Source organism: Papio anubis, chromosome 5 (genome assembly GCF_008728515.1).
Source record: "Papio anubis isolate 15944 chromosome 5, Panubis1.0, whole genome shotgun sequence".
NCBI classification, from domain to species: domain Eukaryota; kingdom Metazoa; phylum Chordata; class Mammalia; order Primates; family Cercopithecidae; genus Papio; species Papio anubis.
In genome coordinates, this window is record NC_044980.1 from 70,878,588 (window position 1) to 70,950,676 (window position 72,089).

At 42.4% G+C, this 72,089-nt stretch overlaps 1 protein-coding gene and 1 long non-coding RNA gene across 4 annotated transcripts; both read left to right on the forward strand.

Moving 5' to 3' along the window:
* Positions 1–29,922: 29,922 nt before the first annotated feature.
* LOC108586330 lies at positions 29,923–30,815 on the forward strand. The gene is made up of 2 exons (XR_001903493.1): positions 29,923–30,030; positions 30,581–30,815. It is a non-coding gene; the product is annotated as an uncharacterized LOC108586330 (long non-coding RNA).
* Positions 30,816–33,243: 2,428 nt separating this feature from the next.
* On the forward strand, positions 33,244–45,748 carry LOC103885197 (skin secretory protein xP2-like). 3 transcript variants are annotated; one of them, XR_001903492.3, is made up of 4 exons: positions 33,244–33,313; positions 34,370–34,420; positions 36,255–36,405; positions 42,609–42,985. XR_001903492.3 is itself a non-coding variant. In XM_017959672.3 (4 exons), exon 4 carries the CDS (start codon positions 44,256–44,258, stop codon positions 44,772–44,774), a length of 519 nt encoding a protein of 172 aa, XP_017815161.1. In that variant the 5' UTR covers positions 33,244–33,313; positions 34,370–34,420; positions 36,255–36,405; positions 43,269–44,255; the 3' UTR covers positions 44,775–45,748. The 3 variants fall into 3 exon arrangements, 1 of the variants encoding a protein (XP_017815161.1); XR_001903491.3 differs by lacking the exon at positions 42,609–42,985 and adding an exon at positions 36,559–37,111; XM_017959672.3 differs by lacking the exon at positions 42,609–42,985 and adding an exon at positions 43,269–45,748.
* Positions 45,749–72,089: the final 26,341 nt, after the last annotated feature.

Sequence of the window (72,089 nt, forward strand, 5' to 3'; positions counted from 1 at the left end):
CAAGGAGGGCACAGAATTCCTATGAACTGTAAATTAGTAAATTGCTTTTTAATCTACCATAAAAGATCACTAAAAAGTCCTTTTAAAAATCAAAGGTCTGCTAATTCAGTCATGAACACATTTACCCAATGGTGCTCAAGGTAAGGGGAAATCTTAAAGGCTGCACAATTACCATTAGAAACATATAATTTCAAAAATGATTTAGTTTAATTACAATATCAAATACAGGTATATGTTATTCTGAGGACACATTGGCCTTGACACTAATATTTGTTTTTAAAAATGAAATGGCACTTTTTGTATTATGTGTCTCTGATTGTATCTACTTCTTTGTGAGCCAATGAAGACAATGGGAAACACAAAGATACTGTGGACAGCCTTAAGGCAGAGTGCATGGTGCCACCCAGGCTTCAATGTACAGAGAGGACAAGTGAAAGAGAGGTCAAGTTGGCCTGGTATAGGAATTGTAGGATACACCCTACATCAGAGATAGAAGGCATATAGCCCAGCAGTCTCCCTCCCATGTGATAGATGAGGAAACTGAGACTCAGAAAGGTGAAGTGATTTGCTCGTCTTTAGTTGGGGCAAATATAAAGACTAGAACTCAGTTATTTTAATTCAATGCTCTTTCTTCTTTACTAGCTGTTCTTAAACTTTAAAATGCTTAAGAATTACCTAGGGACCTCGTTCAATGTGGTGATTCCTAACCCCTTCTATTCTAATCTGATAGGACTGGAGTGTAGTTACATTTTTAACAAACTCAGGAAATGTGAATCAAGTAAATCCAGAGAGCACACTTCAAGAAATCCTGCTTTATTCAAGTGTCTTATGGCTTATGATTTTCAGTTAATTAAGCTATTCAAGTAACTGATCCAGACGTGAAAACCCTTTGAAAAGTTGTATAAATGTACCTCCACTGTGTCCTAACTGGTACACCTTTACTCCTCAGCGTACTTCTCTACTCACAGTATGATCCATGGAGAAGGAGCATCATTATCACCTGGGAGCTTGTTAGAAATACAGGATCTCAGCTGGGCACGGTGGCTCAAGCCTGTAATCCTAGCACTTTGGGAGGCCGAGGCGGGCTGATCATGAGGTCAGGAGTTCAAGACCATCCTGGCTAACATGGTGAAACCCTGTCTCCGCTAAAAATACAAAAAATAAGCTGGGTGTGGTGGCACACGCCGGTAGTCCCAGCTCCTCGGGAGGCTGAGGCAGGAGAATTTCTTGAACCTGGGAGGTGGAGGTTGCAGTGAGCCGAGATCGCACCACTGCGCTCCAGCCTGGGTGACAGAGCGAAACTCTGTCTAAATACAGGATCTCAAGCCTCTCCCCAGACCTAGTAAATCAAAGCTTATATTTTAACAAGACCTTTAGGTGATCTGAATGCACAGCAAAATTTGAGGAGCTCTGATAAAAGGTCCACCCCTCGCCCCAACTTGTTCTTATCTATTGCTTTATTATAAACTACCATAAAAGCTTGTGCTATATAGAAACAATGACATTGTTCTATCTCATGATTTGATGGGTCAAGAATTAGGTCAGTACTCACCTGAGTGACTTCTTCTGTCCTACGATGTCAGCTGGGGTGACTCAAACATCTGGAGATGGATGGGCCAGCTCAGCTAAATTCATGTGTCTGCGTCTTTGGTTCTTCTCAACATGGCATGTGCTGGAACTGAAATGTCCAATATGGTGCTTCCATTCACATGGCTGGTGTCTGATCTGGGATGAGTGGAACAGCTGGGGACTGGTCAGCATCACTCTATTTCCATGCAAAGTGGTACATGGTGGCTGACTTTTCCCTCATTGAGGGGTTCAAGAGACAGGAAGTGGAGGCCACCAATCTCTTAAAACCTGGGCTCAGGGCCGGGCGCGGTGGCTCAAGCCTGTAATCCCAGCACTTTGGGAGGCCGAGACGGGCGGATCACGAGGTCAGGAGATCGAGACCATCCTGGCTAACACGGTGAAACCCCGTCTCTACTAAAAAATACAAAAAAACTAGCCGGGCGAGGTGGCAGGCGCCTGTAGTCCCAGCTACTCGGGAGGCTGAGGCAGGAGAATGGTGTGAACCCGGAAGGTGGAGCTTGCAGTGAGCTGAGATCCGGCCACCGCACTCCAGCCTGGGGGACAGAGTGAGACTCTGTCTCAAAAAAAAAAAAAAAAAAAAACCTGGGCTCAGAAACTGGCACATCACTTCCTCCACAGATCCTTGTTCATGGAATCACAGAGCCTGCCCAAATTCATGGGCAGGGAACATGGACCCCAATTTTCAATGGAGGATGAATTTGTGGCCATCTCTAATTAGACACAGAGCTTATTAACTGTGCATGGCAAATGGGTAGGTTTGTGAAGCACTTCAAGCCAGTCCATGGTCAGAAAACCAAACTGGGAGGGCTTCATCATAAATTATATTTGAGGTGAGACACACCACCACTACCACCATAAACACACACACACACCCCACCACCACAATTACACACACACACCACCACTACCACCATAAATACACACACACACACACCCCACCACCACAATTACACACACACACACCACCACCACACACACACCCCCACCACCACACATACACACACAGTGTACCACTTCACACCACCACACACACATACACATGCACACACCCCACCACCATACTACACACACACACACACCACTACCACCACCACACACACACACCCCACTACCATACTATACACACACACCACTACTCACTACTCATATAAATACACATACACACACCTCTACCACCACTATATTACACACACCACACAAATACCATAATACACACACACACGCCAATTACTACTACAACACACACACACACCCTGTACTATTACTTAAGCACACACACACCACTACTTACCACCTCCTCATGTAAACACACACACACACCCCCCACCACCACACTCACACACACACACCACCACTACCACCATAATACACACACACACCCCTGCCTCACCTACTAATCACACACACACACTTACCATCTACCACCACACACACATATGCACACCCCACCACCTCATACTATACACATAATATCATCCACTACTTCCTCATTTGCACTCACACACACACTCACTACCACCACCACACACACCTCCCACCACACCATACCACACACACCACCACTACCACCATAAACACACACACACACCCCACCACTCATACTCATACACACACACCACCACTCACCACTATAAATACACACACACACCCCACCACCACAATTACACACACACACCACCACTACTTACCATGAACACAAGTACACACTCCTCACTACTATAATACACACACCACTTCTAGCCTACTCACTCATGTAACACACACACACACCCCACCACCAGTTACACACACACACTAATTACCTACTACTATAAATACACACACAATTCTGGAATTCTACCAATGAATTACATTACACATACCAAATACTCAATACTCATAAACACACACACATTACCCCACCACACTACACACATACCACCACTACTGAATTTAAACACATTACACACACCCACCACAGCGAATGGCACACATTACTCCAATTACCAAATTTCATCAGAGAACAAGGCCACTAATACACCCCACCACCACAATATAATAATACACACCACTACACACCACTCACAATAATAGATACACATGCACACACCCCACCTCACTCTACTATACCACAATACGACCACCACTTCACTCACTCACCATGAAGGCCACACACACCCCCATCTTACCATAGTTGGCACACACACACCACTACTGCCCACTATAAACACACCACACATCCTAATTAATTGTGTTATACACACATTACCTACACTACTGGCCAAATTTCACTCACATTACGGACACACATGACATCTCACCACTAAGTGCCATACAGCCATTACCCACTACTACTAATTATAAATACACATTGACACATCTCAAATACCACCACTGAGACATACACACACTAGGCTCACTGGCCACTATAATACATTACACACACATTCCCCACCACTACTAGTCATGGCCACATAATAATCACCACTTCACTTCTACCATAAACACACACACATGGCCCCTAACACACACACACACCACCACCAGAAACACACACACACACACCCTTGTACCTTACCATACTACACACACACACCCACTACTTCTCAATACCATAATATACACACACACACTTAATTACTCATACTATACACACACACCACTACTCACCACACACACATATACATGTATTACCTCTACCACCATCCACACACACACACCACCACTCACTAATCAACACCACCATCACCAATCTCCACCACCTGCAGTTACCAACATCAATCACTCACCGTAATTTCACCACCAATCACCACACACACACACCCCACTCCCACCACACACACACACACCACTACCACCACCACACACACACCCCACCAATAGTTACACACACACACCTCCACCACTCACTAACTTCACCTCTCACACACATACACATGCACACCTCCACCACCACACTCATAATACACACACCACCACTCACCACCACCACACACAACACACACACTCCCCCACCACTGGCTAGTTACACACACACACCAATTACTCATTTTTACCACCACACACACACATGTACCCCACCACTCTCAGCATACACACATACCACTCACTACCACTTCTCACTACACACACACATATCCATCACTCCCCACTGCCTCAGTTGCACAACATTACCTACCATCAACACTTCACCTCACACACACATGCACATGCACACACCCCACCACCACAATTACACACACACACCCCATCACTACCACCACCACACACACATACACACACAAACACACCATACATACACACACCACCACTACCACCACTCACCCCACACATATGCACACACACACAAACACACCATACATACACACACCACCACTACCACCACCCCACACATATGCACACACACACAAACACACCATACATACACCACCACTACCACCACCCCACACATATGCACACACACACAAACACACCATACATACGCACACCACCACTACCACCACCACACACACACATACATGAACACACCACACATACACGCACCACCAACACCACTCATACACCACACACGTTTTTCTCCCAGAGTGGGACTGAATTAACTACAAATAGCTCAATCTGTAAGATGCTTGAAGTTAGGAGCCTGCTGTTACCTGTCTTTATGCCTCCTCCTACTCTGCTCTACCTCACTTGTATTTAAAACAGTTGTTTATACACAGTAGGTACTCAATAAAATTTGTTAATTTTGATTTGTTAACTAAATGTTGGCTAATTTAATTTTAATTTTTCAATGTATGGACTCCAGAAAATGTGATCAGGTATCTTCATGGTAGGATTAATACCTTTGAACTGAAAAAGAAAATAATAATAGTATCTGAGGTGAGAAAAAGGGAGATTAACTGGAAAAGGCTTTACAGGAGATAGGACTCAAATTGAACCTGGAAGCCTGAATAGGGGCTGGATAAGCAGAAAGAAATGGAAAGGCATTCAAGAGCAATTTCAAGGCCTAACCCCAGTCTGGTTTTGTGTCCTATTTCCCTATCCCTCTCCACCCTGGACATTAGGTTTCCACCACACTATGAGGATACCGACATTTTAATCTTCCCATGGTAATCTCGAGTGTACATTTGCAAAGCAGAAACTGCCTTTCCGATGGAAGTTTCTGAAAAATTTCCCACGGGCTCACCACCATATGAGGTATTCAAGGAAAATCAACAACTTGCATCTATACCAGAGAGAGTGGTTTTCTTGATTCTGTCATGTCCTATCTTTTGTTTTGTTTTGTTTTTGAGATGGAGTCTCATCTGTTGCCCAGGCTGGAGTGCAGTGGGGACATCTCGGCTCACTGCAAAGTCCACCTCTCAGGTTCCAGCCATTCCTCTGTCTCAGCCTCCTGAGTAGCTGGGATTACAGGCACCCACCACCATGCCTGGCTAATTTGTGTATTTTTAGTAGAGATGGGGTTTTACCATGTTGGCCAGGCTGGTCTCGAACTCCTGATCTCAAGTGATCCACCCACCTCGGCCTCCCAAAGTGCAGAAATTACAGGTGTGAGCCACCACGCTGGGCCTCATAGCCTATCTTAAAAGAATGGACAATTCTAGGCCTCGAGTTTCCTCGGCTCTAACTGGGAATATTACAGCCATTCTACAGGAAACCCCAATGCCCAGAATGACCCTTGGATCCAGAGAAGCAGCCAGAAATATACCCTGTACAAACATGTAATTTTTAAAAGCAGAAAACCAATTGAATATAAAGTAAGATCTAAAATACATAGAAAATAAATGTAGACAGATAAAATATTGGAAAAAATAAGGCATAATTATTTCTTAATTGTGAAAATATGTGGGATTTTTTCCTCTTATCTTTTCCGTATTTCAGTATGTTTCCGCAATGAGTGGGTGTTGTTCTCAAAATCATAAGAACATTTTGATATAAAGATCTATTTTTATTTCAAAGAAGATTCTAAGAATTCACATGGCGATTAATTTTTCAAAAACACAGTTTTCACAAGCCCTGTCACAGATCCTTCTGGAGACCCGCATACTTCTAGTGTGTGCCCTGACGAATGCCAGTTCTGTTCTTCAAGATTTACTTGTCAGAAAATCAAGACACACAGAACGAGTTATTTCAGCAGGAAGTGTTCCAGGATTCTGGAAACAGATGATGCTTTCTTTCAGCCTGTTGTCATTCTTCTCCTTCATGAAGATATTGTCGTCATCACTCTGGGTTTAACTCAGCTTGACAGTAGCCACATTTCTGTGTTGCTCTTCATCCCTTCTTTTGGTAAAATTCTGCAAATTGAGGCTCAGCTAACAGCTATTTCATACTAATCAGACACTGGGACTAAATTAGAACCAAGAAAAGGCCTGTGGTGAGATAGGGTGAGGCCACGGCAGACACTTTGTGCTCTGGATCACCCCGCATGAATGCTGACGAGGCCGTTCGCTCTCCCTTTTATAGGCAAGAGGGTTGTGGCTCTCACTACCTATCGTAAACGACTGCAGCATAACCCTTCACTTGCTTTTCTTATTCACTTCCAGTTTGTGCTGCTGCTAAAATATTCTGCTTCTCAGCTGCCACTATCAGTGTCTAAATCATCCCCAGTCCAAGGCGCCAGCTCTTCTGGTGCAGAAACCACAGACTCAGCAGCCAGGATGTCATCAGCATACTCGAGATTACATCATCTCCTTCTGCCAACCTTAATACCACTATGGTAACCATCAACAGCAATAGCCATGATTATTTCAGTAGAAATATTGAACAGATGTGACAGCCTTGTCAAACTCCTTTGCTGGTGTCCAACCACTCTGTTATACCTTTTGCAATTCTAAAATCTCTCTTCTGGCCATAAGAGAGACAGCACGTGCTGACCTCCCGCTTGGGAAACTGCTCCCGTAGCGTCGGTTGGCATATCAAAGACTAACTACCAACATCACCTTACATACACAGTGCTTTGCCACCTGCTAATCATTTTTGCAGACATTCTCCTTTTTGACTCTCAAGCCAGCTGAGACAGCCGTGGTATAAGTTGAAAGGGCACTGGACTTTCTGTTGGGAGTTTTGACTTTCTTGGCTGCTTACTACCTTTGAAATCTTGAGCAAATCACTCTGAGCTTGTTCTTTGTCAGTAAAATACTTCTTCTCAACCCAATTTGAAAAAAAAATGAGGTAGTAAATTTAAAAATAATAAATTATGAAGATAGTTATTCAAACTAATACTTGTACTTGAATGTTTCTATCAGCACTATTCACAATAGCCAAAAGGTGAAAACAACCAAAATGTCTAGCAACAGATGAATGGATAAACAAAATGTGGTATACCCAGACAATAGGATATTTGTCAACCATAAAGAGGAATGGGTCAGGCACAGTGGCTCATGCCTGCAATTTCAGCATTTTGGGAGGCTGAGACTGGCAGATGACTTGTGGTTAGGAGTTCAAGACTAGCCTGGCCAACATGGAGAAAACCCTGTCTCTACTAAAAAATATAAAAATTAGCCGGGTGTGGTGGTGTGCACCTGCAGTCCCAGCTATTTGGAGGCTGAGGCAGGAGAGTCATTTGCACCTGAAAGGTGGAGGTTGCAGTGAGCCAAGATTATGCCACTGCACGCCAGCCTGGGCAACAAAGTGAGACTCCGTCTCAAAAAAAAAAAAAAAAAAAAGAACGAAGTATTGAAACATGCTACAGTGCGGATGAACCCAGAAAACATAATGCTAAGTGAAAGAAGCAAGACACACAAGATCACATATTATATGATCTCATTTATATAAAATACTCAAAGTAGGTCAATCCAAAGAGGCAGAAAGCAGATTGGAGTTTGCCAGGGGCTAGGAAGAAGCAGGAAGAGGGAGTGACTGCTTAGTACAGGGTTTTCTGTTGGGGTGATAAAAATGTTTTGGAACTAGATAGAGGTGTCCCTTGCCCAACATTGTAAATGTACTAAATGCCACTGAATTGTACACTTTAAAGTGGTATATTTTGTTATATGAATTTTACCTTAATGAAAAATAATAATAAATTATAAAGCATGTGAAAATCCTAATTAGCATTTCTCAGGGACAAAACAGCCTCAGGAAGATTAAGCGACTTATGAAAGAACAAAACTTTCAAAATGAAACAAAGAAGCTCATTCTGAGGGGAGAATGCTGGTCTTTTGACAGGCCGGGAAGGGCTTCTATCCTGCTCTGGGTAGGAATAGAAGTCTAAGCTCTTAAGATGTCACCATTCTCAGCTCTGAACTTTCGTTCTGACTCCCATATCTCTTGCAAAACCCAATCCCCATAGCACTGTTTCCAGCCTCTTCTACTTATCAGTTCACAGCAAAAGGAAGACAAAATGATCATTTGGAATAAGGAGGTAAAGGGTCTTTGGAAGACCAGAGAACTTCTCTCTTTATCTTGTCTAAAGAAAAAGAAGATTCCTGAATACTGAATGATAAATTGAGAAGATAGAAAGCTTTGTTAGAATAAAAGGGAATGAAATTTAAAAAAAAAAAAAGAAAGAAAGAAAAGAAAGCTTTGTTAGAGATGCCTATCTCTCCCTAGTCCAACCGAAGCAGAATCTGCATTTTACCGAGATTCTCAGGTGATCCGTGTGCTTAGGAAAATTTGAGACACAGTGCTCTGGGCCACTAGACATGTCACAGAGTCTCTCCATAATGAAATATGAGGGTGTCGGATATGTAAACAATAAGTCATGTTGGGCCCCTTAGGCCATTTGTTCTGAGTAGAATGTTAATTTCCATCATCTTTACCAACATCCCTGAAAAGCTTATGAATGGTGGAGAAAGCACATGGGCTGTTCACCCAGTTACAACAAATTGCACAGATATTCTTACCCTGAAAACCACGATGCTACCTCTCCAGTTTCTAGTAATCCCTCTAGTTCACAGCTAAATGTCTAGCAAGGCATTATTAAATTACTAAACATCACAGTTACTGGGAACTTTAGGAGTCATCTGGCCAGCGTTCCCAAACGCTATTCCACGGATCAGTTCTGAGTTAGCTACATCAAAATCACCTGGGGTGCATTTCAAAGGCAGATCCCTAGAATGTAGCATCTTCTCATTAAGTCTGGAAAGAACCCATGAAAGATGTTTTTAAAAAGCTCTCCAGGTGATTCTAATGCAAAAATCTGGACACAATCTGTCTAGCTCTGCTCATGCATCCACAGCCACAGCCTAAATACCTTCAGAAACAGAACTTTCATTGCAGAGAGCTAATTGTCAGAAAGTTCTTTCCAACACATTGAGTCAATACCTGCCTCTCTATAGTTTCTACCTTTTGTTCTGTCCTTTTGGGCCATACAAAATCATATGAGTGTGTTTTTGATGTAGAATCTCTGTTTCATATGATACGACAGCTTTTCAAATGTCTGGTTCCACACACTGGGTCCACATGTCTTCTCTCTAATAATACTTTTTGCCTTGAAGTCTATTTTTTTTGGCAATAATGAAGCTACCAACTTTTTTTCCCAGTCTTTTACTTTTAGTCTTACTGTTTCATAATAATTTTGCTTTGTCTCTTATAAGCAAAATACAGCTAGATTTTTTAAATTCAGTCTAATAATTTATTTGAACTGGCAAGTTTAGGCAAATTACATACACATATTACTAACATGTTTGAAATTATTTCTACCATCTTATTCTACACTCTCTTTTATCCTGTTTTTCTCTCTTTTTCTTTACTGCATTCTGGCAGATTGATTGAATTTTCTTTGCCTTCCTTCCCTCTCCCTCCTTCTCTTCCCCAACTGCCCTGGTTTTGGAAGTTGTATCAGTGTCAGGAGGCATTTATAGAGGTTACTTTTTTAAAATGTTGAATAACATGAATATGTAACAAAATCTCAACTTAAACTTTAAGAATAGTTAACTTTAAGAATAGTTATTATTCTTAAAAATTTGGCCCATGTGCTTACCAAAATCTAAAGTTAATCACTATCTATTCTGCCTCCTCAACAAGTCGTGGAGCTTAGAACCCTTTACCTTCAGGCCTGGCCAACATGGAAACCCCATCTCTACTAAAAATACAAAACTTAGCTGGGCGTGGCAGCGCATGCGCCTGTAGTCCCAGCTACTTGGGAGGCTGAGGTAGGAGAATGACTTGACCCAAAAAACCCGAAAGGCAGAGGTTGCAGTGAGCTGAGATGGCGCCACTGCACTCCAGCCTGGGCGACAGAAGGAGACTCCGTCTCACAAAAAAAAAAAAAGGGACACTTTAACTTCAAATAATCCCCTCCTGCTTTCCATATGCCTATTGTTCAATAGTTTAGATTTAGGTTTTTATTTTTTAATCCCCAGTGAATTACTATTGTTGTTGTTGCTTTATGTCAGTTTTTCTTTGGGTTCATTCACATATTTATTTGCTTCCTTTTTTTTTTTTTTTTTTTTTTGAGACAGAGTTTCGCTCTTGTTGCCCAGGCTGGAGTGCAATGGGGTGATCTCAACTCACTGCAACCTCCACTCCACAGGTCCAAGCAATTCTCCTGCCTCAGCCTCCAGAGTAGCTGGAATTACAGGCGAGCGCCACCATGCCTGGCTAATTTTTTCTATTTTTAGTAGAAATGGTATTTCACCACGTTAGCCAGGCTGGTCTTGAACTCCTGGCCTCAGGTGATACTCTCTCGTCTCAGCCTCCCAAAGTGCTGAGATTACAGGCGTGAACCACTGTGCCTGGCCCTGCTTCCTATTCTTTCTTCTCAATTCTTCCTTCTGGATTCAATTTTCTTATTCACCGAGGATCTATTGGTAAAATATGCTCTCAGGGTTTGCCTAAAAACATTTTTATTTTTCTCTCACTATCTTATGATAACTTAGCTGAATGCACAGTTCTTGGTTGGCAGTTATTTTTCTGAGCACTTTGACTATATTATTCATTTTCTTATGGTTTTTATTGTTGCTATAAAGAAGTCAGCAAGTCTAAATGTAGTTCCTTTATAAATCACCTATCCTCTTTTCTCTGAATGTGGTAAATATTTTCTCTTTGACTTTGGTGTTTCACAGTTTCATTACAATGAATCTAAAGGTCTTAAATGTCTAAAGGTCTTAAATGCCTCCTGTTTGAGACCTAATTTTATAGTAGGCATCTCAATTCTTGAAAACAGTAATAGAGTTTTTCTTTCTGTTTCTATGGGCCGACCTATTTATGAAAGTGGCACAGAACAAGGAATCAGAAAACTTAGGTCCTACCTAAACAAGCCATGTCAAAATAAACAGCCTCCATTAAAGGGCTTGCACCAAAATGTGTTATCTGTGTACTTAGTAAAAGTCTTCAAAGCTCCATCCTATAGGAATTGTACATGAGTCACCTCATCTTGTTCTGTGGCTACTGTATCTTTTAGTAAACTCAAAGTCTCCCTGCCTTTGAAGCATTCTAAACTGCACTCACTCTGCATCTATCACTTTTCTGACAGATATTGGTGACAAGATTTTAAAAGGATATGAGCTATAAAATAAATATCCATGAGTTCACACTGATGTAAATACAAAATTGAATAAATGGGAGGATAGGAGGGTGGTGAGGGTTGAAAAATTACCTATTGGCTACAGTGTTCACTATTCGGGTGATGAATATGCTAAAAGAGCAAGATTTCACCACTACACAATATCGCCATGTAACAAAACTGCACTTTTACCCTCTGAATCTATTAAAGTAAAAATAAATTAATAAATGGGGGAAAGAGATAAATTTCCTTATAGAAGCATTCCAAATAACTTATGTAGATATTCCTCCCTCCAGGAGGCAGAGATCAATTCTAGCATCTCCCACCTACCCCCATCTTGGCTGTGGCTGAACTTAGTGACTTGCTTCCATAGAACAGAACAGACAAAGGGCAGTGGAAAGGACCTTTGCAGGGGGGAAAACACGATCACCACCTCAGCCGGGCGATCAAGGTTAACATCCCCAGTGATGAATCATGGTGGTAGCAGGTACCGCCTGATGTAATGTGATGAAAAGGGCACATCTCCTCCATGGTATTCTTCCCCAGACTCCAGTTTAGTCATGAGAAAAACACTGGATGAACCTAAATTGAGGGACATCCTACAAAATACCCAACCAGTAGTTTTTAAAACTCTCAAGATCTTGAAAAACAAGGAAAGACCAAGACCAAGAAACTGTGACAGATCAGAGGAGACTAAGGAGATTAAATGCTAAATGTGGACTCCTGGATGGGATCTTGGAATAAAAAAAAAGAAAAGAAAAAAAGGAAAAAAGGTACTATTGGAAAAGCTATTGAAATCCAAATGAAGTCTGGTGTTTAGCAAATAATGTTGTGCTAATATTGGTTTCTTAGTTGTGGCAATTGTACCATGGGTATGTAAAATAAGAATAGGGGAAACTGGGTGATGGGTATATCTTCTCTGTGTTATCTTTGCAGATTTTCTTTAAATCTAACACTATTCCAAAATAAAAAGAATATTTAAAAAAGCATGATCCAAATAATTGAAAACAGGTATTCAAATAAATACTTATATGTGAATGTTCGTAACATCTGTATTCATGATAACCAAAGGTTAAAACAACTCAAATGTCCATCAATGGATAAATGGATGAGCAAAATGTGGTTTTTCTATACAATAGAATATTATTCAGTCATAAAAAGGAATGAAGTATTGATACATTCTATACTGTGAATGAATCTAGAAAACATTATGCTAAATGAAAGGAGTCAGATACACAAAGTCACATATTATATAACTCCATTTATATGAAATATTAGAATAGATCATTCCATATAGAAAGCAAATTGGTGGTTGTCAAGGGCTGGGAGGAGGGGAAAAAGGGGAAGTTACTGCTTAAAATGTATGGGCTTTTTTGTGGGGATAATAAAAATGTTTTGGAACTAGATAGAGGTTGTAGTAGTACAGCATTGTAAATGTATTAAATGCCACTGAATTGTTCACTTTAAATAGTTAATTTTATGTTATGTGAATTTCACCTCAATTGGAAAAAAAAAAAAGAATATGGCTGGGCATGGTGGCTCACATCTGAAATCCCAGCAATTTGGGAGGCTGAGGTGGGCAGATGACTTGAGCTTTAGGAGCTCAAGACTAATCTGTGCAACATGGCAAGACTCCATCTCTACAAAAAATCAGCAGGCATGGTGGTGCGTGCCTGTAGTCCCCGCTACTCAGGAGGCTGAGGTGAGAGGATCATCTGAGCCTGGGATGTCAAGGCTGCAGTGAGCTGAGATTGTGCCACTGCACTCCAGCCTGGGCAATAAAGCAAGACTCTGTCAAAAAAAAAGGGGGGGAATGTTACCTAAATGTTAGGTTTGACGAGAGTCTCAGCCAAGAAACAGGGAAGGAAAAAACAGATCTAGAGTAACTATCTGCCAGGCACATCCTTAACAAGAAACTATAATGAGCAGGACCTAGGAGTCTGTAGACCTAGGAAATAAAAATGCTGACATTTAGAAATGCAGATATCAAAGAATGTAAGACCATTTTTCTAGGATATTTTATGTGGATTACAATGCCAAAATAAAGTTCTTATTTAAGTCAGGAACATTTCTTCATTCTTCATGCTCTCCAACTTTTCTCATGACATAGTTTTCCAATGATGAAGAACAGAATTATACACACCTAGAAGATAAACTCCATAAGGGAAACCATATCTTTTTTTGTACTGATCTCTTAGGGCCTACCTTAATGCCTAGTACATGGTGGACCATCAATAAAAGTTGGTTAAATATATTAATTTTGAAAAACATGGACGATACTAATGAGAAAATACTCTATTTTATTTTAGTAACTTTAAAAATAAACGTTGTGGCTGCAATAATTAATGTGTTTTTGTTCATCAATATACACATTTTAAAATTACAATGAAGGCCGGGCGCGGTGGCTCACGCCTGTAATCCCAGCACTTTGGGAGGCCGAGGGGGGCAGATCACGAGGTCAGAAGATTGAGACCATCCTGGCTAACACAGTGAAACCCTGTCTCTACTGAAAATACAAAAAATTAGCCAGGCGTGGTGGCGGGCGCCTGTAGTCTCAGCTGCTGGGAAGGCTGAGGCAGGAGAATGGCGAGAACCCGGGAGGTAGAGCTTGCAGTGAGCCGAGATCGTGCCACTGCACTCCAGCCTGGGCGATAGAGCGAGACTCCATCTCGAAAATAAAATAAAATAAAATAAAATAAAATAAAATAAAATAAAATAACAATGAAGTCTTCTAATGCTATGGCAAGGTTTTCATAAATGTTTTTAAAACTTTTGTAAACCAAACTATAGGATTTTATTTAATTTCAGCCTGGGAAAAATCATTAGTTTTTAAACTCATTTACTCATACTGTTGAAATTCCATATCCCTTATTAGCATTCATAGGTTTTTGTCCATATTTACTGATATAGTAGTTAGAATTTTTAAATAAAAAAAATTTAGATTACAACGTGGATAGAGTACTACCTGAACCTTGAGTATGCAATTTTTTTTTTTTTTTTTTTTTTTTTTGGGAACTGGGCTTGTTTCTTTCCCCCGGGCGGGGGGGCAGTGGCCGGATCTCAGCTCACTGCAAGCTCCGCCTCCCGGGTTCACGCCATTCTCCTGCCTCAGCCTCCCGAGTAGCTGGGACCACAGGCGCCCGCCACTTCGCCCGGCTAGTTTTTTGTATTTTTTAGTAGAGACGGGGTTTCACCGTGTTAGCCAGGATGGTCTCGATCTCCTGACCTCGTGATCCGCCCGTCTCGGCCTCCCAAAGTGCTGGGATTACAGGCTTGAGCCACCGCGCCCGGCGCAATTTTTAATATTATAATTCTACTTGCCATTATGTGGCAGTGACTATAAACAGTAGCCAGTGATCCCATTTTAGTGATTTATAGAAAAACACTGCATCTAGAGGAGATAGGTTAAACTAGCCTGGAGAGTTTAAAAGTTAAAACATATAAAAATCAAACTCTCCTTTATGTCTATGCCTGTTTTCAAAGAGAGACTAAAGATAGCATTAAGTTGTGGCTTTTAAATATTTTTAGAGTAACAATGTACTTGGAAGGCAGGCTCTGCAAACAGACTGCCAGATTTTGCTTCTCTTCTCCATTCATCACCGTGTGACTTCTGGCAAGTGTCTGATCCTCTAGACTCATGTCCTAAGCCTTCAAGAAGGATGACAACAGTACTGAACCACAGGCTGGTCATAAGGACTACTAGAAACAATTCATCTAAGGCATCCAAAACAGGGCTGTCAACTAACATCATCCATTTCTATTACTATTAACAAGATTACTTTGTAGCTTTCTGATAATTAAATGGAAAGGAGGTATTTTAAAAAGTATTTCTTGGCTGGGCACTGTGGCTTACGCCTGTAATCCTAACACTTTGGGAGGCCAAGGCAGGTGGATCACCTGAGGTCAGGAGTTCGAGGCCAGCCTGGCCAACATGGCAAAACCTCGTCTCTACTAAAAATACAAAAATTAGCTGGGCATAGTGGTGGGCGCCTATTTTCTCAGCTACTTGGAAGGCTGAGGCAGGAGAATTGCTTGAACCCAAGGGGCATAGGTTGCAGTGAGCAGAGATCTTTCAAGCACAAAGTTTTCCTCAAAAACTGTTAAGTTGATTAATACTAAGCTATATTTTTAAACAAAGAATTTCCTGCCAGGCTTACGAATATTTCCTGTAAGGAATCATTTCAAGGATTTGAACTAGAAAGAAAAGTCAGTCTCAGTTACTTGGGAAGCTGAAGAAGAAGGATTGCTTGAGCCCAGGAGTTTGAGGCTATAGTGCACTATGATCATACCCGTGAATAGATTCTGCACTCCAGCCAGAGCAGCATAGCAAGACCCTGGATTGAAAGACAAAGAAAAAAGAAAGAAAGAAAACAGAGAGGAAGGAAGGAAGGAAGGAAGGAAGGAAGCAAGGAAGGAAAGAAAGAGAGAAAGGAAGGAAGAGAGGAAGAAAGGAAGGAGAAAGAAGAGAAAGAGAAAGAGAAAAAAGAAAGAGAGAAAGAAAGAAAGAAAAAGAGAAGAAAGAAGAAAAGAAAAAAGAGAAGAAAGAGAAAAAAGAAAGAGAAAGAAAAGAAAGAAAAAGAAAGAAAGAAAGAGAGAAAGAAAGAAAAAAGAAAAGAAAACGAAAGAGGTTTTAATGCAAAAATGAAAATCACAATGGTGGAATGGTGGAGGGAATATATTCTTCATGTTTATGCTTCATAACAACCACGGATATCAGCCCCAATAATTACTGACCCCAAAGGATACCAATTTTTAAAATCACTCATTCTTCCACTTAGAATTTTTTAGTATAAGATCCAGAACCGGCCGGGCGCGGTGGCTCAAGCCTGTAATCCCAGCACTTTGGGAGGCCGAGGCGGGTGGATCACGAGGTCAGGAGATCGAGACCATCCGGGCTAACATGGTGAAACCCCGTCTCTACTAAAATACAAAAAACTAGCCGGGCGTGGTGGCGGGCGCCTGTAGTCCCAGCTACTCGGAGGCTGAGGCAGGAGAATGGCCTGAACCTGGGAGGCGGAGCTTGCAGTGAGCCGAGATCGCGCCACTGCACTCCAGCCTGGGTGACACAGCGCGAGACTCCGTCTCAAAAAAAAAAACAAAAAACAAACAAACAAAAAAAAAAGATCCAGAACCTTATATTCTTTCTGAGATACAGGAAAAAATTCCCAAATGACGTTGTTTCCTTTAATATTAATTTCAATAATTTAAAATGTTCTCAATAACATAAGTCCATGTAAATAATTATTCATAAATAGATACCATATGTCAGTAAGTCAGTAACATATGAATCTACAGAAATAATTGTTCTATAGATGCAAGTGCCTTAGGAAGAATAACCTGAAGATACTTCTGTCAACTGGGGGTGGGGTTGCTGTCTAAGTGAGACCTAGAACTGTAAGTCAGTCAGTAGGGATCCTTTCACCAATTGCACCATTTTTCATGTGGCCCAAGACAAAGCTCTCAATTTTGCTATGGCTGTGTATCCTTGTCTCTAATAATTAAATAAATATTTGCCACTTATTCCAATAATAGAGATGCTGTGAGGATTCAAGAGGTAATATTTAAGAGCCATGACATGCTCATAAACATAAAGCATTATCCCTGATAAAGATGATGGTTGTTGCCCTGGCAGGCTCTATGGAAGACATACGGTGGATTGGTAGCATCAAGGGTGAGAAGGATAAGCCACCTCTGCAGCTCCAATGTGACCTCAGCCCAGGGTCTGGGGTGGACACAGCCAGGTGGCCAGAGCAGGGCAGTGGCCCTACACATGAGGTTCCTGAAGGCCATCGATGAGAACAAAGCTCTCAGGTCACCTCTTGTCTCCAGGTTCCAGGATAGCTGGAGGTCAGCCCACGGAAGATTCATTCAGCACTGGACAGCTCCCAGCCCAGCCAGTCCTTCTTGATGATTCCCAGAAGCAGCTGACGACTGTCAACAATGGCCTTTGTTCATTCTTCCAGAAAAGCAACACTGAAACCATGCTAAGCCCTTCAAACTCTCCTAAATATTGAAAATACGAAAAACAGCAGAGGGGATTTTTTAATCACTCACATACCAGTATTTGGAAGCAGTCACTTTTTTTAAAAAATGTAAATGTGCTCCTCTGGTGCTGTGCATGACAAAATAGAAAACTTTTCATTTTCTGTCTTTTGTTTTCATGAGAATAAAATGTGAAATAAACTTCCTTAATTTTCACTTCAGTGTTTGCAGCTTAGGATTCCATTAATATATCCTTTTCCCCTCGGTTGTGCAGGGTCCTCGTTTGCAGTCAGTTCATTCTGCACTGATGTATATTTCATTGCCCAGGGCTTAATTTTGATTTATTGTCCATCCATAAATTAGAAAAATATGCTCTGGAATTCCATCCCGCTGAAAAGCTGTGCCTGATGTCAGGGGACTGGGTGATATTTAAGATGTCAGAAATACATATTGGATTAGTGTGCTTTGTTTCCCCACAACAGCAGGTGTTTAATCATAGCTGATGGCTGAAGTTAAATGCATTAGGACAGCAGCAGCCAAGAAGATGGAGTTTTTCTAAACCATACAAACTCCAGGATAAATAACTCAAAACTAATTGTGTGTCCACATCTTAGATACATTTTTATTTACTTAATACATTAAACAATGAAAATAGCCTCTGGCACTTAACTTCATGTTTAAGAGCCTGTACAAATATTTTATGTTAGTGAAGTGTTGGCTGTTTAAACATAATTACTATTTTCCTTACTGGCCCTCTGGCGGCTTTATATAGAACATTTCTTAAAGCAGAAAAGAATAAAGGCTGAAATCTCTCAGTAATTCAGGGACAAGGAATTTTCAGGGGTTGCTTTTTTTTTCTTAGTATGATTTGAATGCTTATATCTGCCTAAATGCCCATTTGCCATCATCCAAATGATGCTTCACATACTTACTGACCAGGCATTTTCCTTTCCTCTCTTCGTAAAGTACAGGTTCTCGTTGCCATTATGTTTATATTAATTAGAGGTCTATGTGTATAGAAAAATGATCAGGCTTGGTGTGGAGCAATTTAGCTGGAGGCTGGAGAGAAGACGCTTAGGAGAGCAAACATTTTCAAGGTGCAACCGGTGACCTGTAACAAGCTGGGGAGATTCATGGCGAGAATCGTATATTTTGACACAACAGTGATTTGATTAAAAGAGAAAGTAATGGGTTTAAACAGTCACTATGAGGATGTAGCCAGACTTTGGTAGCTTTTTGCAATTTACTTTACAGACCAGTGATGGAGCAGGAGAGAGGACCTTTGCTACTGAAAAGGAAAGGCTACTTGGATTTGAAAACAAATATAAGCAAAATTGAATGGCTGAAACTAGTTTTTTCCCTTCCAGCCTTCCTTTAACACATGTCTATGCAGGAGGCAGGGTAATACCAAGGCAAAAAGAAAATGTTAAGTTCATTTTGAGAATCAGATTAGAACTGGATTTAATTTTGCTTGGATTTTTTTTTTAAAAATAGTTCTGGTGTCAGGCTCAACTGAACCCTTCTGAAAAGAAAAGGGAAAATGTAATTCTCTGCATTTTGAGAAAAATTAGAATTTATATTAGAAAACTGAAATAGTTAATTTGTTCACTTACATAAGCAGTTTGATTCCTCAAAATAGTTAACATCCCTAGGGTCAATGTAGCATCAAATTTAATTTTAATATAGTAGTTGAGAATACCACGGTGTGTGTTTGAATTTAATAGGTTAAAAAGAATTTTAATAAAACCTTAAGTTAACAAGTACAAGTTACAATACAATAGAATGATTCTATTAATGTAAGAATACAAGAGAAAACACAATGAAAGGCATGCTGTGTATGTATATAGATCCTAGAATAACCATGACCCCCATAAAAAAGGATCTGAAAATGAACAGAACAGTGATTACCTCTGAGGAGGGGATTTTAACTGTTTACTCTGTATACTTTGGTGTTGTATGATTTTTATTATTATAATAATGATAATAATATAACATTATTATAATGTTTTGAGATACAACTTACGTAAATTAATTTTCAAAGAGTTCCAGTAGCCGGGCGTGGTGGCTCACCCCTGTAATCCCAACACTTTGGGACGCCAAGGCGGGCAGATCACGAGGTCAGGAGATTGAGACCATCCTGGCCAACATGGTGAAATCCCGTCTCTACTAAAAATACAAAAATTAGCCAGGCACAGTGGCGTGTGCCTGTAATCCCAACTACTCGGGAGGCTGAGACTGAAGAATCACTTGAACCTGGGAGGCAGAGGTTGCAGTGAGCTGAGATTGCGCCACTGTACTCTAGCCTGGCAACACAGCGAGACTCCATCTCAAAAAAAAAAAAAAAAAAAAAGAGTTCCAGTAAAGGCTTGTTTTTTAGGAAAAAAGACGACTATTCCCTATTTTGATACATACATTGTGCCTGAAAAGAAATCAGTGATGATTATTTTTGTTATAACTATGTGATGAATGAGATAGTCATCATTGAATGTTGTTATAATAAACTACTTGAAAAAAACTTTTAAAATTACAGTCCTGATAAGGTGTGCATGTAGAGCAAACTGTTAAAACAAACGTCTCTTGGTGCCTTAGTTTTCTCATTAGAAGCTGATTTCTTCCCTTCATCCCCCACCCTCTCTGACCATGGTAGGTAGCTGCTTTAATCATCAAGCATTTATTATAATAGGCAATTCACTCCTTTAAAACAGCACTAAAAACATCAAGGTACTGAGACAGCTCTTTGTTTGAGAATTTCTTATAATAATATTCTAATTGATAAAATTTATGTTTTTCACAACTCTGATTTCGAAAGTGATAGTTTGGTGTTTTTGTTAAAAAAATGTTCTAAAATGAATTTCTCATTTGTTGACATCATTTCATACACTTTAATATCTTTTTTCTATTTGGCAACTGATATCGCAAAGTCCTTCAACACTTCAACACTTCAAAGTTCTTCATTGTATTTTAGCCCAATGAGTGTAATATTACTGGGAGAAAAAATAGTAAATATGGGGACTTAAGACTCACTTTAAGCTGCTTCATATTATCTCTAACACTTTTAGTCTGAGTGTTGGAGGTCAGGCTCCCCAGGAAATGAGATGAAGATTTCTTGCAAGAGGCTTACTGGAGGGTGCTCTTGGAGTTAACTCTGAGCAGGGAGGGCAGGAAACAGCAATGGGTAGAAGGAGAAGTTGAGGCCATGTGGTCGCTTCAGCTGGTCTGCAGAGAGCTCAGGGGCCCAGAATATCTTGCAGAGCTGTTCCCCCTTTGACAGCCACTGGATGCAGGCTGACTCCTGGAAGGGAGTGCCACTTTTGGCAAGGCAGCTCTCTTTGGCATAGGACAGTTCCTGGAGAGATATTTTGTTAAGAGCTTTCAGCAAACAACACTTCCAGCAGTTCTAGGAATAAATGCCTTGGTCTTAAAGAGGGGCTCAGAGTGGTGCACCCCGTATCCACCACACCAAGCTTCCAGATCTCACTTTCTGCATTTCCAGTCACAAAGAACAATATTCTTTCAGTTGTGGCTGGAATATCTCTCCTAAACAAAGGGCAGAAGGGAGCAACATTCCTTGTGGAAAACCATGAAAGGACCATAATTCCAAGGCATTTTTCATAAAGGAGGCTAAAAGTAGAAGAGGAAAAAACCCATTCCGTTGTTATCAAGGAAGCAAGAAAGAGAATGACTTACCGGTTGTCTTACACTAAAAATCTGAGATTTTGTTCCAAATTTGCTTGATTCTCTCATATTGCATTGCCAGTGGTCCGGTTATTTCTTGCATTTGTATCATAGAAATAATTAACAACATCCTAAGAAGGGGCCTGGAGACTATTAAGTGTAATTTTCTATAGTGCATGACATAGTAAGGCTCATAGAAGAATCCCATAAAGTAGTTGATATTTTGGTCAGTAAGGCAAGACTGGAGGACATCAGCCACTCATGATTGTTTTCCCGGTTTTCTGTTCCAAAGATACCTGGTTCCAAGAGGAGATAGTACATATGAAGTGAATTTACAGAGCAAATGGGGAAAGTGGGTTTTATCAAATGCTCAGGGACCAAGGAGGATATCTTCTGGACAGGGAAGAGGATTGTCGACCTGTTCCCATCAACATATGGTAACTTGAACTCTGACTTTGCCTTGGCAGCCTGGAAATGAACTGGGCATATTCTGAAGCAAATGACACTAATTAAGATTTGCTTAGGTATGTGGGAAGGAGAAAATATAAATGTTTTAAAGAGCTTGTTCACAGGAATGTTTATTTAACCTGGGGTAGCCTAAGTAGAAAACACTTAAATCTTAAAAGGAAAATGCTTCACATGTTATGTATTCCTAATCCACCACAAAGAAAATAAAATTACACAAACATTGCCAAAACAGTAGTTCTCCTTGGCCGGGCACAGTGGCTCACGCCTGTAATCCCAGCACTTTGGAAGGCTGAGGCAGATGGATCACTAGGTCAGGAGATCGAGACCATCCTGGCTAACACGGTGAAACCCTGTCTCTACTAAATATGCAAAAAATTAGCCGGGCGTGGTGGCGGGTGCCTGTAGCCCCAGCTACTTGGGAGGCTGAGGCAGGAGAATGGCGTGAACCTGGGAGGCAGAGCTTGCAGTGAGCCGAGGTCACCCACTGCACTCCAGCCTGGGCAACAGAGCGAGACTCCCGTCTCAAACAAGCAAACAAACAAAGTAACAGTAGTCCTCGTCCAGAGAGTCTTTTAAGGAGAACCCAACCCTTACTGTTCTAACACATAGAAAAATGAAGGTACACAAAAGAAATATCTGTTCCTAAACATCTCCACAACATTAACACCCCAACCTACATGTTTGTAACCATATAAATGGTTTGATGGGGGCAGTAGATATGCAAATACTATATGGCAAAAAAAAGTGCAGGGAATTGTTTACAATTCTTGTGGTGCAATTTCAATGTTTGTCCCCTCTAAAACTCATGCTGAAATGTAATTGCCATTGTGATGGTATTGGAACCTTAAAGAGGTGTTTAGGTCACAAGGACTCCACCTTCATGAATGGACTGAAACTGTTATCACGAGAGGCAGTTTGTTATCATGAGAGTAGGTTTGGCCCCTCTTGCACTCTCTCTCTCTACCCTCCTTGCTTCTGTCATGTGATGTCTTCCACCATGTTATAGCACAGCAAGAAAGCCCTCGCCAGATACTGGCACCTTGATACTGGATTTCCTGGCCTCCACAATTGTGAGCAGATAAATTTCTGTTTATTATAAATCACCCAGCCTTAGGTATTTGGCTCTAGCAGCATAGAATGAACTAGTACACCTTGAAAGATCTAGGATTGGGTCCTGGAATCAATCATCCTTGAACTTGATATTGGAATCCCTCATTTTTGGTTTCTTTAAAGTTTATCTCTTAAGATGGTTTGTGCGGTAAAAGTAAATTTGAAAAGATAAGTGATGAAAAGTAGGTGGAGGCAAAGAAGGAGAGATAGGGAGCAAGGAGGAAAATAAGCAAAGAAAAGTGATTACAATGAGATGGCCCAATAATCATTATAATAGCTCATATAAGTTGAGTGCTCTCTGAGATTTCCTTCTCTCAGGTGCACATGCATTACCTTAAATAATTCAAGCAATTAACTCTATGAAGTTGGTACTGTCCTTATCTCCATTTTTGCTGATGAGAAAGCTGAGGCTTGATGAGGCTAAGCAGTTGTGTAGCACAGATAGGAGGTGGTACCAACGAAACTGTAGCTCAAGAAGGCCACTTCTGTGTAAGAGCTTCATCTCCCTATGCATCTATAGACTCTGGAAGGGTAGGGCTAAAGAGCCCTTCAAGATCCAGAGACCATTCTACCCAGGTCTCTCCTACTGCAGGCAAGGAAACTGAGGCCCAGAGCAAAAGACAAGCCAGCTCTAAATTGCCTCTTTGGTTGTGTATGTTGTCTTCCAGAAAGATACATAATTAAATGATAAATGATATTGTGGTCTGCAATAATTCTATTTGCCCTGGTAATAAATCATCAGGATGTGGAAATGTCCTAGGTTTTGTGACCAGACCCACAGTCTTTTCTGGTGCGGATGGCAGAACTAAGCACACTGACCTAGCTTGCTAAAGAATACATTTTGGATGCCCAGGTTCCCTTGAATGGGGTTTCTGGGGATCGGCTGAATCAGGGCCTAATTTGTCCTGGAGCTCTGAAGTCATTGTAAGCTGGAACAATGACAGCAGTCCCAGCCACCTACAGAGAAGACCCGATAATACTATAAAGTCTAGGATTGATTTTTAGGAAGATTCTTGATGTTTCCAGGGGCCACAGCAACAACATGACTGTGTTAGTCATGCATTCATGGGATTAGAGCTGCCTCAGGCAGGGACTCAGATTATGGATGAGGCCAACCTCAAAAAGACCCTGGCCAGTTATTTTTATTTCTGGAGCAAGAAATATTTGAAAACTTATAATTTGTTCAATTATGGAACTGGGTTGCCCTATAACCTGCTTTACATCACCCAGAATGATTTCTGAGCTTGACAAGGATAACTCTTGGTCAAAAACTTAAGTGGTGAGAGAAAACAGAATTACATTTTATGGCTTGACGGTTTCCATTCAAAGCCTGAGAAGCATTGCATATGCTAAACAAGGTCAGCTTTTCCTATTCCTCTCTTATAAGGGATCCTTAACAACTCTGAAAAATCATCATGTATTTATTCATCAAACATTGATGCAACCTAAGGCTGGAGGAATTTACTTCGGTAACTGATTTGTAGTCATCCAGTGGTTTGGTAAGACATTCTGTGCTACAACTTATATATTCAGAGTCCAATATTTTACATCTTGAAAATATGCCAGCTCTGTCTCTTAAGCTTCATTGTTTCAAGATCATTTCCTGTTGCTAAGTTTCAAGCGTCTGCCCTTTGCTTACTCCAGAAACATCCTGTGCTTTATGCAGAAAGAAGTCAGTAAGAGCAGTCACACTATCCTTCCTGCTTTGGAAAAACCCCAGGTCTCTCTGTTTAGACAGAGTATCACTCTGTCACCCAGGCTGGCATGAAGTGGCGCGATCTCAGCTCACTGCAGCCTCCACCTCCCAAGTTCCAGCGATTCTCCTGCCTCAGCCTCCCAAGTAGCTGGGATTACAGGCTCCCACCACCATACCCAGCTAATTTTTTTTGTATTTTTAGTAGAGACAGGGTTTCATCATGTTGGCCAGGCTGTTCTTGAATTCCTGACCTCAGGTGATCCGCCCACCTCAGCCTTCCAAAGTGCCAGGATTACAGGCATGACTGTGCCCAGCATGTGATGTTATTTTATATTGTTCAAATTTATATAGCCTTAAACAGACACAGAATGTTATGTAGTGACATGACCTTGGACTGTGAAAATGACATAATGACTCCTATCTCGTAGTATTGTTGTGAAGCATAATAATATAAGTATACACTGCCTGGCATAGACTAGATGCCCAATAAATAATAGCCACCATTATTATCAATTTTCTAAAAGATAAAGGATATTTGCAGAGAAGATGTTCTATAAAACACTCAGCATAAGAGGATAGAAAAGCAGGTATAAATTGTAAATGAAACTTTTAGCTTAGACTTCCTTGGGCTGTGGACAAGCATCTCTAGGCTGTAGCCACCCACCTGGGTCCTGAAGAAAGTTCCAAGGGGAGATGAATAGAAGTAAAAGGCTTTTTTTTTTTTTTGAGACGGAGTTTCCCTCTGTCACCCAGGCTGTAGTGCAATGGTGCGATCTCGGCTCACTGCAACCTCTGCTTCCCAGGTTCAAGTGATTCTCCTGCCTCAGCCTCCTGAGTAGCTGGGATTACAGGCACACGCCCCCATGCCTGGCTAATTTTTGTATATATATATTTTTTAATAGAGACGGGTTTTCACCATGTTGGCCAGTCTGGTCTCGAACTCCTGAACTCAGGCGATCCGCCCACCTCAACCTCCCAAAGTACTGGGATTACAGGCATGAGCCACTGTGCTCTGCCTGTAAAGGGCCTCTAATGAGGAGGTGATTTCCTCAACTGTCCCAGCACCCTCCAAAACCAAAAATGAATCAAAACGCCCTCTCTACCACCCTTTCCTACCCCCTCACCCTGTTCTTGAGCAGAACTGAAGACACAGACTTTCGACTGTGCTCCCTAAACAAAAATGTTCCAAATCACAACTTCAGGGCTTTCTAAATCGCAGCTCAAGACCCCATTGCCTCCCGTACACTTCTGACTTACGTCGATGTTTGATGATTCTTTAAAAAGTGAGCTGCTAAGTTCACGTGACAGTTCTACCTCCTTTCTATAGTGATCACTTTCTGTAAGGCCTACAAAGATTTCAGCCCGCTTGTCAGCCCACTTAGGCAAAGCTGTATGGAAGATGCTCGGTTGCTTGTTTTAGTTCAATTGCATGTGCTTAAGAATAAATCCAGGCTAACACCCATTTCTAACAGAGAACTAGAAAGAGTCATAGAAAATTGGGCATGCAATACGTAAAAGCCTAAACAAAAAGTAGAAGCTGTGGAAGGAAACATGGAGAAATAAAAACAGTTATGTTAAAATGGCAGGGTTGTGGAAAACTTCTTATAAAACATACTTAAATTTGGTACAATATTATTTTTAGAATTGACAAAATCCCAGCATTGAGAGTGGGGAAGAGCAATCTTCTAAAAAAAGACTTTTAAAATAAAAATCAGGCTGGGCATGGTGTCTCGCACCTGTAATTCCAACACGTTGGGAGGCCTAGGTGGGTGGATCACTTGAGGTCAGGAGTTCAAGACCAGCCTGGCCAACATGATAAAACCCTATCTCTACCAAAAAAATACAAAAATTAGCTGGGTGTAGTGGCACACACCTGTGATCCCAGCTACTCAGGAGGCTGAGGCAGGAGAATCATTTGAACTCAGGTAGTGAAGGTTGCAGTGAGCCAAGATCACACCACTGCACTCCAGCCTTAGCAACAGTGTGAGATTCCATCTCAAAATAAATAAATTAATTAAATAAAAATCAAACATTTCTGACAACATAAAAGGAAGTGCCATTACAATGCACACTGCCTTATTTTTTCAGCTCTAAATATGCAATGATATACACACCAAACTAATGGGACTTTTCCTATATACACTAGAAAGTTAACATATTCCTATTATTACTAGTGACATAGCATTGGCAAAAGAGGCCTCTATCTCAGTTTTCCTTTTTATAATTAATTATAACATTTTGACATGCAGGTGACAGAGAACTAGAAAGGAAAGCTTATGAATTCAAAGACAAAATTGGTATCTAAAAACATCTAGACAAGGCCGGGATAAAGGGTCATCTTCAATAAGAAGGCATTTAATAGGTACTAATGTAAAGCCCTACACTTCAATATAAAAAAATTATCTGCCTAAGTACAAAAGTCAAACATTTTTAGCCAGAACAAGTAGAATAGATTTAGGATTTTTATTGATTACAAGTTGAGTAGAAGTAAACAATGTGTTAGGACCGCCTTAAAGACTAAAGTAATTTAGTTTCCACTTCCAGAACCAGAAAAGTGACTAATTTCCTGCAATAACCAAATAAACTCAAAATTTGAATATAGTCTTCTTCAGACTCTGGATGAGCTGATTTTCCTCAGAGGATCCAGGTAAGGTTCTATCCTATTCTATGATTCTAGCCCTTCAATTTCTGCTGTACAAAAGGGTTTAGAATTCAGAATACATAGACTTGATAGGGGGTCTATGAATGGGTTTTAAGAGGCCTGCAAACCCTCTAATGTCATATGTAAAATGTTCTGCTCTCCATGAAATTCTAAAGCAAAGAATTTAGAAACCAATGTTCTAGACCAGCGAGTTTCAAAGGGGGTAGGTCCACCCCAAAAAGGCAGTGCATTGGCACTCAAACAATTGTTCCAGGTCCTTCAGAACACATTCCAATGTTCCATCAGATATTCATGTAAGTGAAAAAGCCTTTGATAATTATCTCTAGCTCCATTTTTCATATGAGCACAAAGTGTTTTTACCTAGTTTTAATGTACATTAAATTTTCCAGGAATACAACTACCACATACACAGTTTTGTCTGGAACCTGACCGAGAGTTGCTCACCATTTTGGAAAACCATGTTATGGACAACAATGCAATGTAGCTCTTGGGCTTTGTGTTCTCCCAACCATAGCTGTCACATTTGGATGATTTTACATGTGTGAGTAAATAGCCTTATTTAGCCCTTATTTCATAATGTTGCTTATAAAGAAAAAGAGTCAACAACAATCAACTGAAAGCTTTCTCTTAAATAAACATTTGTTATAAAGTGATGTGATCATCTATAATCCCAGCACTTTGGGAGGCTGAGCAGGAGGATCACTTCAGCTCAGGAGTTCAAGATTAGCCTGGGCAACATTGCAAAACCCCATCTTTACAAAAAAAATACAAAAATTAACTGGGCATGGTGGCACGTGCCTGTAGTCCCAGCTACTCAGGAGGCTCAGGTGGAAGGATCACTTGAGCCCACAAAGATCGAGGCTGCAGTGAGCCAAGATGACACCACTGCACTCCAGCCTGAGCAGTAGAGTGAGAGCCTGTCAAAAAAAAAAAAAAAAAAAAAGGCGTGAGATTGTTTGATTACTTCATTCCTTAGTTGTTGTGATGGAGCATGTACCCACTGAAACATGTATTATACTATATTTTTGTTATATTATACCTTATGTGTTCTTGTTTATAGTTAGGCCCTTATGTTTTTGCCTTTCTTTGTTTTCTTCCTTCTATCTTCTCTTTTTCTAAGTCACATGTAGGATATATTATTCCATATTTTTATTTGGAATAGTAAAAGATATTACAACTTTCTTCTTTTTTTTTTTTGACACTATCTCACTGTGTTGCTCAGGCTGGAGTGCAATGGCATAATCATGTCTCACTGCAGCCTTGACCTGTCAGGCTCAAGTGATCCTCCTGACTCAGCCTCCTGAGTAGCAGGGACTACAGGCTTGCCTCACTATGCCCAGCTAATTTTTGTATTTTTTGGGTAGAGACGGGATCTCACTGTTTTGCCCAGGCTGGTCTGGAACCCCTGGGCTCAAGAGATCCTCCCACCTTAGCCTCCCAAAGAGTTGGGATTACAGGCGTGAGCCACCGCGCTGGGCATTAGGAAGGATTTATTATGAAACCAGGGTTGCTGGCACCCAACGCTGTTGAGAATCGCTGCTCAAGACTCGTGTCCTAGAGTTTAATTTCCAAAATTTCCTGGAAACTGTTCTACGTTACTTCACTGTCAGAAGACCCAGCACTGGTATGCGAAGGGAGGTCTGAGAGCCTCAGAAACAACTTATAAAACACACACACACACACACACACACACACACACACACACACCCCAAACCACCCCTTCCTCTGGGGAAGAGGGTCCTTCTGCCTGACTCCCTGGAGGTGGCTCCCCGCCCAGGGCCCAGCTCTCTTCTGGACGCCACTTGCACGGAGCTGGGGGTCTGGGCTCCACAACGGCTGCGAAGCTTCACCAATGCCGCAGGCCTAAGGCCACCCTTGGTCCCAAACCCAGGGCCAGGACGCGCGCCCCAGCCTCGTCGGAGCTGCCATGGCCCCATGATTAGGGCCACGGTGGCCCCTGACTTTCTCTTATTAATTTTTTTTTAAACTGTAAATCATTGCTCAGCTCAGCTGAGTCACCAGGCAAACTGTGTTTAATAAATTAGCTTAATCTATTCCGCAAGTGGTTTGTGAGTGCAGTGTTTCCTCTGGTTAAGGAAAACATTTATATTCTCTCTCCTTGCCCTGCGTTCCTGGGCTCCCGGAGTCGCTACCCGGGCCGGGCGCACCGGGAGGCCTGGAGCGGGAGGCTCTCGGCCCGTCGCTCGCGGGGACCCCCACCTCGGGCGGCCAGGAGGGCAGTTGGTGGCCGCGTGGCCTCTTTGTCCCCGTCAGCCCGAGGCGGCGCTGGTGCCCACCCGGCCTCCCCGTGGCCCAGCCCGCGCCTCCGCCCCGGGCCGCGCGCATTCCCCTCTTCCAGAGGGGCCTCTTTAACGGCTCCCCATGAAATAATCATTCATTATGTCACCAGGAGGGAAGAAAGGGAGTGTAAGTGTCTTGATGGGATTAGAGGAAACCCCCGCAGAGATGATTTAGGGGCCGTGATAATTCATTTAATAGGGGCCTGGGGCAAATTGCTAGACAGGGAAATGGAACTGAAGCAGCTCGAAAGGGCGCCCGCCAAGGCTGTGGCGGGGGAGCCGGCTTCATTAGCAATATTTAAGAGATTTCATTTAAGAATGAGTCATAAAATGCAGTACTATTTTATCCACCTGGTTTGGTGGCCTTTAGCTTTCCTCTGCATGAATATTAAATTTGAAATGGCACTACAGCAACACATTTTGGAAAGTGTTCTTTGGGCTGTTATTTGTATGGTTGGTTTAGTTTCTCGTTTGTTAACCTTTTAAAATGAATATCATTGAAAATGGATAACTGTACAACCAGAACTCGAAAAACATTAGGGGGAATATAATGCTTTAGAATAGGTTGTTACTAAACTGGGTAAAGGATTTAAGTTTTTATTGATCAAAACACAAAAGGCATAGAGAGCAAGTCAGTAAATGGCAAATTACTTTGACAATTCCCAATTTTCATGCAGATTTTGTGAAGCCGTCCCATTCAAAGCCACCCCCAGAGGCCGGGAGGAGACCACAAAGCTGAGAACACAGCCGGGACCTGCCCACTGACACACTGAAGACTCAACACGATTCAGGAAAGCACTTTCAAAGAGTGTTTTTTCTTGGACAGATAACATTCCGTTTTGTTTCTGAGAGGCAAGGACAATCTCTAGTTCGATTGTAAAACTATTTCCTTCAAATGTACATTTTTATCTATGGAGAGTGGTGTTAATTGGAGTTTTACAAACCTAAGAAGTTTACATTTGGCAACAGTGATCGTTGCCATTACAACTACAATGCAAAAACCAGATTCTCTTTTGGTGTGCATCCTCCCCTCTTTGGTTTCAAGGGTGACTTTCCCACGCATATCTACCACTCACTTGGAAAGTCCGAGTTTGGAAACATTTTAGCAAATAGGTAACCTTCATTCCATTGTGGCTCACACATTTGCCTGACCTGATATTCTCCCCCAAAACTCTTATATTTGCAAACTAAACATTAACTCTTGATTCCTCCTCCCCGACCTTTTAAAAATAAAAATAGCTCTTCCAGATAGGCTGTATTCTTTCTTTCTTTCTTTCTTTTCTTTTTTTTTTTTTTTTTTTTTTTTTATCACAGCTGCACTCTGTTATTTTAACAAAACAACTGGCAGGTCTCTATTCACAGAGCTGCTTTAACCACATAGGATACATAAGATGCATAATTAATATATTCTTTAAAAGACTCTCTTAATCAGAAAAGACACTAACTATATGTAAAATTATTCACTTACATATATTGGTTTATGCAATTTTCCACAGTGACAGTAAAGTTGGTAGCTAAATATGTTTCTATATATAACAAAACTAAGCAAACATCTTTTGTAAGGCATGCATTGTGAAGGTAGTATTAATATTTGTGTTTCTACTGTTTATATTCCACCATCCCCCAGTAAAGATGTTCTATTTTATACAGAGTTGTAAACCACTTTGAAATATAGTGAGACGCTCTATTTTGAATAAAATAAGGTTACTAATGTACTAAATAGGCAGTGTCTGGACAAAAGCAAGCCTCACTGAAGGTGGGTTAGTTTCCTCTAGAGCCTATCCCCAGTCCTGAGTTCTCAGGCTTTTCTCAGCGTTTCCCTGTAGGGCAAAGGAGCCAGGATTAGCCATGAGCAGTCATGGTCAACGTTCTGAGAAGTTCTGAGAAGGAAGCTCCTCTTCAGCAAAAGAACTTTCATTCTCTCCTTCTTCCTGTGAAAAGGCACTCTAAAGGTGACCAAGGCAACCCAAAGAAAGATACCTGTTTGCAACATCTATTTTTGCTTTTCAGAAATAGGATTTACTTGCCAATTAGAAAGCCGGAAAGCAAAGAAGATCCCTGCACTGCCACTTAGAATGATGATAGATAGCCATACACTAGCAGAAACTGAAAGATTCATCGGAAAACAACCCCCACTCCTTGGCCTTGCATTTAAGTGTGAATGGGGCTGTGTGTCTACCCTGCCTTCTTGCTTTCCTTCCTTTACATGATTCCTACTATGTCCAAAGCACGCATACCCATACTGTTGAATCTTGGAGTAACTGACAGTGTCCTAATGATATCCTGGATTTAAACAGTTCAAGCACAGTAGACACATTGTCACCAGACAGCTGGTGGTGGGAAACCAGTGTGTATAGGATACAGGGATCACGAGGGAGCAGCCACAGAGTCAGTGACTGCTTTTTGCCTTCAGAGAGCCCAGCCTCTGCACACAGGCATCCACAGGCACAAAGCCACATCCTTATCAACAGAGTGGACAGGAATGTGACATTCTGCACACAGCCAAATACCTCAGAGGACTGAGGTACTGAGGACAAAATATTTAAAGTCAGTAAAGCTGGAAGTTGAGTGGGCAAAAGAGCATAAATACTTTTATAGACCCATTTTTCTAATAATAAATTCCAGGTTTTTTTCTCATTACCACAAATATACATATACAAAGGCAAAGAAAATATATAGGCCATTATTTAAGTTCTCTCCTTTTTCAATTAATATTAATGTTTAAAACATTAAATACTATTTCTGAGGACCACATACTCTAAAAAAACAAAGAAAGAAAGAAAGAAAGAAAGAAAGAAAGAAAGAAAGAAAGAAGAAGAAGAAGAAAGAAGAAGAAGAAGAAGAAGAAGAAGAAGAAGAAAGCCTTTATGTGAATGAACCAGAAGAACTAGCACTCCGTAACAGCAGACAAATAGGCCTCTGCAGCACTTCTTCACATCTTCCTCAGGGCAACCACAAAGGAACATCATTACCAACCACAGGACATCACTGCTTTGGAAACCTGAAACCACAGCCTTTTCTTCATGTGGGCAAAGTACATCAACTCTGATTAAAATAAGCTTACACTGTAAATTGGCCTAAGCTTTGTGGAAAGTGGTTGGCAATAGGTATCAAAAGCCTTAAAAATGTTATTCTACTTAATTCATTAATTCCGTCTCTGGGACTAGCTCCTGGGGCAGTTATGTGAAATGCCAACAAAGGTTTATATAAAAGATGTGTATCTTTTATATTTATAATAGGAAAAAACAGGAAACCATACAAACATCCAATTATAGGAAATAGTGAAGTAAGTTCTAGGATCCTACAATGGAATTTAATAAACCCGTATTCAATTTTATACATACAGGATCCTCTAAACTATGTAAAACAAAACAGAGGAGAGAAAATGTTAACATGATTATCTCTGGGAGGTGAGTATTTTGGTTTTTGCCTCATATTTTGTAGATTTTCTATATTAAGGATGCATTACTTTTAATAATCAGTAAAATATATATATACATGTGTACATATTTGTACATAATATATCAATGTTGTACACATCTACAATTCATTAATTTCTTCAGTGTTTATAACATAACAAGCTGACAGGCAAACAAGGAATCTCAGAATCAAAATAAAATCAAAATTGCTTATATAATGTTCCCTTTAAATAACCACATTAAAATAAATTAGCACATATTTCTTTATTCTTGCCAAGCATTGCATATCTACATATTTTCTTTTCTGTCCTGTATTTCCTGTGTTGTTATCACTGTGATGTTCTTTTGTGAGCATATGTAGGTTGAAAATGTTCCATGTTTAGATTAGAAAAATCAAGCTGTCAGGTGAGAAGTCCACATTTCATCATGATCATCTGCAGCTCACATTTGGCACCCAATATATTTATTTTACCTACCTGGCCATACACAAATAATAGCACATGGCAAATTTGCAAAGACAGCCCTGCTTTCAGGCCATTGTATTATCTGCAAAAATCTGTTTTCAGCATCAGACTATCCATAAATTTGACCCCCTGGCTCTTTTCTCTTTCTTTAACTAGGTCAAGTGGCTGTCCCCATAGCACCATCAGTATATTTAATAAAAATCAAGTATATCTTGTGTTTGAAACATACATTATAAATAGATGTATAGATGGAGCAGATATTGAGAAAAGAAATGGTAAAGATTATGAATATTAAGATTTATACTAATCTATAAGCCTATTAAAGTACAGTAAAACCTGTCCTTCAGACCACCTTTTTAAAGATATCACCTCCCTGATGGGACCACTAAATTTCGGGCCAAATTATTTTCCCATAAAGAACAATGAAAAGAAAATGATTATATTAAGACTACTTCTACTATGGTTTCTTTTCATTGTTCCGCCAAAAATGATTCCAAACAGTAAAATAACATTGATTTTGACCTTGTTAATGAACCTGAAGAACTTCGTGGAATACTCAAGCACCGATTTCCATTTTTAACAGGAAAAAAGAGATGGACCCTCCGCCTCACAGTTTTGAAAACACCAGCAGCAGGTAGGGATAATTTCATTGGTATTCTGCAGATGTAGCTTATCTTGATATTGCTAATGTTCCGTAAGGTTTGTCATGTGGATTTTTCTTTGTGCCAAAAGCTGGAGATGATTGTGTGATTTGTAAAATATTGAAGAAGCCTTCAAACTGAGAGATTTATTGCATTTCTTTTTGGTTACAAAGATTCTCATATACAATATTACTGAAGTGATTTTCAGTTTTCCAAAATGCCACTCTCTCCAAGGGAACAACTTTCTCTCCTTTGGCCTTACAAGGACTCCCTGTGGCTTTGACCGGCTTTTCTTCCAAACAAAACTGCCGTGTGATCCATGCTCCCCTCAATCTCTCGAGGAGGGCCCTGTTTCCCTTAATCACGTTCTTCTTCAGCTCACTCATGTCAGTCAGAAACACCAGAGGCCCTACTCTCTTTGTGTGGTATTTCCAAGGTGTGCTTCCTAACAGTGCAAACCTCTGGAGTTGTCCGTTACAGCTTCCCAAGGATGCAATGTGCATCTGTTTAAGGGCAGAATGTGCTCACCCTACTGGGACACAGAGACACCCACTCAATGTCCATCCATCTATTTAAATAGGGCTTTTTCCCCAATGGATAGAAGGAAGAATTAATCGCATGTAGATATATTTTAAATTACTCATATTGTGCAAGGGACACATCGCAAAATTCACCAATACAAGGTAAACATGTGAGCAGTAACTGCCAATCATGCAGGCTCCTTTGGGAAGGTTTCGCTAGACTCCATACCCCTGGAGGGCAAGAACTATGTCCTGTGTGAGTTTGTGTGCCCAGCTTCAAACCAATGCCTACTATCATCTCTCCCAGTAAGCCAGCGTGGATCTGAACTGAGTCGCCAGCTGTGCCCACCCCAGTTTGCCTCTTTCTTTAGCTGCAGGTCAGTGGACTCTCACCAGCTTGCTGTCATAGGCTGTCGGTGCTGAAAGGAGCCTTGGATCACATTGGTTCAGCCCAGCCCAGCCCTCTCATCCCAGAGATGGGGTTACCAAAGTGTCAAGGATGCCCCAAGTAGAGTCAATACACGTAGCCATGAACGTTATGGGCAAAAATCACACGTGTTTATTCCTGTTCCTAAAAAGAAGGCCATGAAATAAAAAGTGGTGTGTGTTAGTTAATAGCCTAGGGTAGTAAGCCAGCTGGCTGTGGCTGTGTGGTCTGAGCTCAAAAGGAAAATATAAACATAACTTAATTGTTCCAATGCTGGAGTGTCATAACAATACAGTTTCTCTTTTGAATCAGGATTTATAATTTTTTTTCCTGTTTGAGATGGAGAAAGCAAGGCACAGTGGACAGTGAGTGAGATGTGGCCTGTAGTAACCTGGGTTTGAATTCCAGCTCCACCGTTTGCTTGCTGTGTGACCCTGGGCAAGTCACTTATCCTCTCTGGGCCTCAGCTTTTTCATCTGTAAAATGAGGACAAAAATACTGTGGGCCTCTGTGGGTTATTTGAAGAGCAAAGGACACTTGATAGTTCAATGTACTGTGTAAGACAAAAGTAAGTTATTTACTTGAAAATGAATTTAAAAGCTATGGCCATACATATAAAGAAAAGAAACCACAGGTGAAGACGAATGCACACATTTTAATTTGGGTGTTCCTCACCTCTTTTGAGCAAGCTAACTGGGTGATCAGATGCATGACACGCCAGACGTCTGGGTATCAATTCAGCTGGAGCCAGAGGATGTGACCTGCCAACTCTTCCTCCAGAGTCACCTCACAACTGCCACTGCTCTCCTCCCATGGGGTACAAGGGCGTGTATGAGCTCAGCGGTCTCAGCGTGACTTTCTCCTTCTCTCTCTCCCCAGTTATCCTGCTGCTCCTTGCTAGACACACTAAGGAAGTTCACATCTATGAAGATGAGGGCAAGAATAGTCCAGATCCTAAGAAGAATCATATGGCCTTCTTTCTGTTCCTTCAATGACAGGTTCCTTGTTGCTTCAAGACTTACTCAAAGAGGTGAGGTCTCTCCTTCCCCCCCCGGGAGACTTTCCCCATCTCTCCTCCCTCCAGTTCATTTTTACTGGAGGTTAACAGATCACGCTTCTGAGCTTAACGTTCATTCTTTTTACCTTATCAATTTGCTCCTTCTTTCCTCACCCCAACCTGCAGATGAAATAAGCAGCTTCACTTTGGCATCAAAACGAGGTAGAAAAGGACCGGAGAAAAAAGACCATTATTTTTGTCCCATTTTTGCTGCCTCTATGGGGACAGGGCTGGCTAATTTTGCATGCTTATTGCTAAAGTAGACAATGCTAGGCCCTGAGCACCCCCCAATTCTGGACTGAAAGCTGTCCTTCTCTGACACTGAAACGACACTTTTCATTTTTACACATCTATTCAACAAACATTTATTGAGGGGTTATTATGTGTTAGCACTGTGCTAGGTGTCAAAGAAGTAAGCAATGTATATGCTCCTTCTGAGGGCAAACACATCATGCATTTCTGCAGATGCCCTCTTGCTTGTTTTTGCACTTATCTAGTACTAAAGTCAGCCAAAGAGTATTCTCTCTCCAGAGCAGATGCCCGGCACAATCTACTTTTGAGCCTGCACCTCCTCGAGACTCAAAAAATACCCTGGAAATTGGCTGGGTGTGGTGACTCACACCTGTAATCTCAGCACTTTGGGAGGCCGAGGCAGAAGGATTACTTGAGTCCTGGAGTTTCAGACCAGCCTGGTCAACAGAGGAAGATCCTGTCTAAATTAGCCAGGTGTGGGGGCACATGCCAATAGTCCTAGCTACTCAGGAGGCTGAGGCAGGAGGATGGATTGAGTCCAGGAGTTCAAGGCTACAGTGAGCTATGATCATGCCACTGAACTGCAGACTGGGTGACAGAGCAAGACCCTGTCTCTGAAAAAAAATTTTTAAAAATCAGGAAATAGAGTCTTAGAACTGCTGACTGGACAGGACACCAAATCGACCTACCATATGGAACCCATGAGGAAATAAAGGATTCAAGAGTAAATGACTCCTCTGAAGCCACCAACAGTGGCCAATCTTATCTATCTTGAGTGGCTTAGGGGCTGGTCAGGGTGGAGGTCAAGGAATATCCTCAAGGACAGCTAGATGTCCTTTCCAGTCTGGAGATTCTAGGCAGACCAGAGGGAATGGTGGCGACCTGGCTGCCAGCTCTCTGGAGTCGGGAATCTGAAGCAATGTGAGCCGCCGCTGGTTCGTGCCACTGCCAGTGTTTGCCTACGCCATCACTATCAGCATCAAACTCACTCCCTGCTTTGTTAAGTGCTTTGGGATTTCTCAAGTAGAAAAGGTGCTATATAAAATCAATCACAGGAAACCCTGCTGCTGGCAGCTCAGAACAGCTACAGTAAGCGGTGTCCACTCAATCAATAGTCCCTCACCAAGAAGGGGAAAGAATACCATTAAAAAGATGTGCTCTCAGAAAAACTTCCCTTTAAGTAAGGGGGTAGAATCCTACCTTACAAGGAGTGTATATATACAGAAAGCACACAATATATTGTTCCTCCATGACCAGTATTAAACATGATGGGAGAAGGAACTTACTGCTTACTATGTACTTTTGCTTTTATTTTAACCATGCAGGAACACAAACTGACACCCATTGAGCCTGAAAAACCTTGTAGCCCCCATGTAGGAAATGCCTGTGGATTCATTTATAAAATGAAAATGGAATTAGCTCTAGGGCACTGGGGTAGGAAAAAAGTGATTTCTACAATTGGCTTGCCAAAGAATAATATGCATGTGTGTTAGTACATTTTCACACTACTATAAAGATACTACCTGAGCGTGGGTAATTTACAAAGAAAAGATGTTTAATTGGCTCACAGTTCCACAGGCTATACAGGAAGCATGGCTGGGGAAGCCTCAGGAAACTTACAATCATGGCAGAAGGCAAAGGGGAAGCAGGCACCTTCTTCACGAGGTGGCAGGAGAGAGAAAGCATGCAGGGGGAACCGTCATTTTCAAAAAAACCATCAGATCTCATGAGAACTCCCTCACTATTATGAGAACAACATGGGGGAAACCACCCCCATGATCCAATCACCTTCCACCAGGTCCCTCCCATGACACCTGGGGATCACAATATGAGATGAGGTTTGAGTGAAGACACAGAGCCAAACCATGTCAGCATGTTTGGGATATAGTATAACTTGTCTGCCTTTAATTATGTTTAAATATACGGAATATACATAGATGCATATCATTTTATGATGTTAAAGAACTGGGCTTCTTGGCTGGGCATGGTGGCTCACGCCTGTAATCCCAGCACTGGGGAGGCCGGGGCATGTCATGACGTCAGGAGATCGAGACCATCCTGGCTAACACTGTGAAACCCCATTTCTACTAAAAATACCAAAAAAAAAAAAAAAAAAAAAAAATTAGATGGGCATGGTGGCGGGCGCCTGTAATCCCAGCACTTTGGGACGCCAAGGCAGGCAGATCAGCTGAGGTTGGGAGTTTAAGACCAGCCTGGCCAACATGGAGAAACCCCGTCTCTACTAAAAATACAAAAAATTAGCCCGACGTGGTGGCAGGCGTCTGTAATCCCAGCTACCTGGGAGGCTGAGACGGCAGAATGGGGTGAACTCAGGAGGCAGAGCTTGCAGTGAGCCAAGATCGCGCCACAGCACTCCAACCTGGGCAACAGAGTGAGACTCCTTCTCAAAAAAAAAAAAAAAAAAAAAAAAAAAAGAACTGGCCTTCCTGCACAATCCTAAAGAATATTAATTTGGAATATTTTGGTTTTCATTTCATTTCAAAAGTTAAAATACAAAAAGTTCATAAAATTGCATTACTATGTAGATGAAATCATGCTACTTCTCAAAGGTGCAACATGGTAATTTAACTAGTTGAGAAAATTAGGAAGAGGATATCTTACAGTATTTTTAATCCACAAACAATTTTTTGTTAACTACAGAAAAGTATTGTGGTTTTTTAAGTTAGAGAGAACTTTAAAAAGCAAATAGGGGCTGGGCGTGGTGGTTCATGCCTGTAATCCTAGCACTTTGGGAGGCCAAGGTGGGTGGATCATCTGAGGTCAGGAGTTCATGACCAGCCTGGCCAACATGATGAAACCCCATCTCTATTAAAAATACAAAAATCAGCTGGGCGTGGTGGTGAGTGCCTGTAATCCCAGCTACTCAGGAGGCTGAGGCAGGAGAATCGCTTGAACCTGGGTGGTGGAGGTTGCAGTGAGCCAAGATCACGCCACTGCACTCCAGCCTGGGCGACAGACTGAGACTTCACCTCAAAAAACAGAACAAAACAAAACAAAACAGCAAATAGGGACAACCATTGCAGTTCTCCATGAGGTAGGTGTAATCTAAGAAGAAAGTTCTTGAAGAGTTTGTCTAATGAAGTCTTCCTGTGTCCTGAAGGAATATTTTAAATCAGTCATCAGTGTCTCTTTAAGTCTTTTCCATGAACCGTAATAGACTTTAAATTGCTAAAGCGTAAATGATTAAAAATCTCACATTTACAAGAAAATGCATAGGTTCTTTGATTCAAGTGTTGTAAACTCTGGAGTGCATTAGAATCCCTTGGAAGGGCTTATTAGATGCTGATGTAATGGCTTGTGGACGTTACCTTAAGACATTCTGTGCCTAGTCCCTTGGTTGTAGGTTAGGAAACTACTTCATGGCTGTTTGACAATGACTTGCTCAAGGCCACCCCACTATATGATTCTAGGGCACCAACCATAACCATGCTTCCCACCTGTCCCACATCAGCCGTCTTTTCCCTTCAACACCTGGTTCTTCTCTCCGAAATGGCTTTGGCCACTCTCAAATACTTCTGGAATTGTGCACCCAGGACAAATGATATTCCCTTCATGGAAATAATTCCTGAATAGCTTCTCTTTCTTCCTTTAAGAGTTATTTACAATCACTTTAGTCTATAAATTCAGAATTGTGTTTAAAACATTTATTATACAAAAATACCCAGTTATAGACCTAGTACTATTTTTTTTTATATAATGTTTGGTTATGAAATTCTCAGGAAGGCCGGGCACAGTAGCTCATGCCTGTAATCCCAGCATTTTGGGAGGCTGAGGTGGGCGGATCGTGAGGTCAGGAGTTCGAGACCAGCCTGGCCGAGATGGTGAAACCCCGTATCTACTAAAAATACAAAAATTAGCTGGGCTTGGTGGCGGGCGCCTGTAGTCCCAGCTACTCAAAAGGCTGAGGCAGGAGAATCGCTTGAACCCAGGAGGCAGAGGTTACAGTGAGCCAAGATTGTGCCACTGCACTCCAGCCTGGACGACAGAACAAGACACCGACTCAGGAAAAAAAAAAAGAAAAGAAAAAAAAAAAAGAAAAGAAATTCCCAAGAACTCAGGGTGAAGCCGAGAGGTGAGTGGATCTGGTCAGTGTACATTGTAGCTGAGACTCCAGATTTATAGCACCAATGATGTCCTCAGCTTAGATTTCAGCAATTTCACTAGAGTGACTATAATTCCCAGAGCTACCAAATGCTACCCAGAGTCTGACCATGTTACCAGAAATTTCAGATTAGATCTGGATTTAAACAGACACACCTAAACTTGGGGCAGGGAGGGGATAATTTTTTCTTGGTTAACGTAATTTAAGTTCTCTTAAAAACCTAGCTATGCCAACAAGGTAGATGCTTAATAATTCAGACACATTCTGAAGTTTATGCCTCAAAGGCAATCATAGGAATTCCAAGATTGATTCATACACAAATAAATCTATAACTTCCCAGCAGAATTATTTTTAAAACCTACCAAATATTACCTTTTCTTCTATAGGCTAGATTATTTCTTGCTTACCCATCGTACTGATAGCCAGGGAGAGCCAAGGAGAAGTATGATAATCAAACTCCATTCTATCTGCTAGCTCTGTCCTATTTTCTTCATGAAATTTTTATCAGCAATGATAAAAATCACTTCTTTGAATCAGTATTCTCCTTGTAGAGCCGAGAGGAGAAGGCAAAAAGCCAAAAGAGCTGAGAGTGGGAGACAAAAGAAGCAGAAAACTTGAAAAGAAACAATATAACCCTAACCTCAAATAACCAAGACATGGCAACACTTTCAAATACTGAAAACTCCTTTATATTTGTAATTGTTTCACAATTCCTAGATATGTAATCAAAGAATAACACCCATTTAAAATTACTTCTTAAATCAAGAATTTGAAAAGTTTTTTTTTTTTGTGCCAGAAAAATGTTAATGTTTATAAATGCCTCAATAATTAACATTGACAAGGTATAACAAAAACATCTGATGTTTTTCTCATATACTTACAATGCTTATGGCTTGACTGAAATAATGACAAATAGGAGGAATACTTGGTAAATTTCATTGTGTGTGTGGCTTTAAGCAAAACATTTAACTGTTCTGGGCCTCAGTTCCTCCATCTGTAAAGAGGGCTGTAAAGAGAGTATGATAATCTCTTTTTTTTTTTTTTTTTTTGAGACTGAGTCTGGCTCTGTCCCCCGGGCTGGAGTGCAGTGGCGCGATCTCAGCTCACTGCAAGCTCTGCCTCCTGGGTTTACGCCATTCTCCTGCCTCAGCCTCCCGAGTAGCTGGGACTACAGGCGCCCGCCACCTCGTCCGGCTAGTTTTTTTGTGTTTTTAGTAGAGACGGGGTTTCACCGTGTTAGCCAGGATGGTCTCGATCTCCTGACCTTGTGATCCGCCCGCCTCGGCCTCCCAAAGTGCTGGGATTACAGGCTTGAGCCACCGCGCCCGGCCGAGTATGATAATCTCTAAATTTCCTTCCAGTTCTAGGAGACAACAAAGTAAAATCTACAAAGTATAATAATTAGGATCAACAAAATTCCTGCATGAATTCCAACATTTGCCATAACAATATATGGTTTTTCAGAAAGCTTAATATCTCTTTGTGGCATTTTTGTTTTTAAGTATTGTTGTTCATGTATAGCATTAACTTAAACGTTATGCTCTAATCAGCAGCGTGGATGAACTTAGAGTTTTACAACCAAAATGCATTGAATCGATCCAGTAAAACATATCTGAGATTCTGCCATTGCAAATCCAGCTTTACGATTTACTGACAACAAATGGACTAAAGGAAATCTGTGTTTGCAACATCCAACACTGACTCTGCTATCTCTCTACCCATACTTGAGGCAATGAATGATCTTTCTGTAGCCAGCTATTGAAATTTTCAATCGTGAAATTAATTTCATTCTTTTATCCAGATATGCAGATATCCAGGTCCCATTTTCTGAAAACATATTAAATGGAGTGGCACGGAAGTTTGTATAGGGCAGCAAATATGGCAATTTTGGACAATTCAACGAGACGTACAGCCAGATCACAACTCTTTCACAGCTTCACTGTAAAACTTCCAGCCTCTAAAAGGAAAATCTCTCTTGATGCAAGAGAAATAAGTGGGAGCTGTACCAAAGTACATTATATTGTGACACAAAAAGCATAAATTATGTGTGTATGAAAATCATAAGCCCTAAGCTTTAGAGAGAGTTGTGCAATTGACAATCAAATGGAGCTTAAAGGGAATTACGAGGTTTTCAACTAAAGTCTTGAAATAAAGAAAGTAATATTTTACGGCAAAAAATTGCAAATGTCAAGTTTAAATCATAAGACTTTGCACCATTGAGCCACTAGCTAGTTCTATAGCTTCTTCAGTTCTTAACACAGGGAAAGACCAACTTTCATGCTCAATAAAACTTAAGAACTTTAGAAATACATTTAAGAACATAATTCATGTATTTGTGACTTTTTCCCTCCCTAAATGGCTAATTGTAGAAGAAAAATGAGTGAGCATAAGAACTTCTTGGATGGTAACCTATTCCCCCATTTGCTTTAGACTCTCATGAATTCTTGTGTTTTTTAAATAGGGCTGCCACCAATTTGGTCACTGGAAGAAAAGGCGGGTCTCAGGGAATATGGATGGCTGTCCTCCCTTTCCCCTTCAGATGTCAGCCGCATCTACTCCTGCTTTCGGAAAACCCCAGGGCAAACGGACCTGCCAGGCAGCCAACCAACCACCAGCCCCCGTGAAAGGCTGGAACCCAGCTGCCCAATTCGGTTGCTCCTGTCCAAAGCCAGACAGGTGGCAACCCAGATTGAATCTGTTGTTGTGGGAATGATTTGATTCACAAACAAGGTTATTAAATTTTATATGGAGACACAGGCGAAAGTCACAAGATCCTGGAGAGAAAGACCTGATTCACATAAATTTATCTTAATAGCTGTGAATTCGGGCGCATAAAGCAGAAAAAAAATTAATGGAAAGGCATTTCACCTCCTCCGTCTGCCTGCTCTCCTCCACTCCCCAGCACATAATATGCCCACACACACACATAGATCAACAACTGCCACGACTCCATCCAGCCCTTTGCAGGAGGAGCCCAACACATTGATCTGAGCCTGTTTTGACATATAAACTCCAATTTGGCCCCAAGTCACTGCGAGTGGACACTGCCACCAACGGCTCTGACACTAGGTTATTTGTTGTTGCTGTTCGCTGTCCCTGTTTGCACATTAATCCAGTGACAATTAGGTGTCAGCGAGCGTTGTTTCTGCTTAGCTGATAGCCTTGGGCTCTGCGCTTGAAGCCCTAATCAGGAGTGTAAACTCTGCTATATTTCAATTTGGAGAAGCGCTCTTCCGCTAAGAGGCCCCTGGCACTGCGATAAATAAAACGCCTATTTACTCTATTGCCACACTTAGACATCTAATGCACTTACTACCAGCCCCCTAATCATAGCCTACAGTTAAAACCGCCTATAAATCACTCCGTTCTCATCCTGCACATTAGTGAAGCCATTTTCCCCAAACCCCACAATGAGCACTGTTTCCTTTTCTTGTTAGTCAAAAGCTAGATGATTTTTATTAGGTTAAAGACCAGTTCACAGATGGTAAATCGCGTGGAGAGAAATGAGCTGGAGAGTTACACCGAGTCAGCGCGGGACACGGCTCCCAGGCCGGGCCGGGCCGGGAGTGGGAGGCGGTTCCCGACCCTAGGCGGCGGGACTCCCAAGCGCCGAGGGACCCAAGTCTCCGCTTCACCCACACGCACACCCGGCGTCGGGGCGCTGTGGCCTCGCCCCAGACGCCCAGCGCAGGCCGCAGCCTGGCCTGGGGATCCGGCACCTGGGCAGGGTGAGCTCGGCCGGACATCCTCCACAGGACAGCCCGCACCCCGTAATCGCGTCAAAAGCGCCCCATCCCCCTGTCTCTCGCCGCGCAAGTTTCCCACCGACGCCCGCTCGGAAGGCGAGAGCCCCCGCGCGGCCCGGAGCTGCGCGGTCCCCGGGGACCGCGCGCAACAAAAGCCCGGCCCGCAACCCCTGCTCCTCGCCTTCCTTTTTCAATTCTCCCCTGATCTCAGGTGGAATTAGGAGGATTAAAGCAGCGAGTAAATGAGGCGAGTGTGCAAAATGACTCCTTTCTGAACCAAACGGCATGCTCCGTGCTGGGGAAATGAGATGCACATTTAAATCTCATCCATCCACCGCCTGCGGCCACCGCCATGTACCTGCCTACTTAGCCCAAGGGTTAATTAATTGAGGCTTCAATGCACTATTGCAAGAGCATTATTGCATTTGATACTCTACATCTGTGATTTAAAACTCTTTCAGTCCCTTGTCAGCAAGGGAGGGTTTTTAACTAGGAAATTAGCATTCAGATAAGGGAACGCTCTATTTGCTTCTGAAAGGAAGGAAATATTAAGGATGCTGGTGCACAAACCGGGCTGTCATATCCTGTCCCATCCTGGAGGGAGCGCGAGGGCCCGGCTCCCCTGGGAGCGGCGGCGACAGGGCGTCGTGCAATGGACGCCAGCGCGAGGGGCGGGCTGGAGGGGGACCCGCGATCAGGGAAACCTTACTCCTCGCAGGCTCCAACCTGCTGGGGCGTGTTTACGTCTGCAAAGTCCGATAATATATTTTCTTCCCACTTCTTAGGAGCTGATTCTTCTTAAAATGCATTGCCACGTTATCTCCAACGTTGGCTTTCTGACTTCCCCGTGGGGCTCGGAGGAAGTAACCCAGTTTCTTAAGGAAAAATGAAAGGTAAACATCACAACAGAATTCTAATGACACTGCAACAAAATCAGGCACAACATTGCTGTTAGTGATTATCTTTATTATTTTAAGTATTGGATTCAAGTGTTAATACACTAACGAATACGAAGAACAGCAATACAAAATAGTGGCTCACAAGCTAACATTCTGGATCAGAAACCAGTTAGAATTATGTGACCCAACCACGTTGTGTTTATTGTATTTTATTTTATTTTTTGAGACGGAGTGTCACTCTGTTGCCCAGGCTGGAGTGCAGTGGCACGATCTCGGCGCACTGCAACCTCCGCCTCCTGGGTTCAAGCAATTTTCCTGCCTCAGCCTCCTAGGTAGCTGGGATTACAGGCCTTGGTCACCACACCCGGCTAAGTTTTCTGCAGTTTTAGTAGAGAAGGCGATTTGCCACGTTGGCCAAGCTGGTCTTGAACTCCTGGCCTCAAGTGATTCGCCTGCCTCGGTCTTTCAAAGTGTTGGGATTATAGCCACGAGTCGCTGTGCCCCGCTAAGTTTTCTGTAGTTTTCTGTAGTTTTCTGTAGTTTTAGTAGAGACAGGGTTTTGCTATGTTGGCCAAACTGGTCTTGAATGCCTGGCCTCAAGTGATCTGCCCCCCTGGGCCTCTCAAAGTGCTGGGATTATATGTGTGAGCCACCAGGGCGCCTGCCTATGGCCTAATTCTGTTGTAATGTCAGATGTAGACATAGTTTTTTTGTAAAATGGCTACATGATTAAGTTCTGGATTCTCAGGCGAAAAAACAAACCTTTAAAAAAAAAGGAGAGAGAGAGAGAGAGAGAGAGAGAGGGAGAGAGAAAGAAAGAAAGAGAGACCGGGCGCGGTGGCTCAAGCCTGTAATCCCAGCACTTTGGGAGGCCGAGACGGGTGGATCACAAAGTCAGGAGATCGAGACCATCCTGGCTAACCCGGTGAAACCCCGTCTCTACTAAAAAATACAAAAAACTAGCCAGGCGAGGTGGCGGGCGCCTGTAGCCCCAGCTACTTGGGAGGCTGAGGCAGGAGAATGGCGTGAACCCAGGAGGCGGAGCTTGCAGTGAGCTGAGATCCGGCCACTGCACTCCAGCCTGGGCGACAGAGCAAGACTCCATCTAAAGAAAGAAAGTAAGAAAGAAAGAAAGGAAGAAAGGAAGAAGAAAAGAAAGAAAGAAAGGGAAAAAGGGAGAAAGAAAGAAAGAGAAAGAAAGAAAAGAAAGAGAAGTAAAGAAAGAAAGAAAGAAAAGAAAGAGAAGAAAAGAAAGAAAGAAAGGGAAAAAGGGAGAAAGAAAGAAAGAAAGAAAGAAAAGAAAGAGAAGAAAAGAAAGAAAGAAGGGAAAAAGGGAGAAAAAGAGAAAGAAAGAAAAGAAAGAAAGAAAGAGGAAAGGAAAAGAAAGAAAAGCCTTTGCGCTTGCTCACTACAAAATGAACAAATTGCAAGTGGAAAGGAGAATGATTCCCTTTTTGAGTCCCTTCATGCCTAGTGGAATTTGGCAGACTCAGGAATCCTTCAATAACAAACACTTTGCCAAGTGCAAGGACTTGGAATTTCTTCTCTACTGACTCTACTGAGCCATGGGCCTTAATTAGGTGAAACAGCATCACCTACAGTGGGATTTGATTGGGACCCCCAAGTCAATAAATTGATTGAATAAAGCTCTTTGGAATTTTCATGAGTTGGGCAGAAGATGGGGAACTGGATTTGACGGGGGTGTGTGTGTGTGTGTGTGTATGACATCAATTCTGTACTACTTTCTCATAATGGTCCAATTCTGTCTTTAGGTACTTCTTGCTGAATAATCTTACTGATAATTACCCAGAAGTCTCCCTGGCTAATCATCACCTACCTTGCTCAAATTTCACTCTTCTACTTCTTGGTAGCATTGCAAAAAAAAAAAAAAAAAAAAAAAAAAAAAGGAGAATCAGAAAAAGCTCGTGATAATAGCAAGAAATAATAGTTGGGCTGTGTGTTTGACACGGTTTCTTGGCTGTTTCCATTCAAACCTGGAATCCCAGTGCCAATATATGAGTTGCATTTTGTTCCTAAGGGCCAAGTACTCTAACCTTGTTATGTACATAGCATTTCAAGTGTTTCATAATACACCTAGTCTGTATAACTTTGCCTCATTGGTGGCAGTCACCTTTCTGCTTCCACACACAGAGAGACCAGATACTTTCCATTATTTTAAACCTGATTGATATAATCCTTTAGAAGTAAGAAAACTAGAACTTGCTTTTCGGTCAGCTCTGCACCATATTTTCCCTGCATTGCTCACACTGGTTCATTATGGGAAGGCTTTTCCCCTGACTCCTAGGTGGCCTGCAATGGGGTCTTCGAAATAAAAGAGCACTGCAGGAAGAGTGCATAGTATTTCTGAAGAGAGGAAACACACAAGCGACTCAATAAGTTCTGAAGATTGATAAAATGAAATGGTGAAGTTTTGAATGTACATACTTGACAGCGATGCTTGGAGACATTCAGTGACATCAATCTCCTGAGATGACTCCACTTTCACAACAGAAAGAGAGATCTGCTATTTGGAGTGGCTCATAGGGCCAACTGGATGCCACCTGGTATTTGGAAAGGAACATGGAGCTGTGCATTGAATGGTTTGAATTACAATACGTATAATTTGAGCACCTTTCTTTAGGGTGGACCCAATAAACTTATACTATGAAACAAATTCTATCCAAAATAAGAACATAATAAAACAGAAAACTAAAATGGTATTCTCTCTAGGAAACTGGTACCCAGGAAACATTTTCCACTATAAGGAAAGGACTCTGAATATCTAAGTCTGCAGAGAGTAAAATTAGTCACAGAATTCCTCTAAGTTACAGGTCCACTCCTTGCTGCCCCACACCCAAATCCCCTCGAGCTTCATTTCTCTCTAGGTCCAGCTGGAACTTCTCTTGCTAGTTCACACCCTCAGTGGTTCCCTTTGTAGAGTGAGAGGGAAAAAGGAACATGTTCCTCTTCCCCAACACCATGATGTTCCTGGCAGAAGCAGAGACGGTGTCTCATCTTGTCTCTCTTGCTGCTCCTTCACCGTGCAATTCACAAAGCAGGCTCTGCGCAAATCATTTGTGGGATTAACAAGTGAAGTCCCATTATGACTCGAGGGACTGTTCCAAATGTCTGGAAGGCAGTTTTATTATACTGAAAAAAAAAAAGCTGAAAAGTGGGCCATAACCTTGGGTTGAGAGATTTTCAGTGCACACTAACGTGTTTGGTGAGCTTTGCCCTGTGGAGCTCCTGAGGGGAAGCAAGAAGAGAGGATGGATGGGAGGCGGCTTGGAGCTCCTGATTCTGAGGTGGCCAACTGCAGCGAAACCAGTGCTATAGACTTTCTCAAGTGAAATCTGCTTAGCAATGTGACGGGAAAATAACAATTGATTTAAAAATTCAGCTTGGTCTTTCTTTAATAGGAACATAGGTTTTTTGTCCACGCATTTTTTTGTTTTGGCTTTTGCTTCTTGGTAGGATTTGATTCTCATGAAGGAGGCCAGATGGTTGGCTTGGATGGTGAGGAGTGTCACTCCATAACTCACCTATCATAGAGCTGGCTCTAAAGGTGGTGCCTCACAAATGGAGAAACAAGGGTCTTGCCTTCTGGCAAGTCTGTTTTGTGAACTGTCCCTTTTGAACGTGGGTTCTTAGCTTCCTCTTGACTTGGAACATACCAGGTGAGACTACAACTCTATTGCCAACCAAAAGATGCTAATAATTAAATGATTCCCTGCTTTTTTTTTTTTGGTGAGACAAGAGTCTCATTCTGTCGCTGGAGTAAAGCAGCACAATCTCAGCTCACTGCAACCTCCACCTCCCACGTTCAAGTGATTCTCATGCCTCAACTTCTCGAGGAGCTGGGACTACAGGCACTTGACACCACACCCGGCTAATTTTTGTATTTTTTAGTAGAGATGGGGTTTCACCATGTTAGCTAGGCTGGTCTTGAACTCCTGGCCTCAAGTGATCCATCCACTTCGGCCTCCCAAAATGTTGGGAGGACAGGTGTCAGCCACTCTGCTTGGCTGATCCCCTGCTTCTGCTGGCTGCATTTCCCCAGTTCAGAAGCTAAAGTGCGGATTAAAGATACCAATTCATCTCTTCCTACCTTGGGTAGAAGGGACATAACTCTATTATTTGTTCCTAGGCTACATACACATAAGAGACAGGTAGAGTTCAGGAAGTAGTTCCTGGAAGATTCATTAGCAAAAGCCAGAGGAAGAGAAATCCAAGAGTCACTTCAAATTTTCTCCAGAATTTAGTGGGACAGAAATATAAGTAATAAACACAAAGATTAATAGATGAGCAAGCATATAAATTATCTTGGTAGCAAAGGAGCCTCATGATGAAAGGTTTCGGTAATAATATTCTTTTAAAAAGAAGTCTTACTTTGGTAAACATCAATGGAAAGATGTGTGAGTGGATTAAGTCAAGGTGACTCTTTTTCGGAGTGGAGAGGGCAGTTTATTTGCTTTAAAATCAATGCAAATCGAATTGAAAAGTGCCAGATTCTCAATGGAAAAGAAAAATGCAGCAATTAAAAAGCCTTCAATTAATGTTTTTCCCCCTTGGTAAAAGAAAAGCAAACTCACACAAAAGCGTCTGCAGAAGTGCCCTGCTAAGCAGCCTGTAATAAAAGCAGCAGCCATCACTGGGGATTCAGAATCTCAAGGTTCTTCCAGTCAAGACAATCTGGAAAGAGATTATTTTATTAGCCACACCCCCAAAGTTGGCCCTGTTAGCAAGTGTAATGGGACTTTTTTCAGTTTCATAAAATATCTTGATAACTGGAAAGTGCCAGTTAATGGTACCCTGTTCCAACTATGAATTTCACAAAGATTAATATACCCCTTTAGGTTTCTTAAGATTCCATCAGGACGCCTCCCCTAGTCTTGGGTGTTTTACAATCTCAGTGGGCACGAAGCTCAACTGAAACTACCTTTCAACAGCTTAACTGTCATCTTCATCTTCTTCTGGCATAAAAATACATATTTTTTCCCATAATAAAGATTTTTTATAATAGCAATAAAGTAACTCCAGAGAACATGGTTGTCTTGAGATAGCTTAACTCTGTCTGGTGTCTCATAACGCCCCGGGGATACAGCAGGCCCATAATACTCCCTTTTGCTGCCATGTCTTTGCTTAATTAAAGAATAAAGCCAAAAGGTCAATGCTGGAGAAAAATGTAAATCTTCAAAACTTTCCTTTCTTGACCTAAACTCTGTGTTGTAAAACCTCGGTAATCTCTGTAACAAGCAGTACACCTACCCAGCACAGAGACACCAGAATACACATCACATCTTTAAAATATGGTTTTGACACTATGAAAACAAATTCCTGACCTCAGGACTTGGAATTACAGTTCTGACTTTTTAGAGAGAGACCTTCACAAACCATCCACTGATCCCCAGTGAATGGAAAACACTATAGCAGAAGCCATCTCCTTCATCAAACATGATTTGTCACTGTATTTCTGAGCATCACTGTGTTGACTCTCACACAGCTAGAAAGTGAGAAAGTGAGGTGTGTGTGTTTTTGTAGGGAGGAAAAATGAATATGTATATTCATCTCTATGGCTTATTTGTTATTCCATTGCTGCTGTGAGTGCAAAATATGATTTCAGCTCCAATCGTTTTATGAGTTCTCTGATTATGGTCCATCATAATGAGCAAGGTGGTTTGGACATTGGTTTAGTTTACAGGAGCTGCAATCATTTGCTATGGAGATTTACAGACTATAATATAGGCACCATACTCAAAATGGATATTTCTGACCAATGATACTCATTTTAAATAGGAGCTATTCAATCTCAAAACTGATTTGTTAGAGCTGATGCAATGAAATAATAAATATTACTTGCTTTCAAGAAATAGAACCTTCTTATCGCATTTGTGGCTGTGCTAATTGAAGGAAAAGTGTTATTCCATTATGGAACTAATTAAATGTCATCTGCTTCTCTCTCAGATGAATAAATGGACAGACAGATGCTACGTTGATCAATTAATGTTGTGATAGATCAATCAATTGATTTGGACCTAGATAATATGTATTTATGGAAGATAGACAATGATTTATTTATTTATTTCTAGCAAATAAGAGAATCCAAATGTGACTTTATCCTATAAATGGGAACAGATGATGAGCAAAGAGTTGCCATTGTAATCTTGCTGTGAAAAAGAAAATTCATCCTTCTTCTTTTGCTTACATATTCAGCAGACATTATGGTTCAATAAAAATGGGGTGTTTAAATATTTGATAAACATGGGTAGAGCAATGCATTGCTAAAACTGCTAGAGTAGCCTGGCAGATTCTCATGGAAACATAAATTTGCCTGCATACAAATGGAACTGTTTGGTAATTCTGGCTATAAAATTACCCCTCTCTCCTCTCTCTCACATTTTTCTTTTCAACTGTTATTTGATAGGGCTTGGGCTTTCATGGATGGGATTTAAACTGTGCAAACTGTCAGCTTTGCTAACCACATTAAATGGATCTCGCACTAGTGCCTAGACATTTGCAGGCTTCTCTTAGCTATCATTCAGTAGAAGCAACCAGAGAGGGTTCTCAAGCTCTATTGATTTTACATCATTGACACACTTCTTACATCAATCTGAAAGTCAAGTGCAGTAAACTTATCACCAATATGGAAGACTCTTCAGGTTGGTCTATACCCATCTTCTGCAGTGAAAACTGACTCTGCCATGCCCCAGGGGGGAGGCTGGCCCTGGCAGTAGGTTATGGGAGCCCCTTTAATCAACATGGTGCTTCAGCTGGGCAGAGAGAAGTGGCATCTGGTGGACAGAGGGATGCCAAAGAGGGAGGTGCATGGCTGACCATGAGGATTGCCAGATGCCAGCATTTTATCTTGTTGGTCTCTGGATCTCAAGGATAGAATACAGAAAAACCCAAAATGGTACAATTTCTCTCTCTCTCTGTGTGTGTGTGTGTGTGTGTGTGTAATTTTTAACAATTGTTGAGCATGGCCTCCCCTTCATGATACTGTAAGCCTGTTTGCTTCTAAAATCCATAAGCCACAAATGAAGCCATGGGATTTATAAAGGAAAGTGAAAATGAGTGACATGCTTGGCCAATGATCTATGGCTTTTAGTAAAATTCGATTAAGAGTAGGATTATTAGGGCTGGGCATGGTGGTGCATGCCTATAATCCTAGCACTTTGGAAGGCCAAGGTGGGTGGATCACTTGAGCCCAGGAGTTTGAGACAAGCCTGGGCAACATGGCAAAACCCTGTCTCTACTAAAAATAAAAGAATTAGCCTGGCTTGGTGGTATGTGCCTGTAGTCCCAGCTAATGGGGAGGTTTAGGTGGGAGGATTGCTGGAGCCCGGGAGGTCTAGGTTGCAGTGAGCTGTGATCACACCACTGTATTCCAGCCTAGGTGACAGAGCAAGACCCTGGTGAAAAAAAAAAAAAAAAAAAAAAAAAAAGCATAGGGTTATAGCAAGGATCACAGAATGTGGAATTCACTCAGCAAACAGAGGCTATTGGAGAGGTTTGTGTTTAGGGAGTTGTCAAATACATAAATATACTCGCTGAGTATCTGCTAGATGCCAAGCATGGAACAAAGCCTACACAAAAGCAGCAGCAATTGTACTGAATTATGATTATGAGAATAGAAAATGCTCTGTCTAGACCAGGGTGTCTCAAAGTTTGGGGCACTCGAATAGCAGCTTTATACCCACAGCAGCTACCTAGGGTCCACCACTCAGACTCAGTTAGGTTGGCAGGAGTAAGGAGGGAGGTAAGGGTGAGATGGAAAGGAAGGTGGGAAAGGAGGGGCAAGGTCAGAATCACACAGTTTTAAAAAGGCATCTCAGATACTGAGTCTAAGGATGCTGATCTAAGTCATAGTCCTCATGTTAAATGAGAGCAAGACTGTCCCTTGCAATCTGTGTTCCAGTTTTATTTTGTTCCCTAGTGCAGTTGTCCCCAACTTTTTTGACATAAGCAACCATTTTTGTGAAACATGATTTTTCCATGGATGTTGTTGGAGGGGATGGTTTCAGGATGAAACTGTTTCACCTTAGATCATCAGGTATTAGATTCTCATAAGGAGCACACAACCCAGAGCCCGCATATATGCAGTTCACAATAGGGTTTGCGCTCCTATGAGAATCTAATGCCACCACCAATCTGACAGGAGGCAGAGCTCAGGCGGTAATGCTTGCTCCCCTGCCGCTCACCTCCTGCTGTGCCGCCCGGTTCCTAATGGTCTTACAGACCATACCAGTCTGTGGCACGGGGGCTGGGGACCTTTGTCCTAGTGTATCCGTTTCCTATGGCCACTGTAACAAATTACCACAAATTTAGTGGCTAAAACAAGACAAAGTTATTTTTGGACAGTTCTAGAGGTCAGAAGTCTGAAATCAGTGTCACTGAACTGAAGTTGAGGTGTCGGCAGGGTCATCCTCTAAGGGAGCATCTGTTCCCTGCCTTTCTCAGCTTTTAGAGCTGCATTCCTTGCATTGCTTGGCTCATGGCCCCTTCCTTCATCTTCAGGGCACCAACACAGCATCTCCTCTTTCCAACGGTGCTTCCCTCTGCTCCTGCCACACAGCCTTCTCCTCTTCTGTGTCAGAGCTCCCTCTGCCTTGCTTGTGATTGCATCGAGGGCCCACTGGTCTAACCCAAGATCCTTCCCTCATCTCAAAACTCTTAATTTAATCACATCTGTAAAGTGCCTTCTACCATACAGGGTAATGATAGTCTGTCACAGGTTGCAGAGATTAGGACATTGATATCCTTGAGAGCCTTATTCAGCCTATCATACCCAGTGGTGGTGTCTTTCTTAAAGTCACATTTATAAAGTCAGGTGTAACTAACACACAATAAAATTCACTCCATTAAAGTATACAGTGTACAGTTTGATGAATTTTGACAAAAGTATGCAGTTGTGTAACTGTTATCACAATTAAGAAACAGAACATTTCCATTACCCCAAAAAGTTTCCTTCTGTCTCTTTGTAATGATCTGTCTCTTGTCCCAGTAATTTTGCCTTTTCCAGAATGTCATATAAATAGAATCCTATGTATCCAGTTTTGTGTGTCTGGCTTTTTTCACTTAGCATGATGTTTCTGAGATTTATCCATGTAGCTGTGTGTCATTCATTAATTCATTTTTGTTGCTGAATGATACTCCATTGAACGGAATTGTGTATTTATTCACCAGTTAACAATATTTGGGTTGTTTCCTGTTGGGAACAGTTTTAAGAACCTACTAATCTGTTTTCCAAAGTAGCTATATGATTTTGCATTCTTACTAGCAGAGCCTTTCTTTTTAATTTTAGCAGTCCTTACAGGTGTGTACTGAGATCTCATGGTAGTTTTAATTTGTGTTTCCCTGATACCCAATGGTTTTGAACATCCTTTCATGTGCTAATTAGCTATTTGTTTATCTTCTTTGGTGAAGTGTCTTTTCAATTTTTTTTTTTTTTTGCCTATTTTTAATTGGCTTGTTGGTCTTATAAATTGTCAAAGTTTTTTTTTTATATATTCTAGATTCAAGTTCTTTATCAGATTTTTGCTGTGCAAATATTTCCCCTCACTTGTAGCTTTCCACTTAATATCATTTTTTAAGTTGGCAATTAGGGTTAACAAAACCTGAAGTGGACTCACAATATAAACTTTAGAGATGAAAGTGTTTTAAAAATAAAACTATACATACATCATAGAATGCTAGTAGCCATAAAAAAGAATGAGATCTTGTCCTTTACAGGAACACGGATGAAGTTGGAGGCCATTATTCTTAGCAAACTAACGCAGCGACAGAAAACCAAATACCACATGTTCTCACTTGTAAGTGGAAACTCTAGTGATGGGCACGCATGGACACACAGAGGGAAGCAATATACCCTGGGGCCTATTGGAGGGTGAAGGGTAGGAGGAGGAAGAGGATCAGGAAAAATAACTACTGGTACTAGGCTTAATACCTGGGTGACAAAATAATCTGTACAACAAACCCCCATGACACAAGTTTACCTCTATAACAAACCTGTATATGTACCCCGAATGTAAAATAAAAGTTAAGATAAAAGTAAAACTAAATCAACATGCATACATTTTTAGACTCTAATCTTTTTTTCTTTTTTTTTTTTTTTTGAGACGGAGTCTCACTCTGTCGCCCAGGCTGGAGTGCAGTGGCACGATCTCGGCTCACTGCAAGCTCTGCCTCCCGGGTTCAGGCCATTCTCCTGCCTCAGCCTCCCGACTAGCTGGGACTACAGGCCCCGCCGCTGTGCCCGGCTCATTTTTGTATTTTTAGTAGAGATGGGGTTTCACCGTGTTAGCCAAGATGGTCTCGATCTCCTGACCTCGTAATCTGCCCGCCTAGGCCTCCCAAAGTGCTGGGATTACAGGTGTGAGCCACCGTGCCCGGCCTAGACTCTAATCTTGATCTTAAAGTTGGTTGCCTGAAAATGAAGTCATCTGGAGCCCAGACTCCCAGACTCCCACTTTTTATTTTCCAGCTATATGACTGAAAAATTCCATTTCTGAAGCTGTAATTTTCATGTGGCCCAAAACAGCATTTGTTATTCTCTCAACATTTGGCTCTACAACAACTGTAAAATACTAATCATGGTGCTGAGCCCACATTCCTCGGTGACATTGGCATACCACAAAAAAGCATTTGGTGGGATCTGGATCTATACATACTGAAGTTGTTTATTTATTTTTGTTTAAGAAACAGACAAGTTAATTTCATCTCCATTTGGGACACAGAAAAGAGTCAATGTTTGCCAAGTTGAAAAACACAAAATTGGTAAAGGGAAAAAAAATGCATTTTCAAGTCTCTAAAATGGAATTAGAAACAGGAGAGCGGGGGGGAAAATGTTACACATATAACTAGAGTATCTCTCTTAAAATTGCCTCAGGCTTCTACTTGAAAATCTTGTTTCTTGAAAGTTCCCTACCAGAAGATTCTGTCCCGTGCTAAGAATAGAACGCAACTTCAAAATAGCTGGCTGGCATTTTCAATGACTGGTCACTGTTTTTAAAACCTTCTGTGACTTGAGAGTTGGGATGAAAATACTGAAAATTGGAATGTACAATTTGCTTCCTACTAGAAATACATCTTTGTTTGAAAAAGCTTTTACAGCCTTATTTTAACACCCTGAACCTCAGCAGCCTCTGTCTTCTTGGGGGTTGGGGGGAGAAATGTGGAAGTAATGTTCTGAAAGCCAGACCCCACATCCCTTGGGTGAGGGTGCCCCAATCAGGAGGAGCGGTAGAGGCCTGTTGTCCTATTTTGGTGCAAGAGCAGGGACAACCAGAGAAGACCCTTCCCTCAGACACTTGCCCCAATGTTGTTGCAAGGGTGCACAGAGAGAAATGTTATCAAACCATCTAATTCTGCCCTCCTGTCAGGCTGACAGGGACTTCGAATGCACAACTGGCCCAGAGCTGATTACCTTCAGGTGCGGTTAGGTTGAGTTAAAAATTCCATTAGCAGTGCACAGGCGTTGGGAACAAGGTTTCTCAGGGGTGGGCTTTTTCTACTTAACAAGGAAGAAATGGCTTCTCATGTCACAGTTATCGCAGGGAGAGGACTCTGGTTTGTTTACACTCTGCAGAGGAGTAGAGCCTCAGCTCTGCAGGCCTGGAGGCAGAGGCCAGCGCAAGTCAGAGAGGGGGCACACTTTTCAGAGAGGAGATGGTGCTCCCAGCCATCATGCCAGCGGGAAAAGCAGGGCCCCCTTAAGTGTGACCTTGAGCCACTCCCATGAATCACCCACCCATGGTTCTCAACCTAATTGTTTTACATTTTCTCGTAATAACCCTCCTCCCTCACCCTAAACCAAACATTGAAGGGTTGCCCTCTATTTGCGAAGCTCCAAGGCGTGCAGGAAAGGCAAGTGCTGTTTACTACTCCCTGCCTTGCTTTTAATTTTATTCTAGTAGGAAATCATTTAGACCATCAGAGTCCCATCTTCCTTCTTTGAGGCTTTTGGGTTTGAATAGCTCATAGAAGTACTTCCCTCAGCCTCAATATTTCAATGCATGCTTGATTGCAATGGTTTTAAAAAGAAAAGAAAAAAGAGGAGGACAAGCAAACAGGCAAATTTGGAACAAAACTAGGCATTTGAAAAGATCCTTTAGGTTGAGCTGTTTTTTCACTCAGGCAACCTCTTGTATTGCTGATATTGTTTCATGATCAGGGCTTGCATTCTCTGTTTCCCTCTTCATCTGCACACTTAAACTGTTCATTAGTGGAGAATGGGACAGCCTGGGAAAGGAAGAAACCAACAAAGCAGCCTGGGGAGCTGGAGAACAGCTCTTTCTCCTGGGGTTGTTGCCCTGGGCTTTCCTAGGAGCCCTGGCCAGTTCCCCTGGGGTCTCGCACCGGTTTAAATAGAGAGCGAGTCCTCAGCAGCCAGGGGCAGCAGGCGGCATGCGCATGGTGGTGGCAGCAGGGGGATGGAGATGGAGGGAGAGAAATGGAACCCCACGCAGGCCCTGAGCAAACACCCTCTGTGGCTTCCCACCGACCTCATAGTCAGCCTGGCATTCAGGGGGCTCCATTGATCTGTCAGTTATTGGCATGATGGTTTGTGCACTTAGCACAAACATCGATCAAAATGTGGCTGAGGAGCTATGAGCAGTTGAAAGCTATGGTGTGCCAAGGTACAAGGGCCCAGAACCACTCACATCACATGGCCTCAAGAGAGGTCCAGGAACACCTTTTGAAAAGGCCACAGGGGACCCCATCATGGGGGGCCTTAGTGCTTCTGACTTCAAAAAAGTCACCATACACAGAGCTACCTTCTGAATTCTTCCTGGATTGGCACTTTTTTTTTTTTTTTTGAGACGGGGTCCCAACTCTGTCACCCAAGCTGGAGTGCAGTGATGCAATCATGGCTCACTGCAGCCTTGACCTCCCGGTCTCAAGTGATCCTTCTGCCCCAGCCTCCAGATTAGCTGGACCACAGGCATCTGCCACTATGCCAGGCTTTTTTTGTTTTTTGCTTTTTTAGAGATGGGATTGCACATGTTGCCCAGGCTGGTCTGGAACTCCCAGGCTCAAGCCATCCGTCCACCTCAGCTTCCTGAAATGCTGGAATTACAGATGTGAGCCAGGGTGCCGGGCCTGGATTGGCACTTTTTGGCGTGTCTTGTTCCCCACTGAGATGTGAGCCCCTTGAGGTCAGGGGCCTTGCATCATCGTCGCTGCATACCTAGGCTAAAACACACCTGTCTTGAGAAGGTGTTCAGTGCCTGTTGCAAGGAAGATAAGCTGGCAGTGGAACAGGAGGAGGAGACCTCATGGTGCAGCTGTAGGTGGAAACATGGTTTTAAGAGAACACTGAGCCACCTGCTGGTGTCCGCACAAAGCTCTGCTCCCACTGACCCCTCAAAGAACAAAGGACAAGAGAGGCTCCTCCAGGTCTGAGAGGGCAAGGGGCCAGCAGGTCAGGGTGTGGGAGTCAGCTGAGTCTGGCTGACTTGCCTTCAGGCCTATTTCTGGCCCTCCAGATGGCCTCCCGGGGGCATTACAGAAGATGCTGAGGATGATTTCTCAGCCCTCTCCCTCTGTTATTTGGCCTCAACCACTGCAGGTCCTGCCTTGGGGGTTAGGCTTTTGCTAAGTTTTAATCTATGGCTATCAGAAGGGTCACTATGTTTTCAGGTGGAAATATGTACTGATGATTACCATGGATATTGCCAACAGGGCAGACCATCCTCTCAGTCAGAAGATTCTTCAGGAAACTTCAGGAAAGACAGCACCTTGGACAGGAGGAAGAAACCTCCTCTGCTGCCACAGCCCTGAGTATCCAGTGGTGCGAATTTCTGCCATGGCCCGTGGCTTCCCGTGCTGGGGTCCAGACACCTGCCTGAAGGAGATGTGGGGCATGAAGATTCTCTTTTTATTATCTTCTTAAATATGTGGCTGTCAGCCAGGCGCAGTGGCTCACGCCTGTAATGCCAGCACTTTGGGAGACTGAGGCAGGTTGATCGAGACCGCCCAACATTAGTGAACCTTTGTCTCTACTAAAAAATACAAAAAAAAAAAAAAAAAAAAAAAACTGGGGCTGGTTGTGGTGTGGTGGTGGTGCCTGTAATCCCAGCTACTTGGGAGGCTGAGGCAGGAGACTCACTTGAACCTGGGGGCAGGTGGAGGTTGCAGTAAGCTATCACACTATTGCGCTCCAGCCTGGGCCATGCCTACACTCTGTCTCAAAAAAAGCAGTGCAAGGGGCTGTCTCCCCCATTCCTGGCATGAAAGGCGCCTACTTTCTGTGGGCTCACCTCCCTGTGTTCAATCCTTTCAGCCAGTTCCTCTCACACTCTGGGTGCCGTCTCTCCTCCCCTCATCTGTTTACATCACGGCTCCCCAGCCCCACCTCCATCCCAAGGAGTGACCAGCCTACAAACGCTCTTGCCAGCCAGGGCGGTCCTCTTGGCTGCCAAAGCTCTGTGCAGTTGCAGTCACAGACAATCAGATTAAATGTCCTATCACCCGGCATTGATCAGATTAGCAACCTTGTGACTATTCATTAATTGTATTTTCTCTCGGAGCCTGGTTCAACTCAATACCCAGTGCATTGTTGGTGGCATAAAAAGTAAATACAAATAGGATGTTTGTTACGTTTTAGAATAAACTGCCTGCTACCTTTTCAAAACAAAGTAGAAGAGGAGAGGTTAATGCAATGTTAATTTTCCTGAGGCAATATAGTTAAACTAGGAAATTTCCCAAGAGTCATTAACATTCTGTAAAAGGCCTTTTAGAATTCCTGTGTCCTCAGCGCTTCAGGAAACCCCCTGCTACCTTGGTAAATTTGGCCAGGGTCCCCCAGGACCCACCTTTTTTTGTGTGGTAGAAGTCACAGAGGGTAGGCCCAAACCCTTGAAGTGAAGGGGAAAAGAAATCAGGGTGTTTATGTATGTGACTGGAGAAGTCTCACATACGATTGTCCTGGATTTAAATATATAGGAAGAGGACAAAGGCTACCAAGGGTGTTTCCCTGCCTCAGAAGCCCAAAGCCCAGAGGCCCAGCCCCGCTCCCTGGGTGCACGCAGAGCCCCACCGAAGGATGCTGGTGTCTCATGGGAGAGGGATGCTGTGGGAGGAGCTGCTTCGCCCTGATTTCCACACATCTCTCCGCTGTTCCACCTGACCACAAGAAGAACCCGAGGCCCTGGGCGGTCAGGAGACTCAGTGGCTGTCACTCACTGGGCGGTAAAGCTGGTAAATCACCCACCTCCAGCAACGTTGCCAGAACCCACCTGACAGTCTTGAGGGTCACAAATGCGAGCGCCCTCCTGTTTGTTCCATTTCAGGATTCATGGCATTCCAGTCAGAAGAAATCTAGAAGAGAAGCTGCTAAATAATTATCCGTAAACATTCCCGGACAGCAAAATCTGTTAATGAGTGGAAAGTCTTTGTGGGAAAATGGTTAAGAATCTCATCATCTGACACGATTAAAATGCTATTAGATAAAGAACTTGGGAAACTGGGGAGAAGCTTGGAAAGGCCGATAAACAGGGCAGCCTCACATGCGTTCTCTGCACAGTCCTTTCAGGAGAGCATTTCCGTTTTTCTAAGCTAACTTTCATCCTTTCCTCAGTTTCTAAGTGGAGAATACCCACTCCCTGGAGTTTTTAAAATGTAAAATGTCCATAATTTAATGTTTAATGAGCTCCAGGCACAGTACCAGGCACTTTATCTCATCCCATCTTTAGGTGCCCTCCTCATCTCATACTGTCCCTGCAGGGCTAGGAGAGAAAGCAGAGGAATTTCTTGTAAGTTCTCAGGAGCCAGGCAGATCTTGGGCCATGCCCAGCTGCCCTCTCCGGCTGTCTGACTCTGAGCAAGCTGGTAGCTTCTCCAGGTAGCAGTTCCCTCATCTATAAAATGCAGATGAAGACAGCCTCTCTCAAATCTGGCTGTGGTGAGGATAGAAGAAAACGTACTTTAAAAAGGATTAGCCTAAGGCCAAGTATAGGATGCCCTTCATTATGGAAGATAGCATTTATATACATATATATAGTTAGTGTGAATCTCTTCTCCCTCTTTGGTATTTTCCATATAACTTTGTTTATCATTTACTTATTGCCTATGAATCTCATAGGCGCACAAATCCTCTCCAAAGCAGATTTAATTGGGGTGAGAAAGGCAGGAATCCTGTGAAAAAGAAATCTCTGTGGCTATGTGAAGGAGTAAACATTTCACTGATAGGCGCCAGTGTTTGTTGTTCTGTGAAAATCTGCTTAATTTATAAGCAACAGTGATACTCCCAATAGATTAAGTTGAATTCACCCTTGAGAAATTTTAATTTCAGTGTCACTATTGTTATAATCTGGGGGTCTTCCAAGATGGACATGTCAGTAGAAAAACAGTGACTCATCTGAGAAACTCAGGGCAAATGTATATATATATTTGCATTTTTCTTATGTGCTGTCCAACTTCCTTCATTTCCTCAGTATTTAAGTGGAGAATACCCACTCCTTGGATTTTTTAAAATATAAAATAATACATATATATGTATATGTGTACACACACACATATATATTCTGCCTTATATAGTTTAGTATTAAAATGTATTGAGTAATACCTAAGACCATGTCTATTTAATTTTAACCAGTGGGTTATGGGAATCATCAAAAATCAAACACAATAAAAAAGAAACAATATTTATGGCATTTTAAAGCCTATCCATTATTGGTTAGTGCTCCCCTCAATTGTTTAACTGCAATTGGTTCCACTTTCTCAGTGTGGATGATTTTTATACATCTGAGTTAAAAAATAATGCTGCTTGCAAGTGAAAAGTTAAAGACCAAGACAAGGCCTATTAGAATAACATTACACTTTTTTATTCCCTGCACTTACTTTGTCAATTACTAATTATTTCCCTTTTGCCATGCAACAAAATAGAAGCCATAAAATCTTTGATTTAATGAAAACTTCCTCACCAAATAGGTCCTCTAACTCTGCTGAAGGCTTATAGGTAATTTATCTACCTCAGTAGGCAATGACCTTTTGTGAATCATGAGTCATTCCTCACTCCGGATGAGAGGGATCCAGATGCCATCCCACCCCCTGCCTGGCCCCTCCTTCCTCCATCCAGCAGAGGCTGTGCGGCGCCGGTGCCCTGCCTCCCGACTTCCCTGAAGTGGGTTGTAATTAGTACTCGCACAGGGAACCTGCCAGGGAGTGGATCTCCCGCCTCCTGTGCTCCTTTGGCTCCTTCGTTAAGGTGACTGAACACTGAATGTTCTTTTCTAAGTGACCCTGAAGAAAAAGGGGTGAGGGATGGTAGAGGCCAAGGTAAGTCTTATTATTGTCTGGGAAGTAGGAATACTTCCTCGCACTTCAACAGAAGCCTCTCTGCCTACTCTTCCCAAAGCATAGTTATGGAGAAAATCTCCAGGTGCTCAGAATGGCATTTTGGGGGTCAGTATTTTATTTTTATTTTTAATTTTTGAGACCCAGGCCGGGCGGTGGCTCGCCTGTCTCAGTGAACTGGGAGGCCGACGAGGTCGCGAGACCGACCATCCCAGCGGAACACGGTGAAATCGTTTCACTAAAATACAAATCTGTCGGTAGGCGGGCGCCAGTCCGCTATCAGGGAAGCTGAGAGAATAGTGAATAGTGAAAGGAGATCCGCCATCGCACTCCAGCCTGGCTACAGAGCCAGACCGGCCTCAAAAATAAATAAAATAAATAAATAAATAAAATAAATAAATAAATAAATTTTTTTGAGACCCAGTTCCCCTGTGTCAGCCCAGGCTGGAGTGCAGTGGCCGGATCTCTGCCTCACGCAAGCCCCGGGTTTACGCCATTCTCCTGCCTCAGCCTCCCGAAAGTGGTGCTGGGACTACAGGCCACCGCCTCGGCTAGCTTTTTGCATTTTTAGTAGAGACGGGGTTTCACCATTCACAGGATGGTCTCCATCTCCTGACCTCGTGATCCGCCCGCTTTAGGCCTCCCAAAGTGCTTTGAGGTCAGTATTTTAGCGGCACATAGTAGGGCATGCTGGGAGCCACACTGCAGTTCTGGGGTTTCCAGGTGGTTTTGACTGAGACTCTAACGTGCACGTTATTTGTAAATTGTATACATGTACTATTGATTGTACATTATATACATGTATTACTAGTTATATACAGGGATCTCTAGCTATACATACGTATTACTGTACACATACATGTATTAGTGCTCTGGACCAAAATATTAAGTGCATTATAAAACACATACAAATGTAGAAGTAGGAAAAGCATGAGATGAACAATGAAGACGAAGATTTTAAATATTTTCTCCCTATTGGCTTCCGGATCTTCTTGTAAATCTTTCTGCTTTCTGGAGGTCCGGAGAGAAGAATAATATGCGCTTGTTTTGTTTCAAAGTAGGTTTCTCTAAGGCCACAGGTAACAGTGCTGGGGGTTGGGGCCGTTTCATACCATGCTCCCCACGGATGTCTGAGGTGCAGGTGTAGTGCAGGGGGTTGGGGGAAAGGGGCATTAGGAACTGTCTGAAAGATCGGGTTGCTCCCCCACCCACCTCACCCCACCCGTTTGTGCTTTCCATCCCTGAGAGTGGCCGCTGCTGGGAGAGTGAAAATATTTGCAGACCAATAGCTCTGGAATTCCTTTCAAAGTGGTTGAAAAATCTGTCTTCAAAATAGGTGGGCAATGGTGGAAGGTTTAGAAGCACAGCTGCAGGCCGAGGCAGCACTGGCACAGGCCTGGGTGGGAGGCAGAGGCGACTCCACTCTGCCCCACCAGGCGGGCGGGTGTAGCCAGTGACTCCACGCGGTTGGAGGGGGCCTCACACAGGGGAGAACTTGTCCTTTCTCACTGAAAGGTCAGAAAGAAATTAGAGGTGGTCTTTCATTGCTGCCTTCACCAGAGGAACATCCCATCTGAATGTAAAAGACATGAACCTTGCAAATGTGAAAGTAGGTACAGTTTGTGGGGCAACGTCAGGCTGAACCTTACATCTGACTTTGATCACTTCTTGCTGCCATGTCTGGACAGCACAAGAAATAGTGGGAAATAACAGACAAATCAGACTGCATAACAAATCCAAACTTTGAAATGCTTAGTCAAGTGCTTTATTTTAATTAATATGCACATTCGTATAACTAATTAAATGAGACTACCTTTAAATTATGTTCAACTCACAAGGTTGAATGAAATAGACTCAACACGCTAATCTTGCAGATAAAACTATATTTCTTTTTTCTGGGGTGGGGGAAGAAATCCAGTTCCTTCAAATGGGATATTTTTAGATATTCTTATTTAATTTCAAAGAAAATAAAGAGTCAATGGCAGAAATATTGTGGTTTTTTGAAAATATTTAAAAAAAAAAAAAGGAACAGAATTCCTTGATAACTTTTTGAAATAAGTATGCTACCAGGAAAAGGAAACATTAAACCTATATTTTAGGGAAATAATTAAAAAAAAAAAAAAACAAGAAGGAAAAACTCCTACCACTACATAGTTTCTTTCTAGGTCAATGATTTTGCTTCATTCAGTTGTCTGGGTGAGGCTGGTGACTGTGACCTGCCAAGGGAAGCCACTGGATTTGACACATTTCAGTGTCAGCTCTGGGATCTCTGTCTTAAATCTGTCAGGATGGCCCTGTGGCCACTTCTGCAAAAACCCTTGGGGACAAAATTTATTGTTATTCCTCAATAGCTTTTTGTTCACTTCCAAAATAGGGGTCCTGGGTCATGCTAACGATTGTGGAGAGACAAAATGCTCTTTCTATATTTTATTAAACAGATCTCTTAATAATTAATCAAATGTGAAAATTATTTTCCATCACTGTTGACACTAAAGCTAAAGCATTGGGGGTTTTTTTTTTTCCTTTTTTTGTTTTTCCTCAGCCTTTTTCTTTTCCTTTTAAATTGCTCTCTGCGGATTTCCTCAGCTACAAAGCAAGTGAGTAGAGAGAGCCCGATTTATGACTTGGCTTTTTAAACCATAATCACCCCTCTGGGCTTCTACCGGAGAAGGGCTGAGGGATTTTGTAGGTTGCCAGATAAACACCTGAGAAAACGTGTTCTCAAATTCCCCGAACCCACCCAGGGACCATGATCCCATGGATAGCAGCAATCCCAAGAAGCCCATCTGGGCTGCACCACAGCATGGCGCCGCCAACGGGAGATGGCATCACTGGTCATTCTCATTCTCTCTCAAGGAGCGTCTGTGTTTCCAGGAGAAAATAGCTTAGTAAGAGTTACTGTCTTCATCTCCAGCTGGGGTAAGAAGGAAACATTGCCGAGCTGAGGTATTAGCCCAGAGTTCCATTTCCAGATAGTGGAGTTTGCACCATTTTCAGCCTCCAGCAAGATTGCATTAAAAGATGGGTAGTGTCTTAGTGAGTCGGGCCCCAAGTCACTGACAGATTAATACCAGATAAGGGACATTGCTAGGGAAATGCACAGCAAGCAGTTCCTCTGACCTTTCCTTACTAAAAGGTCAGAAAGAAATTAGAGGTGGTCTTCATAGCTGCTTCTCTTAAGGAATATTCCATCTGAATGTTTAAGATGTGAACCTTGCAAATGTAGAACTAGACAGCCCGCAGGTGGGGAGTGTGGAGTTGGGCTTCTATTAGGAGAGGGGCCCCTGAGGAGTGTGTGGGGTGAAGTAGGCATGGCTAGGTGCACAGCGGAAGCTACCAAACTAGGTGATGCAAAAGCCAAGTGGGCAAAAGGAACAGTTTGGAAACGCACGGTAGAGCAAAGCCTGCTGGCAGCAGCATCAATATTCTCCCTCTGAGCACTAATTACATTATTAAGCAAACAGACCAACACAGGGGCTGAGGGACGGAAACATGTATTTAGGATCCAGTCACTCTCCACTTGGCTGTAAATAATCACGTGCAGTACACAGTTCTTTCCAACCAAAGTGCACTATGGAGCCTTTTCCGTAACTTTTAAAAAATTTCCTAAGCTTGAGAAAGGGAAGTGTTGTGTTCCAAACAAGCCAGTTTTGGAGAAGTCAGATTCTCTACACTCAACGCTTCCCAACTCTATCAGATATTTCTGAGAGTGATGAGCAGAACAGCCAACATCTTCCCAGAGGAGATGCAGGATTCGGCAGTCACAGGAGATAGGTTCCTTGAGCGGCAACTTGCATTTTCTTGGCTGCAAACAGCACACACTTGCTAATTAGACCTTTGCAATACGCGAGAACCCAAATCTGCTTTGACGTAACTAAATGCAGTCTAAAGCGGTGGATGTAAACACAGGACTGGAAAAAACCAGGAACAACATGGAAAGGATTTATATGCAATGGGAATAAATCTGCTTTTTCAAAAAGTCTAAGAGGAGCCTGCAGAAGGAAATCTGCAGCAGGCTGAGCCAGCCGGGTGAATGGCAGAGAGAATAGAGGCTATTTGAATACTGATGTGGCCCTCACTTTCTTCCATTTCCATTAATGACATGCTCATCAAGGGCAAACAATGGGACCGGCTGCCGGCGCCTGTCACAGTGTGTGGGTGCTGGGATGCCAGGCTGTCATCCCCAGGCTGCATTTAGAGACCCGCACGCTAATAAGAAGTGCTCTGTGCCGTCAATGCAGACAGGTGCTTCCGCGGCTGGGACATGCTCCATTCCCTTCCCCCTGAAACCCTCCTCTCTCAGCCCCCCTGACAGACACCATGAAATGCACAAATTAACAGCCCCATCATGTTGGGCTGCTGCTGCCTGCGGTGAAAGCAGAAAATCAAGTTGTCACCCAGGGTGCAGTGATAAAGCCACAGCCTCATTTCTCTGTTGGTGCCCTATAATAGCAAATGCCAGACAGCTGGATGGATGGGAGGCTTTAGATTAAGGCCTTGATGCACTCTGGGCAGAGAATTAGTAGTTGCTGTTTCCATGTGGATATTCTGTTCAAAACAAACATCTGGAGAGAGCCAAGTTTCCTAGGACAGAAATGCCTTTTGCTTCTTCTAGAATCAAAGAAAGCAGCCAAGAGAGAGTGGTATTTCCTTTCTCATAAGATTCCAACTCTAAATTTGCTATGAACTTTATCAAGGACCTAGAGCTATGTGAAGGTTAAGAACTAGGCAAAAAGTCCAGGGCCAAGACCAATCTTGGAGATGCAGAGAACAGTTCCTGGGTCCACAGGGCCTCAAGCTACTTGCACCCCATCCAGCAAGCCCTCCTCTGCCTCCTGACCAAGAGGACCATTTCTTTCTAGGGTGAATTGTTAGAACTCTTAGAGTAGTCTGCCTAAACCTTCCCTCCCACTCCAGACCTTTTTCTACTCCTCACGATTACATCTGCATGTGTTGAAGGTACTTCTCATGAAATAATAGATTTAAACAGCCCTGTCCCCCGGCATCATAGCCAGTTGGCTCCACGTGTCTAGTGACCTGAACTGGCCTGGGCTAACATTTGCCTTGGCCAAGTGTGCAAAAGGGAAGAAATGGAGGGCTTGAGCCCTTCAGACTCCAAGGAGTTTAATGACATAATGGCCTGAGAACTTCAACATAAAACAGGAAGAGCAACTAACGAAACTTACAACATAAAACCCCCCTCCTGTCATTTTTATAGTAACAGTAAAACACTTTATTGAATTTATGAGCTACATAATGACTATGAAGAATGTAACTTGAATTAGAACCAACTCGAAAGTATAATATCAACTATAAACGCTTTTCTAATACCCCATCCCTTTAGCTTTTTCTGTCCTCTTTCTTTTAACCAAGGGACATTGCCTTCCTCAGACTTACGCCTGAGACAGAGTTTGCAACTTGCTAATACATCCTGACTCTTCCTCCAAAGCTCTACAGCTGACAAACCTCCCTCCCAGGGTTAGACACTCTCTGGGGGTGACCATTCCCATTCAAAACCTCAGCCCCATTAAAATGCATTTTAGAAAAGAAACCAGTTAGTCTTTTCTTTGCATAAAGCCTGTCAAATCGAGAGGATCTCTGGGGATATATATCAGGTATTTCATTATCTGTAACTCTACATTGTAATGGGCTTTCCAAAATAGAAACTATCACCCCCTTGGAAGTTTATAAAAAGCATCTTCAGCCAAGGGTGCAGTGTGTGAGTGAGGGCGGTGGCCGGGTTTCTAATGACTGGACGTGGGGCAAATGTAGATCGTTCTGCTAAGCAGCATGCTAGACTCTGTTTTCTGTTTCCATTTCACTCGTTAAGTCTTTCTGCTCCCCAAGGATTTTTCCAAAGGGGTAATAAAATAAAATGGGTGAAACAAAGCCATAAGCCAGTTAAGTCTGAAAGACATGTCATCTCATCTAAAAGGAAGAAACGGACCATTTCCATGCCTAAGGCTGACAGCAACGCCTGAGCTGGCAATAGTGCTATTCCATTTGATTTATAGAATAATGGGGTGACAAATGATGACAAAAATAAACTTTTACTGCACTGAACTGCTCCTTTATTTATGAAATTTGGCCAAGTAGTGAAATCTTTTATCTGCAAGTTGTAACATGGAGTGGGAGCAAGCGATTATGGTGTGGTAATAGTAATCCAGCGATGGAGGCCGAGTCGGTTGGAAATGGATTGAGGTAAAATAACTCCCGCACCATGATAAATGTGAACAGCGCTTTGCTGACAGATGATCTAACAGGTGTTCATAACAACTATATAAGAGGATTTATTTATGACCAGCCACAGCCGCAGCACTGTAAATCAACTCCAGCAGCTGCACACCGCTGAAACCAGGTCCCTGATGGAGGAACGGTGCAGGAGCCCAAAGAACACAATTCACTCCAGAATCTTAATCATCAAATAACATTTTTTTAGGTAATTACGCCACAGCACAGAAATCATAATTACTTTCAATTAGAAAACTGGGCTGTCCATGACTTTGTTTACAAAATATTTTTATTTAGGCCCTATGGTTCTGATGAGTCCTGAATAAAATGAAGACTTTGGGGTCAAGGAAGAGGGCTCTTGGGTGATGAGGATTTCTGTGTGATGCCAGTAAGAGGCCCTTTCACATTGGCTTCATTTTTTAAGACTCAAAAATCAAAACTTAAGTTGGAAGGGCTTTTCGTGTCCCCCAGATTTCTACATTAGGGCCCCCTTATCAGCATGTTTGAGTTCATATCTTACCCTTGGTTGCCATTCCTAATTTTATATATGGTTTATTGACGAAATGAAATAAGCATTCAAAAGATGAACTCATTAGAAATGACGTTTAAATGTAGCTTGAAGGGCCTACCTTCATACGACCTTTCTTAACTACTTTGCAAAAGCAGAATTTAACATTTTTCTTTTCATAGGTCATGGTCTTAACAATTCCTTACCATCCATGGAGTTGGCTGACCCTATTATGAAATAAAACTTCTCATTCATCACATCACTAAAGAAAAAAAAAATGTAGTTCTTACACGGGGTGAAAAATGCTCTTCTGGGGTGGCGGGGGGCGGGAAACAGGAATCTTGGTGGGGCACTGTTTGAGAAAGCTAATCTCCTTCATCTCTTCCCCACTATGTTCTGATACTTTGTCCTTGGCAACCACTCTCCCTCCCCTCCTGTCCAGGGCAGTGAATGAGGAAGGTGGAGGTGAGGTTCCCCTGCTCTCCTCAATTGCCCATGCATCATCTGCAGTATCCAAGGCCTGACGTGATCGAGTCTACTGGCAGAATTATCTACCAGTTAGGTTTTCTAAACATCTCTAGATCTCAGGATTAAGATGTTTCTAGAGTTACACCTGGATCTTTGGTGTCTCTGGCCCTCAAGGTTGCAGATGTCTTAGACTGTTATCAGTGTCTTAGACTGTTATTAAAGGCAGGTTCAAGTCAGTTTCTGAGGGTTCAGAGTCTTCAGTGGCACATATTTACCGAATCAGCTAGGAATTATATGCACAAGTGACTGTGTACATAAAGCTGGCCCCAGAGAAAGACAAACACAAGGAAAAAAGATTAGAAATTTTAATATCACCTCAGCTCACAATCAGTGAACCAGTAAATAGACAGTAATGGAATTTAACATTCTTTTTTTTTGAGACAGAGTCTTGCTCTGTCACCCAGGCTGGAGGGCAGTGGCACAATCTCGACTTATTGCAACCTCTGTCTCCCAGGTTCAAGCAATTCTCCTGCCTCAGCCTCCCGAGTAGCTGGGATTACAGGTGCCTGCCACCATGCCTGGCTAATTTTTGTATTTTTAGTAGAGACGGGGTTTCACCATGTTGGCCAGGCTGGTCTCACACTCATGACCTCAAGTGATCCACCTGCTCGGTCTCCCAAAGTGTTGGGATTACAGGTGTGAGCCACCGCACCTGGCTAGAATTTAATATATATATATTTTCTTTCTTTCTTTCTTTTTTTTGAGACAGAGTCTCACTCTGTCACCAGGCTGGAGTGCAGTGGCATGATCTCAGCTCACTGCAACCTCTGCCTCTCGGGTTCAAGCGATCTTCCTGCCTCAGCCTCCCAAGTAGCTGGGACTACAGGTGCCTACCACCACATCCAGCTAATTTTTTGTATTTTTAGTAGAGTTTAGTAGAAATACAAAACTAAATTTTGTATTTTTAGTTTCACCATGTTGGCCAGATGGTCTCCATCTCTTGACCTCGTGATCTGCCTGCCTCAGCCTCCTATAGTGCTGGGATTACAGGCGTGAGCCACCGCGACCAGCCAGAATTTAATATTCTTTAGCTACTTTGACTCTAAGTCTGAAAAGGATCATTTTAGAACCTGCAAAGGCACAGGAAATAACTAAAATCCCCAAGGAAATACCTAAAATTGGCCTTCCAGCAGAAGAGTAACACAAACAATGCCTGCTTCTCCTGATCTCTATGTAGTTCAAGGTTTTCCCAACTTTTTTTTCTGTCTCTACACTATTTACAAGTGCAGGCTATTCCCATCCATGGTATTTCAACCACTTATTTCTCCTCCAAACCAGTGGTCCCTAATTTTTCTGGCACCAGGGACTGGTTTCACGAAAGACAATTTTTCCATGGATGGGGACGGAGGGATGTTTTCGGTATGATTCAAGTGCATTACATTTATCTTTAGATTCTCACAAGTAGCATGCAACCTACATCCCTCGCATGTGCAGTTCACAGTAGGGTTTGTGCTCCTGTGAGAATCTAATGCCGCTGCTGGTATCAAAGGAGGCAGAGCTCGTCTGTCGCTTACCTCTGGCTGTGGGCCAGGTTCCTAACAGGCTGCGGTAGTGGTCCATGGCCCAGGGGTTGGGGACCCCTGCTCTAAACTATCACAGGCCATTGAGATGGAGACACGAGGAATGGCTTTGAGAGAGAGGGACTGTGTGAGAGGGGAAAGAGGAGAAGTGAGGGCGAGGAGGGGGAGGGGAAATGTCACTGGTGTGGCCAGTGCTGCTTTCTGTACAAAGGTATTTTCAAAACACTTTAAAAGATACAGCCTCAGCTGAGAATAACATATTTGCCTTTCTCCCATGCCTAGAAACTCTGTTTTCTCTTCTATTAGCCACCCCACTTTTAAGACCTAGCTAGCTTCATTGCCTCAGTGGAACCTTCTCAGACCTCTGTAGCCCACTAATCACTTCTTCCCCTAAACCCAAAGGTACTTACTGGTGTTATTTGACAATTAATCATGCCACACCGCCTCACAATGTTTCTCACAAACCATCTCAGCTTTCAAACAGCTATGTTCCAAGTTTGTCAAGTGATCATGGGGAATCTAACACATTTTTCTCAGAAAACAGTATCACAT

Excerpts from the sequence above, each read along its gene's own strand:
- LOC103885197 (XM_017959672.3), top strand. The coding sequence starts at position 44,256 with ATGATTTTTATTAGGTTAAAGACCAGTTCACAGATGGTAAATCGCGTG.